The sequence below is a fragment of the Clarias gariepinus genome, chromosome 3 (genome assembly GCF_024256425.1).
Source record: "Clarias gariepinus isolate MV-2021 ecotype Netherlands chromosome 3, CGAR_prim_01v2, whole genome shotgun sequence".
NCBI lineage: Eukaryota > Metazoa > Chordata > Actinopteri > Siluriformes > Clariidae > Clarias > Clarias gariepinus.
This window is the reverse complement of record NC_071102.1, coordinates 2,421,842-2,493,930: the sequence shown is the minus strand read 5'-3', so window position 1 is coordinate 2,493,930 and position 72,089 is coordinate 2,421,842. Positions and strand designations below refer to the sequence as shown.

General features: G+C 37.7%; 3 protein-coding genes across 3 annotated transcripts in view; 1 reads left to right on the top strand and 2 right to left on the bottom strand.

The window, feature by feature from the left end:
• The first annotated feature begins 17,292 nt into the window (after window positions 1–17,292).
• Window positions 17,293–23,421, top strand: LOC128518581 (uncharacterized). The gene is made up of 6 exons (XM_053491736.1): window positions 17,293–17,401; window positions 17,656–17,877; window positions 18,470–18,675; window positions 19,729–19,773; window positions 21,640–21,684; window positions 22,833–23,421. Exons 1-6 carry the CDS (start codon window positions 17,392–17,394, stop codon window positions 22,959–22,961), a joined length of 657 nt encoding a protein of 218 aa, XP_053347711.1. The 5' UTR covers window positions 17,293–17,391; the 3' UTR covers window positions 22,962–23,421.
• Window positions 23,422–30,702: 7,281 nt separating this feature from the next.
• LOC128518573 (neuropilin and tolloid-like protein 2) lies at window positions 30,703–58,467 on the bottom strand. Its single transcript, XM_053491719.1, has 9 exons — window positions 58,132–58,467; window positions 52,287–52,343; window positions 51,970–52,107; window positions 47,295–47,543; window positions 46,856–46,903; window positions 46,419–46,546; window positions 44,786–45,014; window positions 37,070–37,183; window positions 30,703–36,530 (listed from the first exon to the last, which is right to left on the bottom strand). Exons 1-9 carry the CDS (start codon window positions 58,139–58,141, stop codon window positions 35,806–35,808), a joined length of 1,698 nt encoding a protein of 565 aa, XP_053347694.1. The 5' UTR covers window positions 58,142–58,467; the 3' UTR covers window positions 30,703–35,805.
• A 5,750-nt stretch (window positions 58,468–64,217) lies between these two features.
• The window catches only part of itfg1 (integrin alpha FG-GAP repeat containing 1), a 154,111-nt gene continuing 146,239 nt past the window's right edge, over window positions 64,218–72,089 (bottom strand). The window contains exon 18 of the mRNA XM_053491718.1: window positions 64,218–66,484. Coding sequence (XP_053347693.1) covers window positions 66,425–66,484 — 60 coding nt within the window. The 3' untranslated portion in view covers window positions 64,218–66,424. The remainder of the gene's footprint in view (window positions 66,485–72,089) is intronic.

Sequence of the window (72,089 nt, the reverse complement as noted above, 5' to 3'; positions counted from 1 at the left end):
ACCGCTATTTTGGATTTTGATCTTTGTTTCTGTCCCTACGTTCACGAGTTTAGCCTGTCCCCGTTCATGCCCGTCGTACATCGCCTGACCCTTGCCTGTTACCTGGATTTACGAGTTGGATTCCCCTTGTCGGATTTGTTTGTCGTGTGTATGAACTCTTTTGTAAATAAACCTTCTCTTTTGCACTTGCGTCTCCGTGTCAGAAACCTAACAATGTGCTGTAGGTGTGACAGAAGAGTTTAAGGGGGAGGTGGGTCTGCATCAAGGATCGGCTCTAAGCCCCTTTTTGTTTGCTCTGGTGATGGACAGGATGACAAATGAGGTAAGACAGGAGTCTCCATGGACTATGATGTTTGCAGATGACATTGTGCTCTGTAGCGAGAGCAGGGAACAGGTGGAGGAAAATTTGGAGAGGTGGAGGTATGCTCTGGAAAGCAGAGGAATGAAGGTTAGCCGCAGCAAGACGGAATACATGTGTGAAAATGAGAGGGACCCAGGAGGATCGGTGAGGCTACAGGGAGCAGAGGTAAAGAAGGTGCAGGATTTTAAGTACTTAGGGTCAACGGTCCAGAGCAACGGAGAGTGTTCAAAGGAGGTGAAGAGGCAGGTACAGGCAGGTTGGAATGGGTGGAGAAAAGTGTCAGGTGTGTTGTGCAATAAAAGAGTATCAGCGAGAATGAAAGGAAAGGTGTACAGGACAGTGGTGAGACCAGCAATGCTCTACAGCTTAGAGATAGTGGCGCTGAAGAAAAGACAGGAGGCAGAGTTGGAGGTAGCAGAGCTGAAGATGTTGAGGTTCTCTTTGGGAGTGACAAGGACGGATAGGATCAAGAATAAGTTTATCAGAGGGACAACCCACGTTAGATGTTTTGGAGATAAAGTCAGAGAGGCCAGATTGAGGTGGTTTGGACATGTTCAGAGGAGAGATGGTGAATATATCGGTAGAAGGATGCTGAGGTTGGAACTGCCAGGCAGGAGGTCTAGAGGAAGACCAAAGAGGAGATTTATGGATGCAGTGAGAGAGGACATGAAGTTAGTTGGTGTGAGAGAAGAAGATGCAAAGGATAGGGTTAGATGGAGGCAAATGATTTGCTGTGGCGACCCCTGAAAGGGAACAGCCGAAAGACAAAGAAGAAAAAGCATGTTTAATGGAGGATCCAGCAGAAGCTAGAAACTGTCTACTTTGCCAAATGACACCAAAATGAATTACCCCAAAAGCATACCTGGATTCAGTGTATATATTTGCAACTGATCCTGAAGCTAGCATTTTTGCTCTAGTAAAGGCTACTAGTTCTGCAGCTCGAGATGAAAAATTATCTGAAAACGACCAGAAGCCACCACTTCCATGCTGTAAGTTACTGCATAACCTGCTCTTTTGTGGCCTTCAATGACTTGACCTGAACCATCAACAAACAACGCATTATATATGGGAGTTTCGGCAACTTGTCATGAGTCATTTCTCCTTCATCCTCTAACACAACTTGTCCACACAACAATTATTGCAGACATCATACATGAGGATGGGTTTGTAACAGATTGCATGCTGTAAACAATGTTCGGAGCTGTGTTAGTTAATTTACCCAATAAGAGGAGGTGACAGAAGTGACTTTTGCTTGATTCATTAGTGCGGACACTGCATGAGGGCATCCTACATTTACAGTCTGTCAAGTTTACCAAAATATTAGTGAATTGAGTGTAGACTGCCCCCATGATCTTGCATTAGACATGCAGTTATAAAGACTAAGTGTTCATGAATATAAAGCACAAAGAGCCTATCAGATTGAGCAATTCCTAATGCTGGTGCTTGGCATTGAAAGCTTTTAAATTAATTTTATCCATACAAACAATATTGGAATCTTTAACCTGGCCTTTCAACAAGTCATAGAGCAGTTGAGCAATCGAGGTATATATTCAATACAAGGTCTACAGTAACCTGTGGTTCCTAAAAATAAGTGTTATAATGGTAGTCGGTGGAGGTATTGCTTTGACTGAAGTGGCTGTGTAATGGATCTGTACTGTACCAATGGTTTGACCCAAAAATGCGACTTGGTTTTTTAGCAATTTAAGCTTTGTGAAATCTGCATTTGTGTCCTTTTTTATGCAAATACTCTAACAATGCTGCCATTTCAGTTTGATGTACATTATGATCTGTTGAGGCAATCGAAATATCATCAACATATTGAATCCTAGTGGACTGTTTGACTGGACATTCAGGGTCACACATATCACGTCTGACAGCATGATGGTATATGGTCAGAGAATTTTTAAATTCCTGTTAAACGTGTCCACTGGTATTGCTCATAGTCAACTGTGACATATCGATTACAAAAAAAAAAAACATACACCGTAATAGTAAGCCATTACAAATTGTAGATGGATCTGCTACTATGTGATTCTATCAATGTGTTTATTAGCTACTCTGAGTCTCCATGTCCCATGGTCTTTCTTAATAGGCCACATGGGTGAGTTACAGGGACTGTTAGTTTTAACTTACACACCTTCCTTCAGAAATTTTCCTACAATGGGTTTAACTCCCTGTATAGCTTCCTTACTGATCAGATATTGTTTGGTTACAGGAAGTAGAGTTCCTGTCAATTTGACTGATTCTACACCTGTCAGAAGCCTACAATCATCCTTATCTTTAGCCCAAATTGGATCATTCTGCAAAAATGCATCCTCTGGAGTGGTTGCATTATTGGCCTGAGCGAGCTGTCTTAAAGTTTCAGTGGACAATAGTGGAACTACTTCAGGGTTGTAGGTGCGCTGAAAAGAAGAGGAATTATGCAAACAGTAGTATTTCTTCTACTATTTTGCAACTTCCTCCTACATGCCTAATTTTCCACAGTAGTTGCTCTTTTTGGCGTCTATTGTCTTGGTTTGTTTTTCTAAATATAGCTCCTGCTACTTTCACTTTTGCCTTAACATCAGCATCCCTTTCTTATGTAGCTAACCTGTCTAGGTTACTTCTGAGAGTCCTGTTAGACCAAGTTAGATCTAGGAATGGCAATGCTTTTCTGTACTCTGCTACAAGGCCATCTGACCAGATGCGGACTAGGGGTCCCTTGTCATCTAGCACACTTTCAGGATCATCAACTATAACTGACAAAACCTTTCAGTGTATTCATTCACAGTTTCTTCGTTCTTTTGCACATAGTTAGTGATTCTGGACCAGTCTATCTTGGGTTCCATGATGTTCCTTAGAATTTTTAAAACACCTTCTCTCAAATTACCTTTACCGGCATGTTGTAGTTCAGACGTGACAACAGATGCAAAACAGTTGAATTCAGATTCTGTTAGAATTTGTGACATCAGGTGTGTGACTTCTGCTAACGACAAATCGTAGAGATGCATTTTGCTGATCAATGCTCTTCTAAATTCAGGAAAATTCGAATTCAACTTAAAATTTTATTTGTCACATACACAGTCATACACAGTACAATATGCATTAAAATGCTTCTACAGTATGACCGCTCGTGACCTTTAAAATCTAAATTATTAGTATGTGCTGAGGGTAAGCTCTGGGATAGTCTTTCTATATCTTAAGGTCCTAGAGCTTTGGCAACAGTTTGTACTTGGACGGCAGTAACACTTTCAATTTCCTCAATTCCCTGAGATCTCTTCCTAGCACCACATACCTTTACTAAATTTATGGGCACATCAGTTACTGATTGTATGGCTACATTTGTTTCAAAGAAAGCTTGTAAGTCAGGATAATCAATATCAGACTGATTAACGTTATCCATCAGTTTTTGCTGAAACTTTGTTGTGGTTCAATTTCTTAGTCAAAGAGGATACTCTAGCACGGAGCTCTTTGATCTGTTCCTCTAGCCCTGCGTTACACTGAGACTGTTGTGTAGCTAGTGTTCAACCAAATTCTCTGTGGCGGCAGATAATGCCTTTCACATTTTTCTTGCGAATACATGCTCCTAATACCTTTTTACACTCATCTACAGACCAAGTCTCTGGATAGACCTCATATTTCTGAGTTAGTTCTTGTCTCACCTTCTCAGTAACTATTAGGTTCATTTGCACTCCTAACAGGGAATTCAGTAGCAGACTACGAAAGAGTCGCAAGACCACCTTTTTCAGTTGTGGGGATCAGTTTAGCATTCTGCTTAAACATTTTGTGAATTTCTTTGTTACCACACAAACACTTAACACTAAAACTTCTTTGATCAGCAGAGGCTTGTTACGCTTGTTAACTCATAAATTATTGTTAACCTGTCCTGGCAAAGCAGTGGATACCACAAATATTAGCACTTAATGCTAATCTTCCCTGCCGAAACAGAGGAAAACACAAATTATTAGCACAGATTGCTAATCTTCTCTGTCTGAACAGAGAAAAACCTTCATCTCCAAAAAACATTTGTGTTTTAATGTTTAGGGAGAATGCTAAAAGAAATTTTTAGAGGATAACTTTAACCAAACCCTACAGCAGTCTGTTAACTTTCTCTGATGGTGCAGTGGATAACATATTTTTACTGGTTTTAAAAGTTCTTTTGGATAAAGTGCCACTCACCAATCCTTGGTTAAACAGAAAGATTCAGTCTGGAATGAAGTCAGACCTTTGTTTAGCTTAAAGTTTCAATCTGGACTCAGATGAGAAGCTCTATCCTGGTCACGGCACCAAAACTGTTTTTCCTTTGTCAAATCAGAGACCAGGAGACATTGGGATATCTTTCAAGCAGAAGTTACTCTCGGTGTGCATCGCTGTAGTCGTCCAAGTCTGACTTAAGCTCAGCACTGGACAATTTATACCTTTCAAGGGGGAAGGATACAAAGAGGTGGAGACAATCTAAACAAAGCATACAAATGCAGTACAGGAATAAGCCTAGTAATGGAATTTTCCCAGCCCTGATCAAACCAGAAACCGTGGCTAACAGAGGTCTACAGACTACTGAAGGTACAGAAGCTGCCTTCAAATCTGGTGATGCGGTGGCCCTGAAGACAGCTAGGGCCAACCTGACCCGCGGCATCAAGCAGGCAAAGATACGGTACTCCAAGAGCATAGCCCATCGCTTTAGCGACAGCAGAAACACACGGAGCTTGCGCCACAGGATCCAGACCATCACTGATTACAAGCCCCCACTGCAGGCGTGATACAGGTGTGGCCATTAAGAATGTGCGTTTTTTCCCGCGAGATTCCCCACAATTCGGCCGGCACCATGCGGCGACCAACATTCGGGAATTTTAATAAATGTGTTGTGCTTCACTAAATATCCGCCAGATAGCGCATGGAAGTTTATAATTAGTTAGCCTAAAACAATATTGTTTCCAATGCTAAAGCAAACATGAACTTTATTTAGTTTTACAATAGATCTTTCATGATGAATCTGTGTATATCTGCTTCATATTTTTTTTCATAATGATAAAATGAGATGCCCAAAATCGTGCTTTCAAATCACTAATAAGTTTTTTATATAGTTTTTGTAATGTCTTAACAGGAACAAAACAATAAAAGACATGGCAATGCCTCAGTTTAAATAGTCTTAATTTCCTGATAGGCTATCTAATAGTGTTAACTATGCGAAAGGCCTGATTCGTGAATATGCCAACAAAACGTAAAAATGTGTTGACATTGAGCACCATTAAAAGACATAAATAAACAAATATATACAGTATGTATATTAGTAAGTAAGTAAATATTCTTATATAAATATTCAGGCTTTTTATAATAATAATTGTTAAAGCGGGGGAGGTGAAGCTAACGCTAACACTGACTAGCCTGGCTGCCTCTTTAAAGAATATTATATACTATATAAAGCACATTGTAATCAAATTCACACACCAAACTAACTACCATGCTAAGCCCAACTTTTAGCCAAATAAAAACAGAGCAGTACTTTGCACATTCATATTACTAACTAAACAAATCTCACCTTAAAAAAATGCAGATCCTGCAGCATGTGGTACCTTGTCTGGATGTAAAAACTTGGGCAAAAATTCTACGACAGTAGAGCTTAGTTTCTCTAAATGAGTAAAATTTACTAAATTTCTTTAGTTGTGACATGGCCAGAAACATTTAATTAAAATTTTGCTATTTTTGATTCCCTCGCTGATTTTAAACTGAAAAAAAAAAAAAAACTAATATTAATTTAACAATTGTTAATTAAGCCCAGTCCCACTTTTCACAGTGTAGAGCTTTAGTTGGCATCCTCAGATGGCACAGCGGATTGTGTTACCGTGGATGAGTGATGTAGTGTTGTCTGAGGACACGAGGACCACTGGCATCCAGCAAAGGTCTTCGTTCTTGTCCCCTTGATTTTTCCAGTTTATCTGAATCTTTTGATGATTATGCACTGTAGATGCGTAGCAAAGCCTTCGACATAAAGGAATGTTGTTTTTAAAGTATTCCACAATTTTTTACACACTCTTTCACACATTGTGTGCCCATCCTTACCCCTGAGAGATTCTGCCTATCTAAGACCTTTATTATAGGATATGATAATTCCTTTATTATCTAATCATGTTACAGACCTGATGCTAGATGTTCTCCCAGCTGAATCTTGTCAAAATATCTTGGCTTTTTCAGCCATTTGTTGCCGCAGTCGCAACTGTTTTTAGCTCTGTAGCAGGCATCACATTTGAAATGAGCTCATTTAGTGGATAAAAGTAAAAAAAAATTCATAATTTAAACATTTATTATGTTCTCTATGTTTTATTGTAAATAAAATGTTGGCTCATGTGATTTAAAAGTCCTAGTTTTCATTTTATTCAAATTTTAAAACGTCCCAATTTTTCCAGAATTCAGGTTGTATCATCAGGAGTGACAGCACCCTGTCATTTTATTCATGAAATAAAATAGAATAGAATATGATATCATTATGAAGAGTATGGAGGTATTTAACCCTCTGTAAGCAGCTATATTTATAACCACTTATAGCCACTCAGACAATCAGCAGCTTTTCCCCTTGAAACCAGAAACACAGTCTCATCTCTGAAAGTGAAAGTAACAGAGACGCCTCCTCCCTCATTCCTCCTTTCTGTGGTTTGTACATCATTTGTTTTCTAACAGATTCCCTGTGCATCGAGTAGCTGGACTGAGATTGACCTTCAACATGTTTCGAGGTATGTGTTCTTGAACAAACATTAATGTGTATTATGTGATATTATGTTGATCCTGTTTATCCATTTGCTCTGAGGATGACTCGACAAAACCCAGCATTTGCCTCTAATTATCCAGATATACATTTAGCTAAATCCGTGTATCCTTGGACATTTACTATTAACGAAAAAAAATCTATTTACATGATAATGTACAAAATATCAGTTAAACATAAACTCCTTTTTTCCAGCTTCAATCAAAAGATTTCATGTTATGGTCCTTGGCAAGACTTTGGGTTCCCACGAGGCCTTTCTGGATGCTCTTGCAATCTCATGTGAACTTCATGAAGAGTTTTCATTGACAGACACTGATGTCATCATTGCTTTTGTCCCAATTGCGTCTCGACCTGGTAAAGACATTTCAGCTGCAATGGAGAAGATTCCTGGTAAGTACAAACAGTTATATTTTACTGTAAAGTGTTTTTTTTTTATAGTATTTGATAATATTATTACTTTTATTTTAAAAGAGCTGTTCTCAAAAAGCCTCTGTCGACAGGGTAGACAGTTTATATATATATATATATATATATAAAACACCTTGGAACTTCACCACTTATTTCCGTAAGCTTTTTGTAATAGTTTTATTAATTTCTGAAATGTAGGGCATTTAGCACATTTGTTAATGTATATATTGCATGAATTATACCTAATGTGAAATTAATAAAAGTCTTATTTCTCTAGACAATGAAGTGTTAACCCTTAAACTTCCAGAAGTCATCATTGAGTACATTTTTTACTCATCAGGACAGTACTCGTCTCTCTCTCTCACTCTCTCTCTCTCTCACTCTTAGAGGATAAGCCTGTTGTTCTCGTGGCGCTCCACCACACTTTCAATATGGATCACTTCCTCAAGAAAGCAGATACCTGGTAAATAAAGAGAGAGTGTTTGCTGTAGATTGTCTTTTCCATGAAGATCAGGGGCTGCTGAAATGCCCGCGCAATGACGACGCAATCAGAGCCGTGAAGGAGCACCTGGTTGGAGAAGAAATTAAGGTAGAGTTCTGAACGTGCCTCCTTTAACATGATTAGGAGAAGATAGCATTTTAGTTAGCCTGAGCTTAATGATAAAGTGAAAGTAAATGCAGTTAAAGAATAAATTAGAAACAATGAATTGAGAATTTCAGAATATAGAAACCAATCCATCCACCAACCAATCTATGTTGCATGTTTAGTTTAGTTTTTTTAATAAAAAGTAAATCTCTCAACAGAGAATCATTTATGAGTCATATTATTATTTTTTTCTTTTATTTATTTATTTATTTATTTATTCCAGGTGAATAGCAGCTCTTCCACACAGATATCACTTCTTGGCAGTACTGATTCAGTTCAACCTGTTTCTGTATTTACTGGCGTGAGTCCAGTTACAAATATTTATGTCATGGTCTTTGGGAATACCATGGATTCCCACGTCACCTTTCTGCGTGATCTCACAATCTCATCAGTCTCATCAATTATGGAGAGTGAGACCATCATTGCTTTTGTCTCAATTGTGTCTCGTGCTGGTACTGACATTTCAGCTGCAGTGGAGAAGATTCCTGGTAAGTACAAACAGCTCTGTTTTACTTCAACATAAATAGTATAATAACAATAAGTAATAAAATAATAATAAGTCTTTAAATGATCTCCACATCAGCTTTACATTAACCTTCAATTGTTTTATTAATTACACCTCCAGATTGTAGATTATGTAGCATCTTAATTTATCATAAAACATGTAACAGTCTCTAAACAATGAAGTGTTAACCCTTAAACTCCCAGGAGTCATCAGTGGGTACTGTACGTTCCTCACTCTCATAAACACACACCTGTCCTATGAATCGTATTCTGTTTACTGACCATTTAATAGTAGGTAATTATTCAGGAAAAAATCTGTGATTATTTAAAGGGGTCATACAGGCCTACATGCACTTTTTTAAGCAGTTTGGACTGAACTGTGTGTTAGGAGAGTGCGTACACAACCACTCTACAATGATAAAGAGCCGCCCAGTGGTTTTCTTTTTATTTATTACAATAACATGCCCCTTCTGAAATCAGGCCAATCTCAAATGCCTTGCCTTGTGACGCCAGACCACAAGAGGTCGTTCCTACACAATTTGATTTACACTGGTGTTTTAGCAAAGACCCGCCCCGAGTGAGAAGAAGCTGTTGGCCATTGTTTTTTTGCCGCTGGAGCAAAATGGCGCCTAAGCGAGTGTTGTGTACAGTTGTTGGGTGTAATAGCGATCACAGCAGTCGTCATTCACTACCTAGGGTTAGTGACCTAGGGTACCTACCTAGGGTTAGGTATCTGAGCCACTGAGGACGCAGTGGCTGAATTTAGTTTTTAAAGCTAACGTCCCCGCTGATCTACCTAAATGCGTTCATGTTTGCGATAATCATTTTTCACCAGACTGCTTTATAAACACGGGTCAATATAAAGCAGGTTTTACTAGGAAGCTGCTCCTAAAAATGGATCTGTACTAACGCTTCGTGTTCCTGCTTCATCTTCACCAGGCTCAGTGAGTGTAATTTATTTTACTATGACTCTTTGCAGATCGCCTTTTCTAATAATCACGATGAATGCGGAGTGTAAGTTAACTTATACTCTCATAGAACATGGTTATGGCTTCTTCTCTGTGTACATCCGTCTCTATATAATCCCTAATCGCACGTTTATAATAAACAATGCACTGAGGTGATTGTCTAGTTGCAAACTGTGTACGTAGTCGGAAAACTATATTATGCTTACCTTTGTAACGTTAGATGGTTTATAACGATGTCTGTCGAAGATTAAGAAGTCATGTAAATACATCAGTAAACACATCGCGTCCGTATCTCTCTCGGTAAGTTTCTCCGGTTTTTGTTGTTGTTGCTCGCGGCAGCGCAACAGCCCGTTAATTCATGCACATGCAGTGATGAGAGACAAATCGAGTCGATGCATGTCCATTCTTTTAATTTCTGCGTTGTCAAGCGATATTACAAACTTCCGCGTAGGTTCCGTACTTAAATCAAATCAAAAACGACTGAAGAAAACAGGCTCAGGCTCCATATTCCAGCGTTTTCCAGTTTAGACTGCATTACCCACAAAGCACTGCGTTGTGGGCAATGCTTTGTGGGTAATGCAGTCCAAAGCATTGCCCACACTGGACTACACTCCCGTGGCTATACCCCACGTGTGTTGTGAAGACACGCCCTACAGAACTGGGAGGGGCGGGCTCAGCAGAGGTCATGAGCATTTAAATTAGCATGGACGGAAACAGGTTGCTGAGAACAGAGCTAGTTTTTACCAGGTAAAAGTAGTGTTTTTTTTACACAATCCTTTTGAATTTTTAATTAACGTATAATACAAACTTTTCATTAGGACCCTAAAGATCATATTAACATTTAATGAAAAACGGGATGTGTAGGACCTTTAACTGGGAATTTAAGAGATAAAATCAGTTATCAGCAGTGATGTACTTTAGTATTCAACACACCTCTGATTTGTTTCTGATGGGGAAAAGTGTGATTTATTAACTCAGTGTCATCTCTCTCTCTCTCTCTCTCTCTCTCTCTCAGAAGGGAAGCCTGTTGTTCTTGTGGCGCTCCACCACACCTTTAATCCAGATTACAATGCTCCAGACAGCAGATACCTGGTAAATAAAGAGAGAGTGTTTGCTGTAGATTGTCTTTTCCATGAAGATCAGGGGCTGCTGAAATGCCCGCGCAATGACGACGCAATCAGAGCCGTGAAGGAGCACCTGGTTGGAGAAGAAATTAAGGTAGAGTTCTGAACGTGCCTCCTTTAACATGATTAGGAGAAGATAGCATTTTAGTTAGCCTGAGCTTAATGATAAAGTGAAAGTAAATGCAGTTAAAAAATGAATTAGAAACAAGAAAGCATCAGTCAAACACAATGGAGTCAAGAGACTATCACATGTAAATAGATCAACATCTCACCTCATTTCCCCGACTACCTGGGACAATTGCCTGTCCCCAAAAGCATGGAGATCTTTTTGGTGATTTTGTTCATCATGCATCTCTTTCCCCTCACACTGTCATTGTTCACCCTACACACTACATGGACTATGATAAGTTTACTATTAAGGTTAGTTTAAACCTAAATCAGTCATTTTTTTCTATGCAGCCCGTCATTATCATCTACACAATCATCAAAGTTTATTAAATGAAATAACTCTGAATCGCTTCATCACTAACCAAGTGAAGGAATGTTGCACATTTTCCCTTTTTACTTCCGTGTTATTTCAGTAGTAATGAGTTACAGATCAAACAAGTTCACCAGCGTTCACACAGATTTCCTTCAAAGTTCAGACTGTGCAGTGGCTTTAACTGGTCTATTTCCCAATCCACTTCTTCTGACATCATATGATCTTAACAACTCTGTAATGTAATTAACTCACACAGACATTTGTTAATGTGAGAAATACAGTACATTTCCTCCGCAAACCCATTCTCTCATTCACAGGTACAGCAGAGTATGACCATGAAGAAGTATCAGGAAGAAGATCACCAACTACCGGTATGGATAGTTGAGCTTAATGGACAAAAGACAGGACATGCAGACAAAGCAGTGAATTAGAAATAATGTGATGAATTTAATTTTTTAAATGTCGGTAAAAATTAACGACAAACAGCATATTTCAGGCTTTTACTCCGATGGTGTTTCACCATGCATTAATACACACCGAATATTTAATTTTACAAAACATGCAGAAAAAAACAAAAAAGATAGAAAACCCTTTAATTGGTCTCTGGGAAAAAAAAAAAAAGGCATTGAACAAAAGCAACCTTAGAAAACTTTTACATTTTACATACTGCTAACAGGTCAGAAACTAGAGGTGGGTAGAGCAGACAAAAAAAATAATGGTAAAAAAGTATTTGTTGAAAAGACTACTCAAGTACTGAGTAACTGTTTTAATCGCAATGTCTGATTAAAAAAATATATAATAATTATATATAATATAATCATTTATATATATATATATATATATATATATATATATATATATATATATATATATATATATATATAAATTATTATATTATATATACCACGGTACGATGCTGTTCTTTTGCGAATAAAACATGCTTTGTATATGATGCAAGAGGTTCATCATATTTTTGGGATGCATAAAAATGTACAACACGTGTGTTGGCGATTAATTCTTAAATAGAATATACTTATATATTCACAGACTGTTAAAGTAACATTATATGGACAATTAAAGTTAACATATAATCACACAAACATGAAAAAAAGCATTCTATACTTACTGCAAGATTGTACATTACCTGCAAGATCCCACTAGTAGCAGCGTGGATTTATTGGCGTTCCGTAAAATTAGACGTGGAAAGTTTTGTTTGCGCTCGCGCAGTGAGCATATGTATGTCGGACAAATTCACAGGTAGGATGAATTTATAGAACACCGGCTGAAGGTTTTTTCTCCACTATGCTGCCTGACCTGATTGGTCAAATGGAGTCATGTGCATTATTTTTGCTGCATCTGATTGATGAATCAGTCATGCGGTACATCTAGATCCACCAGCGGCATGTGTAAAAACAAGTGGTTAGAAAAGTAATGAGTCAAGTGTAGGCGAATGTAGTGGAGTAAGAGTAGAGTTTATTCTTTACAAATCTACTCAAGTAAAAGTAAAAAGCATGGTGCAGTAAAACTACTCATAGAAGTAATTTTTTTTTTTGGAACAAGAGTAAATGTAACTTGTTACTGCCCACCTCTGGAAACTACACTGGTGTAAAACCAATCCATCCACCAACCAATCTATGTTGCATGTTTAGTTTAGTTTCGTTTTTTTAATAAAAAATAAATCTCTCAACAGAGAATCATTTATGAGTCATATTATTAATTTTTTCTTTTATTTATTTATTTATTTATTTATTTATTTATTCCAGGTGAATAGCAGCTCTTCCACACAGATATCACTTCCTGGCAGTGCTGATTCAGTCCAACCCGTTTCTGTAGATACTGGCGTGAGTCCAGTTACAAATATTTATGTCATGGTCTTTGGAAATACCATGGATTCCCACGTCACCTTTCTGCGTGATCTCACAATCTCATCAGTCTCATCAATTATGGAGAGTGAGACCATCATTGCTTTTGTCTCAATTGTGTCTCGTGCTGGTACTGACATTTCAGCTGCAGTGGAGAAGATTCCTGGTAAGTACAAACAGCTCTGTTTTACTCCAACATAAATAGTATAATAACAATAAGTAATAAAATAATAATAAGTCTTTAAATGATCTCCACATCAGCTTCACATTAACCTTCAATTGTTTTATTAATTACACCTCCAGATTGTAGATTATGTAGCATCTTAATTTATCATAAAACATGTAACAGTCTCTAAACAATGAAGTGTTAGGTACAGCAGTGTTAGGTAGTTTTATGATAAATTAAGATGCTACACTTTAGTATTCAACACACCTCTGATTTGTTTCTGATGGGGAAAAGTGTGAGTTATTAACTCAGTGTCATCTCTCTCACACACACTCTCTCTCTCTCTCTCTCTCTCTCTCTCTCTCTCTCAGAGGGGAAGCCTGTTGTTCTCGTGGCGCTCCACCACACCTTTGATCCAGATTACATCGCTCCAGACAGCAGACACTGTGTAAACAATGAGAGAGTGTTTGCTGTAGATTGTCTTTTCCATAAAGATCAGGGGCTGCCAAAATGCCCGCGCAATGACGACGCAATCAGAGCCGTGAAGAAGCACCTAAAGATACCTAAGGTAGAGTTCTGAACCCCTTTGACATGGTTAGGAAAAGATAGCTTTTTACTTCTGCTGAGCTTAATGGTCAAGGGAAAGGAAGTGGAGTTCAAGCAGATGATGAATTAAAGAGAGCTGGATAAAAAAGCTTTAGACACAGATTCACAGACCGTAAACATTCATACTCTGATCAGCCATAATATTAACACCACCATCAGGTGAACTGTACAACACTGATCACCAAATATACACCAGTAAACCGAGACAGGATCATCAGCACCCAATACTCACCGATGGAGCGGAGACTAAAGGCCATTCTGTCTGCTCCAATCATTGTGGAGTCACGACCCGAAAAGGCCAGAGCTGGCACAAGGGGAACCCAAAACTGGTGGGTTTAAATGTTAATAGTTTTACTGTTATGGCTGTGCACCAGGTGCTATAGTAACTAAATTTGGGTTCACTGGATTATTATTACAATTATTGACACTGTTTATTAATTTCAATTCATCATTAATGCTGTAGAAACATGAGTTAGTTCTGTTACCTCTCAACCTAAAATATCAGCTATAAATGTTTATATAAACTGAAAAAAAAATGTTTGACGACAGTATGTGATCTTGTCAATGTGCTAAAGCCTTGAGCAGAAAGAGAAAATGGATCTTTAACCTCTCTAATGAGACTTGCTTTTGCTTTACACATGCTCTGTACACACACGCATACAGACACAAAATACTGTAAAATGTGTTTTACACACACACACACACACACACACACACACACACACGTGATCACAGTGTTATAGTAGATAGTACACACGTGCACGGATGTTGATTATACCAGTAAGAGACGCGCACTAAGACCCAGCAGGGGAGGCGATTACCCACAATTCCGCAGCACAAGAGAGTGAAAAACCGTTGGCTCACAGACCGAGGTTTCACTGTATTAAATGTCCTTGATTGCTCGGTTTAGTCAAACTATGATGTGCTGAACAGAAAACATAAAGGCTGCACTGACAACCTCTGATCAGAAACTAAACTGTTTTAAAATGATTACTTCACTGTTGCATGTGTGTTTTCATAAAAAAATATTTCCATTTAGAATAATTTGACTCTTTTTTTTTGTTTTGCAGGTGAAATATAGAGTGACCTCATGTTCTCTTATTTAATGATTTCATTTATGATTAAATCCAAGTTGAAAATGCATGAGCTTGTCTGTAGATGTGTATCTATAATGTAATGATTTACAGTGTAATATATTCATTATTTGGTCTTTGGATAAATAGATCTTTGTATTTTCCAGCTACAAAATACAAGCTACAGAGACTGCATGAGCTTTACACTGTGTGCTTGTTTAGGAGAAAATAGATCTGTATAAAGATTATCATATATTGTTATTATTTTAGCCTAATCATCCCTCTTTAGCGTATCTAGCATTTGTTGCTTTGCAAACCCATATGGCTGTTTTTCTCCAACATCAGTCCAGTTTGATTGTTAAGGCAAAGCTACTAGTGAATAGGAATATTAAGAAAGAGATTTCCTTACTTTAGGTCTATAGGGTTACAGTAATGATATCCAGAATATTTCAATCATTCTTTATGAACCGCATTCCAATATTTTTTGGCAGTGATGATACCTCAATATTTCGATATGTACATTTAATTAATTTCTGCAGTGTGTACAGGTCTCAAGGTTACCCCGTAGATATCTTGTAGAGTAGATTGGATATTCCACTGCTTCATATTCATGAGTTCTAAAGCTGTAACTAAACAGTAGCTGAACTAATCAGCTAATCAGTTCAAGTCATTTTATTGGATCATTTTTAAATATTTAAAGGTTTCAAGCACAAGTTACAGTAAGATACAGTAGGAAGTAAAAATATTCCTTTTCCAACAAAATCCTGACTTCTGATATGTATATTATACAGTATAGCTCCCTAACATGTGATGGTGTCGAGGGACTTTCAGGTGTTCTTTTAAAGCTGAGTTGGGTCTGGGCTACAAACTTAATAAAAACTTAAAGCCTAAAGAGAGAATTTTTTTAAGGCATATGAAAGGAGGAAAATATTTTGGTAAAAATATGACTCCTTCTTTGAGCAATGGGTGAGGGTGAATTTAAGACATCTATGAACTAATTCTATGAACCAATTCAGTTTAATTGTGAGCCCATTCTAAAGCATGACAGTGAGATATGAAACGTCTCTTCTTGTTATATATATATATATTTTAATTCATTCATTCATTTATATATCTTTTTAAATAAATCATCCTGCATTAGAAGAATTTCGTCTTAGACTTCCCTATAAATTGTAATGTAATTTAATTTTGTGTTATATTTTCATGCTGTAAAATAAATCACACTGCTTAGAATCACATCCATCAATCAGTTCACTGTTAAAATGATCTTAGTGTCTTTAAATATAAACAGAATTGTAAAATACTTTGCATTTGTGTGTCTTTGCATGTACAGTAAGACTCTCTTCTGTATTTAAATGTAAATAAAACACTGCTGCATGTAATGTGTTGTCATTTTAATAAAACATAGAATTGATATACAGTAACTAAAACCTCCCTATTAGTACTGTCACCCAGACATGTAATGTGTATGTGGGAGTGCCAGTTAAAGCCGTACAACTATTTAACCCTCATAAGCATCAAGTTATAATGAGTAAAATGATATAAACTTGTTCATTAACTTGATTTTACTCATTAGCATCAAGTTAAAGAAGCAAACAATCCATATGTTTAAACAGTGTGAGGCCCAAATATCAGAGTATAATACATTTTATTTAGTTCGGTAGTTAGTTATTTTACAAGCACTATTAATTTTAATAAAGAAAAAAGTTAATTGTATTTTATTGAGTGAAAACTAATACATCCAGTTTTACTTTATTCAGTGTACAATGGCATCCTCATTTACAGAAAAGCAGCTTTGGATTGTATCAGTAAGGCTAATTAAAACACTGCTGTGAAAAATAGAATGTAACAGTTTCTACAGAAATCTAATCTGAATGATTTGATGATGTCATGGTTCTTGGAAACACCTTGGATTCCCACATGTATCTTCTGCATGCTCTCACAATCTCACCAAAACGTCCAGTATCTTCAGTGAAAGACGGTGATGTCATCATCGCTTTTCTATATTATTAGTAATAATAATAATAATAATAATAATAAATGTGTTCAGGAAGAACTATAAAACAGTACATGGCATATATAATCTTAATACTGTTGGACACCAATATAGATTTTAGATTTAAATTTTACACCAAATCATATAAAACAATGATCTTAAGGAGAGACAGAATTCATATTCATATTATATAATATTATTTTAAGAATATTATACTAATATAAAGTATATGAAGGCTCTTAACATTGTTTAAGCCGTTATCATTATACCCACTAATAGTCACTCGGACAATCAGCAGGGTTTTTCCCCTTTAAAACCAGGAACTCAGTCTCATCTCTGAAAGTGAAAGTAACAGAGACGCCTCCTCCCTCATTCCTCCTTTCTGTGGTTTGTAAATCATTTGTTTTCTAACAGATTCCCTGTGCATCGAGTAGCTGGACTGAGATTGACCTTCAACATGTTTCGAGGTATGTGTTCTTGAACAAACATTAATGTGTATTAGGTGATATTATGTTGATCCTGTTTATCCATTTGCTCTGAGGATGACTCGACAAAACCCAGCATTTGCCTCTAATTATCCAGATATACATTTAGCTAAATCCGTGTATTCTTGGACATTTACTGTTAACAAAAATAGTCCTTTTATATTATAATGTATATTCATTACATAGTTATAAAGTTAAATATAATCTATATTATTATTTGTATGTTGTTTTTTTAGGTAATCCAATCATGAAAAAAAATTATGTCATGGTCCTTGGGAACACCATGAATTCCCACAAAACCTTTTTGGAGGCCCTCACATCCAATAGAGGCAGTGATATAACCTCACTAAAACTTTGTGAAGTGTCTTCATCGGACAACAGTGATGTCATCATTGCTTTTGTTCCGATTGCGTCTCGAGCTGGTACTGACATTTCAAATGCAATGGAGAAGATTCCTAGTAAGTATTAGTAGCTCTATTTTACTGTAAAGAGACTTTAATTTTATTATAGTATTTTATATTATTATTATTTATTACATTAAAGGAACCGCTCTCAAAAAGGCCTCTTTCATAAGGGTAGACAATAAATAAATAAAAGCTTTGGAGATATATATATATATATATATATATATATATATATATATATATAAATAGCTTTGTGCTTTTTCACATCAGCTTTATTCAAACCTTTTTCTAATAGTTTTATTAATTAATTTATGAAGTGTAGACTGTGTAGCCTCTTTAACTGGTTGTTAAAAAATGTGTTTCTTGGTATGTTTTTTTTTTTTTTTTGGTTAGTTTGCATTAAACTCCGATGCTTACACCTGATTTTATCTCTTAAATTAAGTTAAACACTTAGTCTTCTAACTAATCAACTACTATTAAACATTCATTAGAAATCCTGAGTGTTTAAACTGAGATAAAATCAGGAATAAACATCAGCACTATTGTACTGTACATTAGCATTCAACACAACTCTGATCTATTTTTGATGAAGAAAAGTGTCATTTATTAACTTAATGTCATCTCTCTCTTTCTTTCTCTCTCTCAGAGGAGAAGCCTGTTGTTCTTGTTGTGCTCCACCACACCTTTGATCCAGATTACATCGCTCCAGACAGCAGACTCCGTGTAAACAATGAGAGAGTGTTTGTTGTAGATTGTCTCTTCCATGAAGATCAGGGGCTGCTGAAATGCCCGCGCAATGACGATGCAATCAGAGCCGTGAAGGAGCACCTGATGAAAGGCACTAACACTGAGGTCCTGTCACTTATAATGCTTACATTAAGTAAATACATAATCAATACATATCAATCTGTACTGTATACTCATTCGCTTCTAATAGGACTTCAAAGTCCTCCACTGTCTCCAGTAATTAGTAACTTTGTCCTTTAATCCCACTGGAACTTTTTTCTGGTTTGGAAATGACAGGAACGATGGCTGGATAAAAATGGATTTGTTACTGAGGTGGAACATCCTAATCCTGTAAACACATTCTCATATTCACTCAACAATTTTTTTGTAGACTTGGTTCTCCAATTTAAAAAAAATCATAATTGTTAATATTATTATTATTATTATTATTATTCAATCCTAGCTCAGAGCATGCTTTTAATTTTAGGATAACAGATGTTTCTTGGTTTATGACCAGGAATTCCATTTAAAACTCTTGTATGCACACCTGAGCTGTGCCTTGCCCACTGGCGCCATCTCATGTCCTAAATGTTGTATTACTCAGCAGCTGAGCTTCAGTAGTGGAATTTTCATTGCTATTTTCGCAGCCTTTATATGACTGACAGCATGTTGCTCTCAGATGAGGCATTAAACTTCTGTTTGTTCACATGGATTGGATTTATAAACATATCCATAAAATTTCAGTTCCTTCATGTGTCTTGCATTTTTTTGCTACATTTTTTAATGTTTTATTTGTTTTTATTGAGATTTGCTCGATTGATTGATTGATTGATTGATTGATTGATTGATTGATTGATTGAAACAGTTGGTGCACACTTTCTCCTATGCTGGACATTTCCATTTCATTGTGTGAACTCCTCCCAAACTCTCATTGCACTTGCCGATCAGCTCATGGATATATTTGTAGTAATGTAGTTTAGTGGAACGTGGTTTTTCATGTATCACTTTCCTTGTCATCGTTCACAACGTGGTCTCATTGCTTAGTTTATCATTAAAGAGTTTGATGAGAGTTTGGATCGCTCAGCATCTATACAGTATCTATTGCTAAACACAATTATTGTGACATTTATTAAGGTGACGAATGTGTTTACTCCACAAACTTTTCTCTATAATTCACAGATGCAGCAAAGTATGACCCATCAGGAAGAAGAAAACCAACAACTGGTATGGATGTTCATAACACATTTACAGTACACTGTAAAAAATGTCTGTAATTTTAACAGTAAAATACCGTATAAACGCTACAGAATAAAACTGTATTTCACAAAACTTGGGATAAGACCTTAAGACCTTAAATGTAACAGTTAAAAACATATGAAAATATGGTTTATTGCAGTAAAATTAAAAAAAGTTATAAATGTAACATATAAACTCTCAGAGAAGGTATTTGTTACTAATATACTGAAGCATCAGTTTATATTTTACTAAACCTTAATAGAGTTAAAAAATCTGAAAAATATCTGCTCTGTAAAAAAAACAACCATAAATTTTACAGTAAAAAAAATAATTAATTTAGTCATTAAACTGAAAAAGAAATACGGTAGCAACGTTATTGGTTGTACAGGATTTTAATAGTTTTTTCTACAGTTTATAGCCGTCTAATATACATTAACCAAGGACTTTAAAGTCGTGAATGGTATTCCACTCTTTGATCACTGTGGCAAGGACAGACGCTAGCACGCGCCACTTTGCCCACCGCCCAGCAGACCTGCACATGCACACCTTTCCTTCCCTTTTCCCCTTCCTCTCTCCTTTAACCCTTTTCTTCCCTAATTAAAATTACCCCTTTTCCATAAGACCTCGCCACATGTATGTGTTTGTTGTTGCCCCCCTTGTGCCAAACCCATTACAAAATACATGAACATATTTAACACCCCGGTGCAGTGTGCACTTAAAAATCTAAATGCAGGACAAAGGACATAAACAATTTTAACATGTGTGTGATAAAATAATTTTTTTGATGCAAAGTTGTAATAAAAGCCCTTCTATAAAATTCTATGCTTGGATTGTCTGCCCAAAACGCTTAAAAATGTCCACCCTGACACTTTGATTTTAAGAATTTAAATAAATAAATAAATAAATAAAAGTCTTTATTAAATAAATGATAAAATGATGCTTTCACAGAATTGCTGAATGAATTCACTGTGGCTATTCATAATTTAAAAAAATAGTCCAAGAACGACAGCAATTGTGTAGCAAGCATGGTAGTGTAGTGGTTAGCACTGTCGCCTTCCACCTCCAGGGTTGGGGTTCGATTCCCGTCCTTGTGTGCATGGAGTTTGTATGTTTTCCCAGTGCTTGGTGGGTTTCCTCCAAGTACACAACCCCCCCCCCCCCCCCAATATGCAGGATAAAGCTGTATAGACGATGAGTGAGTGAGTTCTGACCTGAAAACGATAGAAATTAACTATTATTCTTTATCTATCTAACATAAATCTTTAAATGAGACAGTTCTGGGCTGTAAAAAACATGGTTATGGTTCGTATTTGTTACAATGTAAACCCTGGAATTTGATGGAATAAACTGTTAATTAGACAAAAAAATAACCAATTTTTTTTAATATATTTTTTTTATATTAATAATACCGTAAAATAACCAATTAAAATCTGTAAAATATACAGTATAATGAGTGCAATCCCGTACAACCAAAAACATTGCTACCGTATTTTTTACGGTAGAATTCTGGCAACCACAGCTGCCGTTTTTTTTTACTGTAAAGTTTACAATTTATTTTTAGAGTGTATATACTGTACAGTGTCAACAAAAAGTTTTCAGAGACGTTTAAGTTTTCTATATTTTGTTATAGAATATTATATTTTGTGCATCATTCTATGCACAATCCATTACAATTACAATCTTTTTTTCAACCAATCTGCCAGCTTTTAGACAGATTTTCTACAAAGCTCAATCCAGTGCCTCTGACACCACATTATATATAATATTAACATTCTTGTAATAATTAAAACTCACACAGACATTTGTAAATGTGACAAATGCATTTACTCCACGAGCGTATTCTCTCGTTCACAGCTACAGCAGAACAGAACCCATGAGGAACCACAGCACCAACGAACGGTAAAGATATTCATAGCATAGAGATAACATTCTCACGCGTAATTAACTGGAGACAGAAGTGCACAAATAAAACATGCACAATGTCCTCTACTCACTTAAAGTTTGCCAGCTGCCTGAAATGCTTACAATTAATAATCAAACACTAAAGTTTAACAACGTTGTTGACTGTTTTTAGAAAATTACGGAATCCCATTGTGGCAGCAGTGCCTCATAACCTTCCAACTTTTTTTAGGAGCATGAGATAAAGTTGAGAGAAACTTTATATTTATATTATATAAGAATCAGACATAGTTTACGCTATAGGGTAATATCTAGTGATTTGTAATATGTAGATTGATAGAGAAAAATGTATTTAGAATGCAGGGAGACAATTAAAGTGTTAACCGGAATTATAATAAAAAACAGGCAATAGTTAAGCGATCAGCAAACAACATGAACTGGGCAAGACTATACAGGATGACAGATAATCCTCAGCAGACGTGTTTGTAGACCGAGTTGTAGTTTGATTTTAGAATTGATGTGATGCCCCGTAACAGTCAGTGGAATCTCGACAACATACAACAATCCAGTGTACACACACTAGATCTTACAATGGAAATAGTTCTGTCCATGAACTGTCTGAACGTACACTTTCTTTAAAAACACGTTTTTAAGTTTAAATATATTAAAAAAACATAAGTTTAAATATATATGTTTAAATTGTATATATTTTTAATAAAATAAAATAAAAATACCAAGGTGGCTAAGTGGTTAGCACGGTCACCTTGCACCTCCCGGGTCTGGGGTCGATTCCCCCCTTGGGGTCTGTTTTCGTGTTTTCCCTGTGCTTGGTGGGTTTCCTCTGGGTGCTCTGTCCAAAGACAGGCAAATTTGGTTAATTGCCGTTCCCAAATTGGCTGTAAGGGAGTATATGTGCCCTACAATGGATTGTCACCCTGTCTCATGCTCCTGGGATAGGCTCCAGGCCCACTGCGACCCTGTGTAAATGATAAGTGAGTAAGGGAGTGAGTAAAAATACTTTAAAAAATATATATATATAAAAAGAGCAAGGATTACTTTACTGTTGCATGTGTGTTTTCATAAAAAGAAAATATTTCCAAAGAGGATTATTTATGTTAGTCACATTTTGCTTTTTCTTTCTTTTGCAGGTGAATTTCAAGATGATGATATGTATATTGTTTGGTGTTAGTGTTTTTGTAGGTATTGTAGTGGTGATTGGTTTGATCATCAGGAGGATTGTATTTCCACACTTCTCAAATTCCAGTTCTCTTAATTAATTTCATTTTGTTCACTTCATTTATGAAATACAATATTTCTAGAGCTTGTATCAGGTGTATATCTATAAAATAATAATTTGCAGTTTAATATATAAACTTCGAAGCTGTTTGTATAAATATTTTTTGTTCTTCCCCCTGCATGAGCTTCGCACTGTGTGTTTGTATAGTTCAGCAGAACACCATATCTGTATACAGATTATCCCATAATGTTATTATTCTACAGAAATTAGCTTTATTATCTCTCTTAAGGCTACATCTTGCATTTGCTGCTACACAACAACTTTACAAATAAAATTACAGAACAGCTCAGTTTCCTCTTACCTCCCTGAGTGTCACGCTGGATTTAAATGTCCTTGTGTCTTTGTGGATTTCTCTGTGTGCGTGTTTATGTCCCTCAGCACAGACATGAACTCTAATGCGACAAGACAGGTTCAAAAGAAGGACATAATGCGAGAGAAAAAGAGAGACTTTAATATAGAGTCACACATGTGTTCAAGTATTCAAGAACTACTTGTTTAATGTTAAAAGCATGTTTAAATTAACATCATTTATTAGTTTTTATTTAAAAAAAAGTCCCTTATTATGTGTGGCATCAGGCTTACAGCCAGTGCACCTCAAAACAGAATTTATCAGTAAATCTTTACCTGTTATCTGCTCCCTATAAGAGGGCTGATCGATTGCATATCACCACCGAGGTGCTGCATATTCTGCACCTTACTCTCACCAACCTCACCAAGCATCCCAAGAAACTAACTAACTGCTCATGTGCAAGTGTGTGTGCACGTGTGTGTGCGCGAGAGCACATACTAATAAAAGAGCACTTATATCCCTGTCTTCCAGTTTGCATGTTTTTTGTGCCCACTGAAAGTATTGCACTGGTGGAGGATGCGGGCAGTTCATTAGTCACCTGTTTGTGACAACAATGCTCAAGACTAATATCAGGGAAATTGCAGTGAAACTGGAAGGCAAAGAAACATCCCATACAGACACATCAGACACAGGGCTCAGAGCTATCCTTTTACTGGACTTTGACGAAGGAGACCTCCTAATAGGAAACTTACACAGCAGAACAAAAATATGCTACTATAAAGGTGATATATTTGAGCTTCTCTTTTACCATTAAATGACAGTAGAGGAGCTCAAATATTATGTATCCGGATGACATTTAATGCTGGTCACGCCCCTCTACAATGGCCGGTAAAGGGATAAAGATATGACTCTCGCATTACATGCTGGTTCCTCACACTGCAAGATTTCATAACAGAATAACTTCTTGCTCGTCAAAGGAATGGAGCTCACAGTGCGCATCCAGCACCAGGGACTACTCTACCACATTAAAAAAAAGACAGGGTGCTGTAACTCACCAAGAGTTACAAAAGTTACAAAAAGGGGCGTGGTTACATCGTTCGGGTAAGAGTCCCTTAACTCACTCAATTGCCTCCTCAGCTTGCTCGCCTTCTGCCTCATTTACCTCTGCCAGGCTCAGCGACTCGCCCAGTTGTAGATCAGCAAATGCCAAATTATACATAGTGTATACTATATACATGTATAGTCTATCATTTACAATAAGTGTACATTGGTGGCCTTTTTTATTATTGACAATCAAGTTAGTAAGAATAATATGTTATATTAAGTAAATATTTGTAAATATTTAGTATAAAGTCCTTTATTCTTTAAACCCTGCTGTATCCGGCTGGATATAGAGTAAAAAATACGTCTGCAATACAGTAATGTTATCATTAATCGTTTAATCCATGCCAGTTTGATTGTTCCATGAAGAATACATTTCACGTTAAAATTCCAAAGCATTTTTGTGCAGGGTTGGACACCTCAGCTTCAGAAAGTCAAAGTCCTGCCACATATTTGTTCCATCCATTAATTAAACCAGCTGATTCTAATTAGCACAATTAGCCAGATAGACTCGATATAATTAGTGACATCACCTGGGCTGTGCTCAGGGAGAACTGTATGAAACAGTGATCTACAGGAGTAACATTACATGCCGTCATTTTATTCATTTCATATTCATAGAATATAATATTATACTATTATGGAGACTTGTGACATTCTATAAGCTACAGTTACTCAGCAGGGTTTTTCCCCTTTAAAACCAGAAACACAGTCTCATCTCTGAAAGTGAAAGTAACAGAGACGCCTCCTCCCTCATTCCTCCTTTCTGTGGTTTGTACATCATTCGCTTTCGAACAGATTCCCTGTGCATCGAGTAACTGGGCTGAAAATGAACTTCAACATGTTTCGAGGTATGTGTTCTTGATTAAACATTAATGTGTATTAGGTGATATTGTGCTGATCCTGTTTATCCATTTGCTCTGAGGATGACTCGACAAAACCCAGCATTTGCCTCTAATTATCCAGATATACATTTATTTATTTCTCCTTTGTCATTTCTATTTAGCAAAATTGTACAGTTATACAATAATTTATTATTTAAAAGCATATTAATGCATGTACATTTATACATTTACATTTTAAACGTGCATTTAAGTATAATATATTGGTTAAACCTAAACTCCATTATTATTTGTATGTTGTTTTTTTTCAGTTTCTCCAATAAAAAAAGTTTATGTCATGGTCCTTGGGAAGACCTTGAATTCCCACAAGCCCTTTTTGGATGCTCTCACAACCTCACCCAATCTTTGTGAAGTATCTTCAGTGAAAGACAGTGATGTCATCATTGCTTTTGTCCCGAATGTGTCTCGAACTGGTACTGACCTTTCAGCTGCGATGGAGAAGATTCCTGGTAAGTACAATTTTACTTACTATTAAGTGCTATTTATCATAAGTCTTTATCATAAAGCCTCTCTTATAAGGGCAGGCAATAAAAAACAAAAATTAATTAAAGGAATGAATGAATAATAACCTTGGAAATAGCTCCAACCCTTTTTCACATCAGGTTTATATAAACTGTCTTTCTCTCTCGCGCGCGCCTTTAGTGTGTGTGTGTGTGTGTGTGTGTGTGTAAAGCACCCCTTTTTGCTACACACACACACACACACACACACAGTAAAGGCGAGAGGGAGAGAGAGAGTGTGTGTGTGTGAGACCCGGCACGGTGTCAATATACGCTCGCGCACACACATAAGCTTACACAGGCTGAAACAGAGACGGTAAAAATGGATCTTTAACCTCTGTAGTAAGATTTTCTTTTGCTTTACACGCGTAGCACAGACGTTTACAAAGACAAAATAAAATATGTTTTACACACACACACAGTCACAGTGTTATAGTAAACAGTACACTGTGCACGGATGTTGATTATACCAGTAAGAGACGAGCACTAAGGCCCAGCAGGGGAGACGATTACCCACAATTCCGCAGCGCAAGACAGAGAAAAACCGTTGGCTCAGTTGTGATCACGTGACGCTCGGCGTCAAAACAAGAAGCGCATGCGTAATACATAATACTCAGTGCTCGTAAACCAAGACAATGCTAGGTTTTCAAGTCAAAATTTATTACAAATCCTTGCTCGTTTTATGGAACACTCGTAAACCGCGTTACTCGTAATCCGAGGTTTCACTGTATATACATTTTAAGTTTTGTTATATATAAAAGTCTTATTTCTCTGAAGAGTGTGGCACGGGTGTTGTGTGGGCTGCAGACGAGGCATAATCACAGAGGTTAATATGTTGATAGTCTTGAATAATGTAAACAGAACCTAAACATACAAACTCTAACCATGAAACTATGAAAGAACAATCTATGAAACTATGACAAAACCAAAACAGCAGTAATAGAACAGACTAACAAAACAGGAACTATGGCAACAGGCATGATGCAGGAACACAACAGGCATTTTACTGGTTAAATACAACAGCCAACGGACTAACTAAACACAAGACTACTTGTACAGACACAATAAAGTCTTAAATCTTACTTACCCTCATTATCACACACAAGCTTACTAAATATTCAATAGTAATTAATTAGTCAGATGAACACCCATGTATTTAACAGGGAATTTAAGATATAAAATCTGCTGGAATAAGGATCATCACTATTGTACTTTAATATTTAACGCACTTCTGATATGTTTCTAAAAGAAGGAAAGTTTTATTCAGTGTGCTCTCTCTCTCTCTCTCTTAGATGGTAAACCTGTTGTTCTCGTGGTTCTCCACCACACATTCGATCCATATAAAGTTGTTCCGGATAGCAGACGCTGCATAAACAATGAGAGAGTGTTTGCTGTGGATTGTCTCTTCCATGAAGATCAGGGGCTGCTGAGATGCCCACGCAATGATGACGCAAACAGAGCTGTGAAGAAGCACCTGAGGATACCTGAGGTAGAGGTCTGAACATGACCCTTTTGAAATAATTAGAAGAAGATAGCCTTTTAATTAGCCTGAGCTTACTCGCTAAAAGAAAGTAAATGCAGTTAAAGTGGACAATAAAAAGAGACTGTTTTGGATAAACAAGTGTAACTTTAGGCACAGATTGACACATAGTTTATTTTAAATGAAAGATGCACAATGTCCACACCCTTCCTCCAAAGTTGGCCAGTTTTCTAAAATGATTACCATAAACATTCATATACATACAATACTACATATTGTTGTTTTTTTATTTTTTATTCAGAAAAAAATAATATAATAATATATATTATGAATATATATAATATTAATAAATAACCTCACCGCACCATAGTGATCCAAAAGAGATTTGAACCAAAAGGCAAAGCTCTTGATCTACCAGTGAATGAATATTCACCCATACTCCTACTGTATGGGCATGAGCGTTGAGTCATGACCGAAAGGACAAGATTGTGGATACAAGCGGCTAGAATGGGTTTTCTCAGGAGGGTACAGTAGCTGGAATTCAATTAGAGAAGAAATGTGAATCTCAGTAAACGGTGAGAACCTCGGAGTAGAAGCGCTGCTCTTTTGCATGGAAAGTAAAAGTGGTTTGGCCCTTATATTGGTTTGAAGTTTGGGGTTTCATGCTGGAACTGCTACTCCTGTAACCCAACTTTGGGTATGCTGTTGAAAAAAGATGGATTATAAATATAAAAAGATGGATAAATAAATAAACTACAGTTAAAAATTCCAAAAGAGTTTATATGTCACTGAGACACCCCAAACCATGTACAGTACAGCTACACTATGTTGACTTGCCTAGAAGGTACAGTAGTTCACCATTTAACTGAAACTTTCCTAAGTAAGGACTCCCAGTCCATGTTTGTTCTCTCACAGCTCTCAAAAACCCTGAACCAGGTATTAAATATTCTTGATCTCCATCAAAATGCTCTACTTACAACTTTTGATCAGAATCTGCACTGGTTTAAAATAGTGAAAGTGACGATTTTCTTTAAAAGGAAATATTTCTAAAGAGAATGATTTATGATTTATATGAGTCACATTCTGCTTTTTTTGTTTTTTTTTTGCAGGTGGATTACCTTCGCATAAGGATAATCATTTGTGTGGGTGTTCTTGTGCTTATTGCTGTGGCTTTCATATTGATCAGTTATGTGCCACGCCCGACAAATTCAAGTTCTCTTAATTAATGTTTTCATTCATGATTAAAAAACCAAGCTGAGAATGCATGAAGTTTCATCCTAGGCCTCGTATCAGCTTCTTATCTATGGTTCCATGAAAAGTATTTGCCCCTTACTGATTTATTTTTATTTTTTTGCCTATATGTCACACTTAAATTAACCCAAGGAAATGCAAAATGTAATTTTTAAATAATGGTTACATTTACAGTATTAGAGGAAAAAAAAGCTGTCCAAACCTGCCTATCCCTATATGAAAAAGTAATTTCCCCCTCACTAAATCAAGAATGAACTGGGATTTTTGAAAAGCTGGGTTAAATTTCACTTGCCACACCCAGGCCTGATCACCGCCAGACTTTTGAATCAAGAAATCAGCCTTTATTTGTCACATATACATTACTGCACAGTAAAATTATATTCCAGCTTTTGTTAGTAGGCTGGGTTCGGAGCGCTGGGTCAGCAATTTTACAGCGTTACATGTTATCACAAACGCTATGAATAGTTCTTCATGTCCACCAGCTGAAGACTGTGTACAGATTATTGAACACTGTTATTGTTTTACAGATTATAGTAACAGATTAGTTTAATCATCTCTCTCTCTCTCTCTCTCTCTTTAGGCTACATTTAGCATGTTCTGCTTTAAAACAACTTCACAGATAAAGTGACAGAATAGCTCTGTTTCCTCTCCTAACCTCAGAAAGAGTCACCGTGGATTTAAATGTCCATGTAGAGTCGATGAATGTCAAAGTGTGTGTGTGTGTGTGTGTGTGTGTGTGTGTGTGTGTGTGTGTGTGTGTGTGTGTGTTTTCTGTTTAAGTCCCCCAGAATAGCAATTAATTCAATTCTGTCATGAAAGAAGGACATAATGAGAGAGAGAAAGAAAGAGAAAGAAGAATGTGGATCAAAATGTTCTTTAGTAGAGACCATAAATGTCCATAAATGTGTTTTTATGACCCTTTGCACAGATATAAACTCAAATGCAAAGGGAGATCTTGTAAAGAGGGACATGATGAGAGATAAAGAGAAAGAGAATAAAAAAGGAACTTGAATGTTTTTTTGCTGGCATAAAAAAAAAAAGAATTTATTGGCATCACAAATACTATACCCATTTCATTGTGGAGACAAAATTTACAACTGTTAATTAAATCATTATATTAATTTCTTTCTAAGATGTTGTACTGATGATGGGAGAATCGGCCCGCTGTGCAAAGTCTTTCCCAGAATGTCCCAAAGATTCTCACTGGGGTCTTACCTTGACATTTACATTTAGGCATTTGGCAGACGCTCTTATCCAGAGCGACTTACATTTTTATCTCATTACACATCTGAGCAGTTGAGGGTTAAGGGCCGCGCTCAAGGGCCCAACAGTGGCAACTTGGTGGTTGTGGGGTTTAAACCTAGGATCTTCCGAACCATAGTCCAATGCCTTAACCACTGAGCTACCCCTGACCTTGACACACACATTGTTCTGGAACACAGCCAGGGGCCAGGGGTAGCTCAGTGGTTCGGACGATCCCAGGTTCAAACCCCACAACCACCAAGTTGCCACTGTTGGGCCCTTGAGCAAGGCCCTTAACCCTCAACTGCTCATATGTGTAATGAGATAAAAATGTAAGTCGCTCTGGATAAGAGCGTCTGCCAAATGCCTAAATGTAAATGTAAATGTAAAACACAGTAAATCTGGACTCATCAGACCACATGACCTTTTTTTTTTTTCAGTGCCCCCCATTTAGTTCTGTCTGCTTCCTTGCAAAATTAAGCCTTGTTTTGCAATTAGCCTGACAGGGACTGTTTAGTTCTAATCCCTTAAATTTTATTTGCATTGTGTTTATTTGCATTGTGTTTATTTGCATTGTGTTTATGCAGTGAGTTATACTGTTGTTTTTTATGATGTATATGACCTTTAGATTGTTTTTAACTTAATCTTAGCAGTTTCTACAATTATATTTATTTGTTTTCTTTACTGCAGGCCAATCATTAGACCCTTCTGAAACCACAGAATATGTCTTCTGATCTGACATGGTTGTTTAGGAAATGAGAAGCTTCTCACTGCATCAGTTAAATAACGTGTTGCAGCTGAACCACATTAATCACTGCTGTAATTATCCAATGGAAGAATCTTAACTATTTGCTTAGTTAAATCCAGGTGGTGACTTTGTGTGTGTGTGTGTGTGTGTGTGTGTGTGATGTGATGCATGTGAATGTGCATGTGAATTAAATAAAGAACACTTCCTCTAATGTGATGCCATTTTATTAAAACATATAGTTGGACATTTCATACATTGATATCTTTAACAATTATTAATGCCATGACTCAAATGGAAGCGCAGTATAGATTTGATATACAACGTTCATGGGTTACAAAATATATTCTACTAAATCTTCCCTCATACACCAACCAAAAGAATTATTTCTGTACAAAAGGCATTTGCCTCATTTACAAGTTCCATGCTCTGCCTTTGTGACACCTGAATACTGAATACTGGACAGTTAACAAGTGTGTGTGTGTGTGTGTGTGTGTGTTTGTACAAGATGCTTATGAAATGTGTACACAAAGGTTTTTAATTAATCATACATCTAGTGACAAAAATTAATAATTAGACTATAACTGTAGGAGACCTTTTAATATACAGTGGAAACTGGGATTGTGAGTAACACGGTTTGTGAGTGTTCCGCAAGACAAGCAAAGATTTTTAATCAATTTTGACTTGAAAAACGAGTGTTGTCTTGGTTTACGAGTACCAAGTATCATGTATCATGCATGCGCTTCTTGTTTTGACGCCGAGCGTCACGTAATCACAACTAAGCCAACGTTTTCTCTCTCTCTTATGCTGCGGAATTGTGGGTAATCGTCTCCCCTGCTGGGTCTTAGTGCCCGTTTACTATAACACTGTGACCACGTGTGTGTGTAAAACATATTTTATTTTGTGTTTGTAAGCGCGCATGTAAAGCGAAAGCAAGTCTTATTAGAGATGTTAAAGATCCATTTTCTCCCTCTCTGTCATGGGTGTGCGGGCACATAATTTGACACCATGCCCCTTCACACACAAACTCTCGCCTTTACACCACCCAACCCCCACCCCTTCTCGACTTCAGACACACATACACACACACACTCTCTCTGCACTGCACAGAAACACTACTCTGTCGCGATACTTTTCAAAGGTAATGTATTCGCTCACACAAGTGTCATTAGCGATGTTCCTTGCTAATGTAATTCAAATGAGAGAGGAGAAAGGTTTACTGAGATGAGAAGGGGAAGGCTGATTCCTCCTCTTACTTCACACATACACACAGCCCCTGCGCGCATAAACAGAAAGACTTTACCTGTCTGGATTTATTTTTTACCTTTTTTAAAGGTAAAGTGCAGGTTAATTTGTTTAATTTTCAGTTTATATTTTGTATTAATTATTTTTATGTGTTTATTTTGTTGGGGCTGTGAAACGAATAATTCGAGTTTCTATAATTTTTTATGGGGAATTTTTGCTTTGATTTATGAGTGTTTTTTTAAATACAAACCCAACGAATTTTGCTCGTAATCCCAAGTTCCACTGTATTTCTCTTTAAAATATGTAATGCGTGTACATGTGAGGGTCGGAGGGAGTGTCAGTGAAAGCAATGTGAATGTTGAATATTCGTTAGCTTCAAGTTAACAAAACATATAATTCATGAGTTAATGCTAAGCAACAGTGTGAGCTCTAAGTACTGTCTTATAATAAGCTACACCGATAAAATGGCTTTCTGGTTTCAATCAGAGATATACAAACTAGAGTCCTAGATAGATGACAAAGTGCACACAAAAAAATGCACACTACTCCAAATGTTTTCTCCACTTTTTAAACAAATTTTTGATTATGATATCAAACAAAATATAGCCTTTTACTTTATATTTTCCACCAGTTTTTTTTTTTTTCGTATCTGGTGTAATAGGGGATGTTTTGCAAATTATAAATGAAAGAACTTACAGTAGACACTTACTGTATATAAACTAATATAATTACCTTTTTTCTTTGCAAAAATAATACCTCACTCACTCACACATCATTTAATTTTGCCAAAAGAGTCTAAATAAGATAGCTATTTCAGTTTAATCATATTAAAGTAGATTAGCTAATTTAGCTATCTAACCTTTTTGCAAGACAATTCTTTCTGCATTTTTGTTAACAGTTAGCAATTCTGTTTACAGTTCATCAATAGTAAGCCATTAATTTCATTGTGCTGAGGTAGAACCAATATTGTAGCAATGAAGCTTCGCATTTATCTATCTAGGTCTCTACTAGTGCTATTCCACCAGATGTCCTGACAAGGTATGGTGAGAATCCCAAGTAGTATGAAATTCAATTCCTCTTCTTGCAGGAAAGCAAGAAATTAAAAATCAAAAATAGAAATCACAAGACTATGGCCATTTAGGAAACAAAACCAATTACGTTTTTAAAGCAAAATAAATGCATAGCCAACCTGGTTGCAAAAAGACCCAAAGAGATCAGCAAACTCATTTAGGAATCTGGATAACATAAAATTCTAGGCAGTTATCATGAATTAGTACTAAAACACAAGTGTTCTTCAGCTAGCACTTTTTAATGGTGTAACTCTGGTGTAACTAATACTTATGGCTTGGCATCTTGTCAGTTTCTAAACGATGCTAAGCCTGCCCTAGCCTGTAATGACCAGACATACACATAGCAGATTATTAAAAAAATATATAGTTCAATGAACAATGAGCACCAAGATTTTAATCAGAGCCATAAACTTGAAACATGCAGCACCTTTGTTGTTTTTAGGAACATTTAAGGTGTAGTGCCATGATGCCACAACAAATGCCATAAACTTATCTGTTTGCTGAATAAAGTTAAGCTAGTTAAATTTAGGCTAAACAAACACTATCAGCAAATTTTTATAAACAATGTGACTAGTGTGATGATGGAGCACTTCATCACTGCCTCACAGACAGTGCCAATTCAGCACCCACTGTGTTGTAGATTAGCAGCGTGACAGCGGGTTGAGTCTGATCAACATGACACGGCTGGCACTGTGTCAGACAGCATGTGACTCCTTACTCGCTTCAAGAAGACAGGAGCATAAAAAAGGAAGAGAAACAAGAGTGAATACTGACATTAATCGTATGCTGAACTCTGACCTGTGCCATTCTGCTGCCGTTAGACAAGAAGACAAGCTTCAAGAGGACCTAAATGGCAGACGCTTCCTCTCAATGCCACTCAACCCTGAAAGAGCCATCCCATGACTGCTGATGGAGTGCTACAGACTCGTGCTTCACTGACGTGCCTTACTTTCACTACACCTACCACTCCACTGCTCCATCTGCTCCTTTATGTCATGTGGCAGTGGATTCATCCTGAGCAACTGACTTGCCCAGAAACAAGTTGTCCTGAACAAATTTTGTGGACACTGCCCTAAACAGTGGAAGGTTATGGAGATGAAGACCTGGCTGTGGTCAGCAAACAACTGTCCAGCCCTCTGTACATCCTTATAGACTTACACTTCAAGCACTCCTTGATAAGGTGTGTATTGTTTCTCTGGCTTCTCCCTTAGGTTATTTACCAGTCTGCCAAGAAGAGGGCATTCCTCCATGTCCATGGGGACAACAGAGATGTCCCTGCCATGTGGGAAACTAAGGAACTGCATTGGCCTTATGTCTAGGTCAGCTTCATGGTCTTACTGGACCCCAGCGAAGTGCAAAAGTGGAGAGGCAAAAGAGAAGCTGACCCTGCTGACAAGGTCCACCATACTGTGCCTGCCAGGCCCACAAGGAAGAAGACAACACTGATGCAAGAGTAAAAGGTAAATCAAACCAACCTAATGATCTTCTTGCTTCTGTATCTTAACAGCCCGTCAGAGAAAAAAAATAAACACGGCTCGGGCAGCCTTGTGAGGGGGTTAAGAGTGTGAAATACTTGTGGCTACCATAGCAAGATTGGAACATACTGGATGATCACTTACTGTAGCAGCCATAAACATTTTTTAACCATTCCAAGGCTGCCTCCACTGACCGGGCAGGGAGGCTGAAATAAAAAAACAGTCTCCTGCCCAAGTCTGTGAGAAGGCATTAATACATATCAATTATAGTTTAATGTGCCACTTGGTACCCCATGTTTGTCCTACTCTAAAGCTGTTTGGGGTGCCTGAAGAGATAATGATCGACCAGGCTGCACTGTTTGTCTCCAAGCTGATGACTAAAGCAGACCCGTACCTTAGTCCACCACCTCCAAAGCAAGGGGCTTGTTGAGTGCTTTAAATAAACCTTTATGTCCAGGCTGTGGGAGGTCATTGATGGGAAGGTCATTAATAGGAAGTAATTTGAAATTTAAAGACTCTTCAGTTCTCAAATGACTTTACCCTCATTTGAGCCCATCTGTGGGTAATGGCCCCAGGATCTCCTGAACATTACTTTATCGCTCTGTGATCAAATATGCAGAGGACATACAAGAACACAGTGACCTGTACTTTTTACCATTAACAGCACATGCAATGAGCCAGGGCCAAACAGTAGAGAATGAGGCTCATATAAAGCAAAGAACAGTACAGGAGTAGTAGGTCTAATTATTTATGCAATACATACAGTATTAGACAACTAATAAGGTTAGCCTGTTAAATTAGCACATTGAGCTCGAAGTCAGCTATGTAACTAAGATGAAACTGCTGCAAAAATGGGCAGTTTTTTGTCTCTTTATTATTAACCCCATTATCATCTCTGTAACTACAACTATCCTCCTTAAGCTTGGAAAGTTAGACTGTGTTACACAGTAATATTACAAAGGCAGTGAAGACCGCTTTTCTGATTCTGGCACCCTATAGCACAATGCAACTTGTAGGAAATAATTTCTGACTCTGCTCCTAAAAGTCACAATGTACTCCTGCATTCTTTTTGCAACCAGGAGGCACAGCTGATGTCAGAGACATGTCTCAGTCGGGGGTCTCTACATCAAAACAATATGCAACAAAAATGTTTCCAAAAGTGTCCTGGAAATTTCAGAAAGTCCTTCATGGTCAACTGATTGACGTGTGGTGAAAAAGCACTAGTATATGTATATTTCTGTGGTTCCACTCTGTCCATTTGTTCAAACATATGGCAGGGATGCAGGGTTTCTTGTGGCAAAACACAAAATGAAGGACATGTCTTGAAGAGTTTGAGTCATTTGGGTCATTCTGAACGTCTAGAAGTGAATCAAGGCGACTGGGTTGATTATCTTGAAGATACCTTGACTTGTTACCAGACATACCAGAAATGAACAATAAAAGAGTCTGTGATGGTCGGTCTTTTGGGTATTTTTTTTCCCCTTTTCCTCGACTCCCCCTCCTTCTCTACCGGCCTCCAGTCTTTCAAAAGTCCATGGAAATGGAGCGCTGACTTGTATCTGGTATGCTAGTGGCATTGTTGCTACGAACACCGCCATGATTACGGATGCTGATGCTGCTGCACCCACTTCCGATACTTCCTGTAGCTCCGCCTACAGCCCCACCCAAAATCCCTCCCACATTTCCACCTATGGCCCCACCCCTTCCATAGATTTCACACGGTATTTCTTCCATGACCCGGTCCTCAATGACCTGCTCGGCACACTCATGAGTCTGTTTGTAGCCATAGCAGCTCTTCTTGTAACTCCCCAGGCCACTGTTGTTAAAGGTCTTCATAGGCTGTGGTTTGGAGAATTCGTTGTGGTATGAGAGCTCCATGGAGCCCAGCGCGCTACGATTTTGCTTTATACTGCCGGTGCCACCACAGTGGTGCTCATGGATGCAACGGGATGTTGTGGACGAACGCCTAAGCTTCTGAAAGCTCTCGAGCTCCTCGTTCAGCTCAGCGAGGTCAGATGAGAGCTCTTTGTCTCGTAGGGAGAAGAGCTCATAGTGTGGAGGGTCAAACACTTCCTGGATACCTGATTTGTTGAAGACAGCTGGACGGCGTGACACCACCTTCTTACGAGGCTGCTTCATTTGGACCAGGATGGAGATGATGAGTAAAACAAGCACCACACCAGAGGAGATCCCGATAACTGTGCCGTGGGTCTTGGTGATTTGGTGGAACAGGCCTTTAGACTTCCGCTCTACAGAGGCATAGAAAATTTTGTTAGTCAGATAGACATACATAAAGAGGTAGATTGCAATTCTTAGAAATCTTCAGGGAACATCTTCTTTCTTTAAGGGATTATTGGAGACTGGGTTGGATAATTCTAGCTCCATGGCATCCACATGAAGGTGTTTTTATAGGAAACGCTGTGTTGTAGGGATCTATTGGGGATTTTCTCATCAAGGGTGTTCTAAGAGTGGTGGATATACAGTTAGACAATAGTTTAAATGGTTCTTTAAAGATTGAGATTGTGAGCACATTGTAATGCCTGATGTCCATCTGTTTGTTATTAGTCAGAACTTCATTAGTCACACTTCGGTCGAATGTCTTTTCTGTCACTGTTCTCAGCTCAGCTACAGAGAGGAATCTTCTTCAAAGCAGCTCTGCATTGCCGAGTGACTGGACGTAACCTCTGCCCCTGATCTACTTATATAACACAGTGGCCACAGGCACAGTTCATTCCACAAATGTCAGCCCGTCCTGCACCAGTGGAGGCTAATTTTAGGACAAACTCACCCTTGCAGTGGTTCTCATCCCAAGGGTACACGCAGTTCTGCACGCCGTTACACACCAGCGAATTGTTGATACACATGTTGCTGTGGCAGAAGAAGGTGTTTCCGGAGCAAGGAGCTGAAAGAGAAGACCATACCGTTAAGAAAATGCTAACTCATAGGAGTTCTCTGTCCATTCTGTATGGTTGAGTATCGTACGCTATGTTTACACTAAGTTCTACTTCTTTCGTCCTCAGACAAATACACTTGATGTAATGAATTAAATACAGTTGAACTTCAGGCAGAGATCTAAGGGCTGCAGGAGATTCAGTAAATTCTGTCCAGACAGTTTGATGCTGTGACAAAACCTGGCTGGACAGACAGACAGACAGACAGACAGAGAATTTTCTCAGACTGGTTTATAAAAGATATCATTGAAAGAGTGACCTCTGACCAATGTACAGACAAAACTTTTCTTTTATTAATATGAATTCATACCAAGCTTTTAAACTCGCATGATATCAACTCAAGGGCCACATTGTGACAGTTAGATATAATCACAATATGTCCGAATGTTCTGTTTTGGCTGTAAAACTCAAAATTACTATGACATTCCGTTCAAAGACTTAAAATATGACACTATTAATTAAGCCGGCAGTCACTTTGAAACATCTCTATAAATGGTTGTGTTTTTTTTTTATATGTAGGACGGCTGAGGAGTCATAATTTATTCCGAGTCACTGCTTAAAGTAAACTGTAAGTATAACAGATACTGTATGTTCTCAGTCAGATTATCCTTCAAACCATGATCATGATTTCTTTACAGAAGATTGCATCGAATTACCCAAACCATTAGCTTTTTTAATAATTATTATTATTTTTAAACTCAAAACAGTGAGTTTAAAGTGCCATAAGATACACCTCATAAACACACATTAGGAATCAGTGACCTTCTTGTAGTATCCTGAGGCATCATTAGGTTCACTGGGGATAAACGGTATTTTTTTTTTTATAATAAAGGCTTAAAAAGAACCTATTTGATTAAATGCCAAAGTCAGTGTGCTGCTCCTGTCTTGAGCCCTTTAATTTGATAGACTATGTGTATAAGGGTGTCAATACTTTCTACACTGCACCAGATGGGCCTACAGAGAGTAATTGGACACCTAAACATCGACCTGTACGGAAGGTTTCCTTATCAGGTTAAGAAAGAGACGAAGGTGCAGCTGAGTGAAAGAGAAGAAGAGAGCGATGAAGAGAGAGAGAGAGAGAGAGAGAGAGAGAGAGAGATGCGTGGGTAATGAAAAGTGACGTCTCTGCTGTTGAGGAAGAAAAAAAAACCTTTGACTGATTCAGCGAACCTCGACTCCTACACCTCCACATCCTCCTCCTCCTCTCTTCTTATATAGGTACCTCTCCTTCTCTCTCTCTCTCTCTCTCTCTCTCTCTTTCTCTTTTCCTCATTCTCTCCACCCATAAAATCCCTCTCGAATCTCCACGGCAAACCGAACACGTCTCTCTCTCTCTCTCTCTCTCTCTCTCTGTTCGAACGTGGCTAAGTGCATGTGACGGCGGGATGAAGAGGTCGTAACATGCAGGGAGCTCCAACTTCTTCACTTCCAAACTCATTAAACACTTCTCCACTCGAAATGAACACTGACTGTGACTTGTGTGAGACAACGTGTACTGTGTAGTTAAATGAGAGAGAGAGAGAAAGAGAGAGAGAGAGAATGGGGACGAGAGGGAAAGAAAGAGAAAGCAGAAACGATAATGATGAAGTGAGACAGACAATGAGGAGAAAGAATAATAGAGAAAGCAAAAGAGGAAAAGGAATGCCAAAGCCAAAAAAGAGAGAAAATGAGAAAAAAATGGGAGGTAGAATAAGAAAAAGAAAGAAAAAAGAGAAGGAAAGGATGTGAGAGACCTACAGGCTTAAAATGAGAAAATAAGGCAGAGAAATCTGGCCTGAATCCCTTTTTATTATTATGTTCAGGAGCAAAAGGTTATAGAGAAAGGTAAAGGTCGAAGCGGAGGAAAAGCAGAAAGCAAAGAAATTTAGACATAAAGTAGAAAAGTGCAGAAGCACCTGAAGGAGAGAGAGAGAGAGAGAGAGAGAGAGAGAGGTAAATCTGAAAATATAGAATGTTAAAATCAACAAGAAAAAAGAGAAAGAGAGAGAAAACAATTGCAGAAATAAAGGACATGGAAGAGAATTAGAAGGTTGTGAGAAATAGAGATGAAGAAGAAAGCAAGAGTGATAGATAATACGGAGAAAAAGGAGAAGAAAAGAATTATAGAAAGTAGAAGAAAATGTGAAAATGTGAAATAAAATATAAAACGGAGGAAGGAGAAGAAGAAAGGGGGATGATTTAAGCCTCTCTGATGTCTCTTATTCTCTCTCATGTTTTCTCTATCTTTAACATTTCGCTCCCAACATCTTATCCACATTAGAGTTTTTCTTCTCTGTGATTTTGTCTCCAACAAAGTCTTCCTCCATCAGTAGAACCTCCTCTTTAAATAAGTAGATCCAGAACTCTTTCTCAGGAGCTGTAAAGGCTTAACTATCCAATAAACCCTTTATTTACTTACGTCTACAAAATAATGAGCAAGAATTTGTTTCTACTAAAACACACTTTCCCAGTTAATGCATACACTCTTTTTAGGGTTCTTTATGGGTTCTTTAAAGGGTTTATTGGATAATTAAGGGCTCTTAAAAATAAGTTTATTTTCTGATGGGAAAACCCTTTTTTTCTGTGAGTTTGACAGAATCTTTGAGCGTTCACTCGGACTGACAATGTGAGAGTGGAGAATATAACTCAGGACATGGAAATAACGAGAAGAAAACCACACATAAAAATAGAGTGAGACAGGCAGGTGCATCAGTGAGCATCTGTCTCTCTGTCTCTGTGTCTCTGTCTCTCTGTCTCTGTCTCAAGATTCAATGGTGCTTTATTGGCATGACGGATATTTACATTTATATTGCCAAAGCTTGGAAATAAGTCAAAGGAAATAACAGGAGTAGAGAGTAAAATAAATAAATACATAAACAAAATAAATAAATAAAAAATAATAATAATATATTTTTAATTTAAATGAATAAATAAAAACAGAATAGTATAGAAACAGTAATAATAAATAAATGTATATAAAATATATATATTAACATTTTGTTAAAAGTCAAAGATAAAGGATCTGTCCCTGTCTGCCTGTCTGTCTCTGTCTGTCTGTCTGTCTCTGTCTGCCTGTCTGTCTCTGTCTGTCTGTCTCTGTCTGTCTGTCTGTCTCTGTCTGCCTGTCTGTCTCTCTGCATATGAGCAGCACATTCCCAGTGACAGCCCGAGCTGTTTCTCCGCTTTATAAAGATTAATGTGTCTGTTATGGCCCTAAATTGGACTTTGTTCGTCCACTGAGAGGAACAAGCCGAGCTCTTGGTTCTGAAGACTTTTCGGAAGTGACCTCACATCACACAGGACTATGACATCTCGTCCAAAACACAGCATCCATCAGGAGTCATTATGTATCTAAAAGCATCCGTCTCGATCACTGAGAGAAAGCCGCAGTGATATTTCTCTTTCCTTCATTTGACACGGTTTGAGGTGGGGTTTGTTCACTGTTTGATTGATGGAGGCAATAAATCCAGGCTCAGCTGCCAGGCTTCAGGACGCCGCTCCAGTGGTGTTTAGTGCCTCCGATGTGAAGGTCACACCGAGCGCTTCGAGCTGCAGCACTGACCAGAGCGGCACACCGCACTAATTCCACTGATTATCCAGCCATTTAATACCAATAATACGGACTAGCACTGGAGCAGGTCGCTCAGCTAAAATTAATTGCAAATTCATGCAAAACATTTTTAAAAAAAGGCAAATAATACACACAGGTCCTGCCAAATGACCGGATTGAGGGGAAACAAACTCATTTACCTTTTTTTATTCATCAACGGCAGATAAATGATGTTCGGCTTTCCATTAAATCTGATCCATTAGCCTGGAAAATGTGTTAGCCCTTTTCTGAGACGCACAGCAGAAAAGAAAAAAGAAGCCGAGCAAGAGTAATGGCCTTTTTTTCCGATATCGCCTCTGTGTAATGGCATTAAGTTTAATTAATTTTACACGTCTCAGGACAGATTAGAGCTACTGGTGAGTTCTGAGCTGCTCATACCGTACGGGAACACCGGATCGACAAAACCGTATCGTAGTCGGTCATTTATTTACTCTCGCGGTTAGATTCGCAGGTGAAATCAAAACGTAATGTTGCTTAATGTAATGAAATGATGAACAATCCTCTCCTGATCTCTACACTGCCTAAAAGACAAAACTGTTGTTCAGAAAGAAAATCATTTATAGAAACAGTTTAATCTCACAGCTGTGATCTAGAAACACTGCATTCATCTACTATCATAATTATGTCTACATAAGCACAATGTTTCACATTCAACTTTTGTTGAAACTAGTTAAGTATCCTGTACAGCTTGTGCATGACACAGCTTCATCTCAAACATCCAAATTTCTCTCACGCTTGCTCGCTATTGATCATAAACATATACTATCTACAGTTCTCTTATTGCACTGGTCCATTGGATTCATAGAGTCATAGAGTCATGGAGTCCTAGTTTTGGTACATTACGCCATTCAGGAATTGAACAGTTCATTTACAAAAACAGATATCTCATTTCATAAATTGGTACAAATCATCATTTTTTTTACTTTGCACCTCCGAAATTATCCATCACATTCACGTGGGGTTGTTTTTTTGTTATTAAATAATAAAGAACTTATCTGATGATTTGTGGTTCAGAATGCTGTATGTAAAGGTTGATTCACTCGAAAGAGGCCCTGAATATTTCGTAATGACCCTTACTAGGACGAAGCAATCTGAACCAAACAATGCACAATGTGCATAGAGCTTAGAACAGGCCGGGATTCCCCGACCCTGAGTCAGACCGATAAGGAAGGGGCACCAGACTGCCATCGCAACTGTTAACGCCATACCCCTTCATTCTAACACTCGACTTCTCATCAGGATGGCGGTGTACAGTAATACAGTAAGTAATGGTGGACGTGGTGGAGGCAGTCCGAAAATGTCGCATTACACCATGGGTGACGTGCCACTTCGTCTGCAGCAGTCGTCCATGAAATCTCTGAGACGCCTCACACAGGAGACTGGGGGGATCTTATTCAGCACGTCCGAGAGCTGCACAAAGGACAAAATTGCATGTGTGTCGTGTCACGGTCGTTCAGAAGCTCAAAGTAAGTGATACGGAGAAAAGAGTCAGATACTGTCACTGTCATGGAGCGCCACCTCGGAAATGTGTCTGACTTCCAGCATCGCATGTAATGTAATTGATTAGACATACATCTAGGTTTAGGTATGTAGCATATTCTTTTTTTTTATTTGGCTCAGATTGTTTCGTCACAGCGAGAGTAAATCAGCCTATTTAAAGATGAATGTGGCATTTATCTGTTTTTGCTGTGTTAGATTTGCTTATACAGGTAAGTAAAAACCCTTATGGTTTGTGCTACATTACTGTACTTTACCTTTCACGTGTAGTAATGTATAACTGAGAGCTAAAATCAGAGCACAATGCTGCAGGCTACAGCAGATCTTTTATATATTTCATGGCCCTATGTGCTCCAGACCCACCTGCCCGGAGCACATTAAAGAATGAAATATGAATGTGTTTTCATGTTTTTTTTTTTGTTTGTTTTTTAAGATGACTGTATACTGGGACTTAAAAATTAGAGGTGTCTGGGAAAGTACAGCTAGTTCTGTTCAAAGGTTGTGACATACTGTATACAGCTGATAGTATGGATTAAATGTAAGGATTAGATTTGATGGACAGTTCGTGTGCAAATTCAATAAAATTCCTAAGAATGGTGTGAGCTGTGTAAAAGTGAACGGCCAAAAACATCTTAATCAACTTAAGCAAGGTACACTAAAGGAGAATGGACCCAAACTCCTCAACACCAATGGGAGAGACTGATAAAGTCATACAGGAGACGGGTACTTCAAGTTTTTGCTGCTAAAGGTGGATCTACAGATAATAACGACTTGCTACTCACTCAGATGACTTTTATTATGTTTTTACACAAAAAAAAAACAGAATTAAAAGGAGGGCACAAACTTTTATACGTGACTGTGGTTAAAATCATTTATGTTGGAACTGGAGCTGATGTCAGAGCAATGAATCAATACCTTCTCAGTTGTGAATTCAACAGTACAGTGGAGTTATAACTCAATTTATAGCCTCAATAATGTAAGTGACCCTTCTCAGTCCGTGTACTGTACGTCTGAGTAAAAGGTAACATTGGTTTGTTATGAAAATGTGTATGAAAAGGCAAGCGTTTTACATGGGAAGTGATTTTATTTATTTTTGTTTTACGTGGAGACAGGATCTCGCTGCATCACCTCCCAGTTCAAGCCGAGAGTGAAGACCAGAGCCAAGCAAGGCAAGCCAGGCATTCAATTTTAATTTCCATGTTTTAGTATTCTGAAGATATCTTGTATGTTAATCACATATTTATTTAAACTAACAGCAGGATGAAACTTCAATAATATTAATTACAACGTTCATGTTAGTTTCAGTTCTGGCCGGTTAAAAATTCAGCCATTTTGAGTTATTAGTTACGGTCTTGTGTGTGAAAGTCAAATAAAGTATTTATAACAGTGAATCATATTCACTCATCAATTATCAATAACAGCCTGCTTCTTTTTTTTTTTTTAGTTAATGTTGCGCATTTGTGCTAATGGGGAGGGACGTTTGCATTTGCAAAAGTTTAAATCAGCTAATTTTTATTGTTAAGGTAAAACAAGCCAAATAATTGATCTATTTATCCATTCATCTAGGCACTCAAGTTATCTATCTATTTACTGTATCTACCCAGTGATTAATTTATCCATCTGACTGTCAATCTGTCAGTCTGTCTATTTATTGGCCTATCTATTCATTCATTCATGAATCCACTATAACTTATTTGACCAGCCATCCAACTAACTACCTGTATTATACTGTATACTGTAAGTCTACCAGCTCAGGGGCTCAGACCACTATCCATCCATTCATCTATCATACATCCACAAACCTAATTGGCTGCATCTCTGAAGCTATCCATCCATCCATCCATCCATCCATCCATCCATCCATCCAAACGTTATCAAAGCATTAATTTATGTATCCATCTATTTACTGTATCTATCCAAAAGACTCTTAGTCCATCCATCTACACACACACCTACTGTATCCCTACATCATTCTGATTCTCAATCTGTCTAGGAGTCGTTTTATCCATCCATTTAGTTAAACATGCATTCAGTCCATCAATCTATCCACTTATCTATTCATCCTTTTATTTATCCATTAATCCATGGACCCAAATACCTATTTGATTGTCAGCATGTCTTTCTAGGAGACTGTCTGGCTATTCATCCATTCACCAATCCATCAATCTATCCACTTACACATTAATCCCTTTATTTACCCATCAGTCCATCCAACAATCCATGGACCCAAATACCTATTTAATTTTCTTTCTATTCATCTTTCCATCCAGTCATCTAGTTGTCTATAAGGTCACTTAACCATCCATCCATCCATCCATCTATTAATTTAATGATCTGAGAAGCTGTCTGTTTGACCAGAAATCTATGCTTTTAATTAGCCATCCAACCATTCATTTATCTATCCATATAAACTGCAATGTTTACTTAAAGCTTCTCATTCGCAACTATTAAAACATACTGTACTCACGATCAATAAAGGAGGTGAAGAGCATTCGGAAGCGGCTGAGGCGACTCGTCTCATCGGCCCACATGCGTACGACTCCGACTCCGCTCTCCAGCATCACGTCGTTGGCCACCGTGCTGCAGAACTTCGCCTTTAGGTTCTCTATGGCGCTGCTGCCGTCATAAATGGCCACAAAGTTCCTCTTGCACTCATTTGAATTTTCCATCTGGTACTCCAGAAAGCGCAGGTAGATCTGCAGGCATAAAAACAACTTCTATCGAATCTAAGTATAATTTATTAAATGAGTATAAATACACATGGTACTGTACACATCATCTATCCATCCATCCATCCAGGAAAATCTGAAGTCCAACTAGGTAATGTGGAGGCCAGTGGTAACCATTATTCCCATTTTACGACCGTGGTGGGACCGCCAGTCAACATTCACACATTATGGACCATTTGGTAACACCAATAAGTGTAATAATTCTTTGGACTGTGGAAGGAAACCGGGGTACCCCTAGGAAACCCACCAAGCGTGGGGGAGAACATGCAAACTCCACACACGCAGACCACGAGGCGGGAATCAAACCCGGACCCTGGAGGTGCAAGGTGACAGTGCTAACCATTGTACCGCCTGCACACTTCATTGAAACAGAAGAAATGTACTGTATACACAGGATTTACATGATTATTAGAGTTAGGACTGCAGGAGCATCAGTTTTCAATATAATGATCATACACACCATACATTATGTATGATAAATGCAAAGAGCTGCCCTGAGCCAGCTGTGTGTTACCTCATCCCTTCCAACGCTGCTGGGTGCCCAGAGATGCACAGTCATGCAATTAGCATCAAATTAGCTGAGCTTCCCACACTTGCTTGTTCGACCTATTCATTTATCATCCTGTGGACGTCTTGCAGGTTCTCTGTGACTTCTTACACCCTTCCTTATTGTACCTCCAGGACCTTTAATGTGTCTTATAATCCGTTCATCTATCATCTAATTGCGTAAAAGTCTTTCATTGAGGTTATCTGTATGTCTGTCCATCCATCCATTCATTCAATTATTCATCAATCCATGCTTCTATTTCTATGGCCATCAATTATCTATCCAGTCCATCCATCTACCACTCAATCTATTTAACTGTCAAGCAGCTTGTGTGAATGGTTATCTAGCTATTTGTTTTTCTATCCATCCATTCCAACCATCCAGCCTCTATTTCTCTACACATGTCTCTGCTTGTCTAGCAGGTGAAAAACACTGCAAGATGTAATTATTGTCATTCATGGAAGATAGTATGAGCTAATTTGTAGTTCATTGTTTTTTTGCTAATGCATCTAAAACAAACACATCTGGCTGATTAGTTGAGTGTAAGAGTCTGTAAATGTATAGAGCCCCATTATCGTCTTACATCCTCCCACCCCAACTCTTCTTCCTGCTCCTGCTGAGTCTGCGCTTCCATTATTTCTGCCTCATCGGCCGAATACCTGCTAGCTCCGCACTGCTAATTTAAGCTTGCCTTCAACAGTCTCCTCATCACAGGCAAGCAGTCGGGGGCCTGGCAGTCCCCTGTGGTCTAATCAAGGCTGGGATTTGTGGTGGCCAAGCGTTTGGGATGTATGGAATGACAGAGACGAAGCGATGAAAGTCACCTTGGAATGAGGAGGCGCTCGGATTGTCCAGATGCAATCCAGAGCTTCACCGGGTTTCACTTTTTCCTCCTCTTCCACCTGGCTGGAGCGGACAAACCCATCCGAGCCACTGACCTCGAACTGACAATCTGAAATCATCAATGAAAAGACAAAAGGCTGAATGGAAGGAAGGGACAGCAGGAACATGAGGGAAGGAGATGGGATGGGGAGAATCAAGTGCAAATGGAAGCTGAAGATGTGAGAAGCAATGAAGAGAAATTGTAGACTGGCGGGGGGGATGAAAATAAGACTGACAGAATCGCAGACGAGCAAAGATAGCCTGCATGATGAATGGAGGAGTGGAGAATGGTGGTAAAAGATAGCCAGCTGTCGACCTCACGGCACAGAGGGCTCTTCATGAGGAATTGAATGAGGCGGTGAAAGATGGAAAGGCTTACCCGGGATCGGATTTAGAAGTCCACCCACATGCAATTTAAAATCCGGGTCTGAAATGATAAGGCAGACACGGCGTCAGTTAGATATCGCAGTGTGGAAATTCAGGCTGCTGAGAAAGTCACGATTAAAACAGCTGCAGGCGCTGAAGCTCGAGCAGGAAAATCTTAGGCTCCATCTAAATAGAGTGCATTCAATGTTTGACTTATTTGACCTGCTTAACATGCAGAAGACTAACACACTGAAACCACAGCAGCACAGCCATATATCCTGTTATATTAAGGGCTGTTTGGTGTGACCGCTTATAGGGTAAATTATATTTATTTCCAAGACGTTTAACAAAAATAATAATACTAATTAAAATAATGATTCAAAATATAATAACTAATAAGAATTGAAATAAATGCATTAAAGCAGGGCTGTCAGAAACAGTCAGTGTTCCACCTGCTATGTAGGTGTATTTGACGCGGAAGCCGAGGCCCTCCAGCTCTTCGTCGCTGGAGAATTTGATCCACATGAAGCGTCCGGTGGAGGTGACCACGCCGGGGCTCTTCGGCCCACAGTAGCGATCGATGAGCGGCGAGAAACCGAAGGGACCATCTCTTATCTCCAGGTGATCGAACCGGCACTCGAACGACGGCTCGATGTAGTAGTTTTTGTCGAAGACCAATTGGATCCTCTGCCGAGGCAAGGCTGGAGAAGTGAGAATGGAAAATAGGATTTAGCTACATCTTTTTTGTTTTTTCCTTCTTTTTCTCCGATGATCGCGTGGGAAGCGCACAGCCATACCGTGTAGTGTGATTTAACCTTTTACTGCTGCGAGCCATCATGCTCACATCACTGTAAAGCACACTTCAACAGACTCAGGGGGTCAATATAATAATAACAATGGATTCAACCTTCCGCCCACACACATGCACACACACACACACACACACACACACACACACTTTTATAAAGATGATGCAAAGTATGCTAGCTTTTGTATTGCACTTTTATGGGAATATGGCAATGAAATCCAAAAGCGATGCAGATCACTCGGATCCCATAACTCTCATCATACCGTCATCTGCAGAATTATTGGCATCCTTTAAGAAAATGAACAGAAATGAATGACACGTGCAATAATTGATATTTTGAGCTTAAATATTAATAGTTTTTTATTTTATTTTTTTTAGATTTTCGCTTTTTTTTCCAACATGGGTCTTAAATATGTTATGTACAATATGTGCAATTGTGCTTTTGCAAAAAAAATTCTACACCTTCTATTGAAGAGTACCGATAGACCTGAAGATGAATCTAAGTATTTAACTATTTGAATATGTTCTATGAACGTAAACAACACCCTGACGCCATGCAATTCCACAGCACACCTTTTACCATCTATATTACATTTTTCTATACCGTACTTGTCTACAGACTGGAGACAGATCTAAAGACTTTGTACCTATGTATCTGTTGTGCTTATGTTTCTTTAAATTTTTCTTTAAATCTCATTTGGCAGGTTATGTCACGTTACTTCCATCATGTCATGCTGATGCAGCAGAAGTAGGTCAGCCCAGAAAATGTCACAACACACATTGTCTATTTTATCAGAGCTGACAGCTGATAGTCCTTTATGAACCCTTACGGTCAGCTATTATAACATGTTAGTCATGATGATTTTTTTTCATAAGAGTTTATAATTATACTCAAAGCTGTTTTTGTTCATTAGTTACTAAACAAACACATTATACTCTACATAATGTACACCCATCAGCCATAACTTTATGACCACCTGGATATTATTGTGTAGGTTCCTTGTTTGAGACCATAACAGTGATGCTCTGTGCAACAAACAGCATTAACCTTTTCTTCAATGTGATCTACACTAAGCTCTAGTGAGCATTTCCCACCCATCACCCGGTCGCCAGATCACCGGTTCTCCATCCTTGGCTCACGTTTGGTCGGACCAGGAACATCCCACAAGAGGTCCCAATTTGGAGTAGGTCTGACCCAGTCCTCTAGCCTCACAATTTGGCCCACCTTACAGCAGCGATATTTTTAATGTTTCATTACAATGGCGGCTGGAAGTGAGTGAGATATATTAGACAGCAAGTAAACCTTTTTTCTGAAGTCGATGTGTTGGAAGACGAAAAACCGAGCAAGTGTAAGGATTTGAGAGACTTTGATAAAGGACAAAATTGTGATGTCTAGGGAACGGGATTAGAGTAACTCCAAAATGTAATGTTCTCATTCTGCAGGGGTCAGGACGTACCAAACGTGATCCGAGGAAGGGAAATCGGTGAACTGGAAACAGGGTCATGGGTGGCCAAGTCTCACTGGTGCACATGGGGAGTGAGGACTGGCCCGTGTAGTCCGATCCAATAGAAGCGCTACTGTAGATCAAATTGAGGAAAAGGTTAATGCTGGTTCTGATAGAAAGGAGTCATCACGGTTTTCATGGCAAAGGGGGATCTACTCAATATTAGGCGGGTGGTCATGGTGTCCAACAAAGTGAATATGATATGAGATCAATAACTACAATATGGAGCTCTTGCGGTCCCGTGATGCACAATCAGCACGGTCTGGTAATCATGTCTGCCCCAGATAATACCACCTAGACCAAATATGATAAATCGCCAGCTACACTTACCCCCGTGGATTTTACTAAACACATGACAGGAGACCAGATAACAGTGTGTGTTGAGAAACTCCAGGCATTAATTAAATATTACCAAGTTTTATCAGGCTCCAGCTGTTCTTTATAACACTTTCGAGGACAGTGCACTGGCAGATTTACGATGTGCTGATATTTACAGCGCTCTCATCCAGCAAGGTTTAATGTTAAATTATTGTTCTGTAAAACTGAAACATTGTTCAAGCAGAATATTACAATAGTTTACTTTCTGTTATTAAACACACTGTTTTTCTTCCTACCTTGCTATTCATCCACCTGTCTCACTGCTACCGTTGCCGTCTTATGCTCACACAGGGGTACGTATCCGTTTAATGCGTGGGATAAAACCTTTGCCATTAGAGAACTAAATTAAGCTTCGAGGAAACAAATATTAAGCATTAAAATATATCAAATGGTAAGTGAATAACATGTGAAGCTTTAATGACAGGCCTGGCCCAGTTGGACCCCTGTACTGTAAATTAGCAAACATAACACAAAGTACATCATGCGTTTTGGATATTTACCGGGTTAAATGTATTAGACGTTTATTTCATCATGATGCGACCTGAGATATAAAGGTCACTAAACCAGCGGCAGTGACACCCACAGGGTCTCACCTCTGACCAGGTTCAGCCTTACCTCACTGCTGGATGGCTGATAACCGCAAGTCTCTTTTCTTTTTGTCAGTGGGACACTGAGAAAACTGTCTTCCAGAATTTTGACCTCTTACGTTATGGGTTGTCCGTGAACAACAACAACAACTGTACAGCATTGTAAAACCCCAGACGAGATGGTGTTGGTTTTACAGCAGATCTGATGTCACATGTTTTAAAGACAATCAGAGCATAAAATCAAGATTTTCTTCTACAACTTTACCACTTAATATTCAACTCTGTATGTCCTTTTTTTTTTTTTTTGAGATAAAAACCAATTTTGTCATCTTGATGAATTCCGTAGCAGTAATGCAATCCCTAGTCTAGTTCAATCAAAATTAAATACAATTTAATCCAGAATTTGGTCTTTAGGATACATTTTTATTTTCACAACTTTCTGAAGATCTGATTATTTGTCACTTGTACCTTACAGCACAGTGAAATTTTGAGTTATTTTGAGTTTTCTGTAATTAACAGAGTGTTAAAATTATAAATACAACACCCCTTATGTTTGGTTGAATGTTCCTTAGCAAGTTTCACCTTTACCAGACAAGCACTAGCGTCTGGCAGAATTCTTCTTGAATATGTTTTCTTGGCAGAATTGTTAGTTTCCAATTAATTTTCTTGAACCATTTTTTAAGCATGGTCCATGGGCTTTTAATATTGTTAAGGCTTCAAAAGCGTAATTTTAGCCTGTTTTATTCATTCCACCAGTTGTGATATGTTTAATATCATATGAAACACTATCAAAGTTTCATCCACTTTATGCAATGTACCAGTTTAACTGGCAGTAAAACAGCCCCAGATCATGGCACTACACTACCACCACCATGCTTAACATTTGCTACAGTGATCTTGCTGCAATGCTCTCTCTTCTATACCTCTTTCCACCACAAGGCTTTTTCTTTATCTATATAGACAAATATATATGAAAGTGTGGGTTTTGCAGCAGCAGCAGCTTTTTTCATGGATGGCAGATTTTCAGTCCATGGAGATGTAGAATTGGCTTGGATGAGGACAGTGACTCTGATGGTCCAGCGTCCTCCAGTTTATGTCAGGCCTGTGCCTTGGTGGTTCCTGAGTCGTTCCTCACCATCTGAACCACTTTTCTCTGAGCTGAGGGTGAGAGTTTGGATCGTATGCATGTAAAATCTTTATCCAATATCTATCATTTTAAACCTGTGTTGATTTCAGAAAACACAAAATTAATTAAACCTCATATTCCAAATTCTTCGAGTTTTTATTCTCTATTAATTATGCATGCTGTAAAATCATTCTGCCCCCATAAATAAGCATTATTTTATTTTAGCATTTCTTATTTAAAAAATGTTGCTATTTTTGAATTTTGGCACAAACTCTATAGTTTAATAAAGTAAAATACCAATCAAGTGCTAAAGAATCAAGTTGAGCCACCTACTGTACCATAGTGTGTCTTTAAAATAGAGGTTTTACTCTCTGCCTGGCTGTGTTCAACAGGGGGCACTCTTACACCAACAGTCTAATTTGTAAATTAGGATTGTGTCACGCAGCACCAAGACGGATTTAGACAAGCACAGCTTTTGGGTAGAAACTTTCGTATTAAGAAGCACGAAAAAAAAAAAGGACCCACAAATGTCAGCTTGCCGTGAAAGGTCAGGATGCAGAAGCAAAGATTCCTTCAAGAGTTTCTTTTTTAATTAATGGTATCGTTGCTGTTTATTTAGGTCAGTATTAATCATTCTGTGTTAATTAATTACACCCATCAGTCTGACCCTCGGGAAAGACTACACCATTGCGTAATGCAGTGATCCGTAGCTGGGCTACCCACCCTCTAGGACGTAGACACACTCCTTGTTAGGTGGGTAGGTGTTGGGATAGTTGGGGGACATGAACTGGCCTCCGCTGATGGTTTTAGTCCAGATGCCACACTGCTCATTTTTGGCTGGAGGTCCATCTTCATTCGTCTCTGTGAAGAAGGATTATAAAGATTTATTTAGTCACATTTTATCCCACAGAAGGGACATCACACCAGGACACAACAGTCTGGCCTTCTCTTTATCTTTCTGCAAAAAGGTACAATCATCATAACGGTGGGTTTGTTTAATACAGACGCTGATATGGTGGTGAGGATGCTTTGAACTGTACCTTTGATTTTTTGCGCCAGAGCAAAGCCCTCTTCTATGACAATGAGAAGAATCCAAGCTGGAGGAGAAAGAAACTCAGTCAGCAGCATCAATGCAGAAGGAAACCGCAAAGTACAAAGTAAAAACTAACTGCTGTAAATTCACTTACAATCATTCATAGTTTTCATATCTGCAGTTAACATTAACACTAGAGGCTTTCATTAAATTCTTAGTTCAGAAACAAGTGCATTCTGGGAATAAAAACCCTGGAAGGGAAGTAGCCAGAGAACCTGTAAGAACCTTTAAGGGTCATTTCTTGCCCTTGAGCAAAATTCCTTAAAGCTGGAGTCAAAATAACGTGAATGTTTAATAAATGTCAACCCAAAAAGGCATGAATAGAACGTGTTAAAACAAAAGGCTGACAGTAAACCAAGCTCAGGAGTGAAATGGCGACCGTGGAGGTGTGAGGCAGCAACAAGATACTCAAGCACCAGCATGGGACTCCTAATGGACAGACAAATTGTCTTTGTGGCTTTGGGAAATTGTCATTAATCCTGGACAGTGTTACATGGAAAATTTCATTTTGTATACAAAACATTTATCAGAACTTTTCTATAATGTCATAGAGTTATAAAGACCTAGTGCTACATTTTTCATTTTCTTATGACCTGACCTGCTTTATAACAGTATGCAGAAGGAACAAATCAGAACTACTACAGTTTCCTGTGGTTTAAGGAGGAAGTTGTAAGTACTATCCAAAGGTACATTCCATCTAGGAACCTCTGTAGTCCAACTAGGGACCGTGGAGGCCACTGGCGACCATTACATTCTACCAATATAAAATAAAAATGTTCCAAAATTCAACTCCATCACCAAAATATCAGGTCACGTCCAGGTTATCTAAACTTTCACCCTGTCTGCATCGCTATTTGTACTTTAAATGTAGAGTATATGTGATCTTCTTCTGGTCATTCTCATATATGGTCTTAAGGGCACGTCCATACAGAGCTGCCCTCATTTACATAAAGGACTAAGACGTGCCATTTTTGGTTGATTATCTGCTGGAGTTGGGTGAAGTGTAACTGGAACACTTGCAGAAAACGTGCGGATATCTGTGTCGAAGCAAAAGGACATAAAATACAAGTCTAAGTTAACAGTCCCAGGGGACTCGTCCTAATGTCCATCATAGAGGTAATACAGATAAGTGTTAGCTTTGCGTGTTTGTGCAGGCTTATGCTTCCACAAGTCTGTACAGTATGAAGGGATATGTTTGACAGGACTGATCTATTCGGTGGTCAGAGGCCAACGGCATTGTGGGTAGAAAAAACATATGAGGACATCGATCTCGAGTCGAGTTCACCGTTACAGCTCACGTACCATGACCACAGCTGACGGGGAAGCTTTTACACGTGGCTCTACCCCCTTCGACTTAACGTGTCATGTCACGTCATACCGCGTCCCGCAGGACAGAGATTACACTGGCTCACTAATGAGCTAATTCCGTTCCTGTTTCTGTGAGTTCCATTGCATATAAAAGACTTTTTAGTTTTTTAATGAACATTTCTTTTATATTTATTCACTGCTGCAGCCTCCGGCAGGAAAGGATATAAAAGCAGATGGTAAAGGAACATTCAGAGTCATGAGAGATAATCTGCTGAGTACGTTCCTCGCTCTAAAATCAGTCCAAGCATAATTGAAGTAGGTCAATAAAATATCTCTAAAGGCCATTCTGTATTCAGCTCTCCTGTGCGAGGAGGCGCACTAATGTGGCGATAAGCTTTAATGCCCATATTCACTTTTCTCCAAACTATCCGTGTGTTTCGCTGATAAGCCGCTAACTATCTGTGATTTATCTGTCACTGCACCGACTGTCTCAAATTCACAAGCAAATCAAGTGGAAAGCTCGGATAATATCAGGCCAGACCTTTAGCAGCCGGCAGACGGTGCAGAAATCAGAGACGTCTTCTGAAGTAACGACTCTGACAGCTTTGGATTGGGGCAGAGCAACAAGACCGGGGCTTTAATTTCTACAAGGTTGAAAGGAGACTTTGTCAGGCTATTATGGACTTATTGCCTGACCTACACAGAGGTGATTTTTTTTTTTTTTTTTTTTTGCTACAGGGTGTGAAACGAAATATAAATCTGATATGAATGAATTTCAGCTTTAAAATCTTTCTGATAGCAGATTTAAAAAATATAGCTAGAAAAATAATTTCTGCTTTAAACCTTTTTTCGCTTAAAGGGCTCTGATCATTTTTAGTTATTTGAGATCGCTCTAAACGTACGGCTTGATTAAAAGCATCAGCAGATTGGAAGAAAAAAGAAGCAGTAATAGAAACCCTAAACTAATTCTGAACTAATGAACCCACTGGCAGTTTTCCACTGAATCGGTCATTTCAATTATACATATTGACTTTATGTAGCTACTCAGCGCTAAACAAATGATGAACGAGAGACGCTAATTAAATGAGAAAATAATTCATATGGAACAAAACTATAGTCAGCTTCACTTACATTGGGAGCAATTCTAGTTATTTATGAGCACTATTTCTCGTTTAAAGCGGTGCGATGATGTCTAAGCGTGCTCGCTATTGTTTCAAAAAACCTGCTGTAAGAATATACAGAGCACAACTAAGACATTCTTATCATTATAAAATCGTTAGAGTTACAATGAACCTACGTAGCAGAGTTCCACTAACATTCCTAAGCTAAAGGCTTAAACTTGGCTTGAGGGTGCAAAATGCGAAATATAATAAACTGTATTCAAATTTAAAGAGGAAACAGAGCCGTGATGACTTTAACACTGATAACGAACACGTGGATCACTCCTAAAGGAACGGCATTTTCTCTACAACTCTCCTCTCTCTAAAACATCCTCCTACAGTCCAGAAACATGCAGATTAGGCTAATTGGTGTTCCCAAATTGCTCGTATTGTGTCTCCTGGGCGAGCTTCCAGGCCTCCCTTGACCCTTCTGTATAGAACATTAATAAATGACTGAATACAAATGAACACATGCAGAAGGAAATAATGATTCATGTTTATATCATCGTGGACATTTTTGATCAGGTTCCCTTCTTTCAGGACAAACTCATTGAAATAACTAACAAGAACAACTCCAAAGAGCCGTTTAATACTGTTTAAAATAGCAGAATTGCAGTTAAGGTTAAACCGTCCTCTCCTTCTCCTTACATTGATAGTGAAGATCTGATCAAATGTCATTTATTGGATTGAATGCTTTATGTTTTAAGCCCATTTTATTAACATACAACTAGACAAACACCCTGGGGTTCCTGCAGTCCCTCTCTCAGCCTCTCTAATGCCATTGTTTCCAGGGGGTGTGGCCTGTTGTCTAGGCGATCACAAGACAAAACCGATCATCAAAGCCAATCAAGACTTGTGTCATGATCAAAGAGCTGATTTACACCAGATCCAGATCTGCAGACTTCCCGTGCTGATTGAATGATACACACCGTCATGATTACACACCTTCTGTACCTTTTACCTAAAAAGGCGCATATAATGTAGCGTAGCGTTGTGTAGCGCTAAAATACTGAGAATGAATGATTGAGTTCAGTAACTGATGCTAAATCTGCAGTGGTTTTCCTTTATTGATTAAATAATTCGTCTGTCATGGAGAAGGAATACGGTGATAAATCAGTTCCAGGTCTGGGTTTCTAGACACGGGGTTAGTCTGAGAATGAGATGGATCTACATTTGTAGAAAACTGTATTTTATCAAGACAAAATAAAATTACAACAAAATTATATCCACCTTGGACTGCTTGTACATCAGTACTGATAATCGATGTGTGGTTTATAATGGCGCAAAAGGTTGGTTTTGTAATAAATAAGTCATGTTTTTTGATTTTCTTTGGTTAAAAATATTTGGTTGATTGCTGTTCCTGACTACCTGCTGATAAAAGTGCAACAGCATTCAATCCTCACTTTACCTCCTCACTTTACCGCCTTTACCTCATCCAGCTCTCATCTACTCATCTAAACACGCTTCTTTACTACGTGTCCGTTACCAAAGTTTCCGTGCCGTCAAGTCTATTATATTCCCATATCATGAACTAGCAAAGACGAAACCCAGCGCGGCATCGTTGTATAGCATTCTAATTTTATTTTATATTTAACATCGCTCAAAAATGGTAAGTGGGACAAGAAGCCATCGTGGTTTTATTTTTTTAAGATCTAAAATCAAAACCTCTCTGCTTTCTGTCTAAGACCAGTTGAGTTCCTGTTTTTCTTTAAATGCTAACAATGCCAGTGTCACTATGAGACATCAGCACGACACACAACTGCTAACTTCGAACAGGAAGAACGAAAATGCAGAGCAAACTAACTAATCAGAAATACTCTCTCACTCATCGTCTAAACCGCTTTATTCTGTATACAGGGCCATGGGGGGTGTGGAGCCTATTCCAGGAGACTTAGGGTACGAGATGCAGTACACCCCAATCCATCACAGGGCACACACACTCAATCACACGGTACGGGTAATTAGGGAACGCCGATCTGCATGTCTTTGGACTGTGGGAGGAACCCCGGAGGAAACCCGCCAAGCACGGGGAGAACATGCAAACTCCACGCACACAGACCTCAAGATGGGACTTGAACCTAGAGCCTGGAGGTGCAAGGCGACAGTGCTAACCACTACATCAGAAATATTGAAATCTAAACATACGCAATGAGAATTCCTTTAAGATCTTAAGGCTATACTAATAAAGCTGATGTCTCTTTTTTTCCACCCTGTTTTGTGTTCATGCTTGTGCTATAAAGAAAAATAGAGCAAACAGGATTCGAGGTGAGGCGATGAGATGAGACCTGGCGTGTAATAACAATCCCGGGAGGGTTAGCGGGGGAAACTGCGCGCGCGAGGCAGCGGGAGCTGTCACTTCAGCACGCGCTCTCGGTGATGTGGCGCGCGGCGTGCTGCACAAAGGACACGCACAATACAGCACCGAATACCGTGTTCACTCACTCACTCACTCACTCACTCAACGTCTATACCGCTTCATCCTGGGTCAATCACACACTACAATCACACACTACAATCACACACTATAAGCTATTTGGGAACGCTGATCTACATGTCTTTGGACTGCGGGAAGAAACTGGGGTACCCGGAGGAAACCCGCCAAGCACAGAGAGCACATACAAAACCCATGTCCAAAGACCATGCACATGATATAAATATTATTGTAACTTAAAATCACAGCAGGTCATCATCTCAAAGACAAAAAACACGTATTTAGTGCAACATAATAGCGCAATTCAATACGCTGGAAATCCGTGCGCTCTCAGGAATGGGAATGTACAATCCTCATACGGAGTATTGATAAAACTAGACAAAAATGACATAAAAATTATAATAATCCAATAAATCAGAGTGCATCGACATGGCATGCGCCATCATCATCATCATCATCATCTACTATAAGAATGCCATAAAATAATGAAGCTGGTTTTTTTTTGCATTCATTTTATCTTTATGATTTTAACAGTCAAACGTGGATATTTTAATGCACTTGTGCTTTTCCTCGTGGTACATTTCAACAGACTGTTAAAGACAAGTGAAGCAATGAAACACACACACACACACACACACATTACAAAGAAATAAAGGAATTTGAGCAAAGGTAGTGTGGTGTATTGTATTCATTCATCAGAATTTTAAACCTGTAGGTGGCGACTCTGGATAATCCTTATAATCATTAGCAACTTGTCTATTAAAAATATTATGTGCATACAGTAGTAGTAATAACAATAATACCAATAATAATAATAATAATACACATTGTGATGCAGAAGTCTTGTCCTTTGCTGCTGCACATGTAGTAATAATGCAGGTATGTAAACTCACCTCTGTGCATCTCCTCTCCCTGTTATTAAACTGCCTCTGTATCCTTTTGTTTCCTCTGTAGCTTTTTTTCTTTTCTTTGAAGCTTCTCCTTTTATCTTTCCATGTTTATTTATTTTGTTTGTTTTCTTTTTTATTGCAATACAATCCAGTTCAGATTGTCTCAGAAATTCCAACTTTTCTGCAATCTGGTTAATCCCATCTCTTCCCCAGATGACAGAAGGCACCTCGGATGATATTCCAGATGTGAGGTCGAGTCCCAGGCTGAGACACACTGCGCGGTTAATCCCATTTAGAAATGAGCACTAAAGGTCTGTGGAGCTGCAGGGAGAGACAGGGCTGTTTGGCTTGAATGAGCAGCTGCTTGTAGGCATGCAGCCCTTTAAAGCTTCCTGATAACACACACACACACACACACACACACACAAAGCTGGTGTCTCCGCCTATGGAAAAGGACGGAAAGCACTGGCTGATGTGGAAAGCCAAATGTCTCAAAATTCCTTAAAAAGTGCACACTAGAAAGGGAAGCTAAGGGTTCCCAGCCCTATACAGGACCCCCTGTCAAAAATTTTAGGAAAAATATACACTTGCTGAGTGGAGTAGTGATTAGCACGGTCGCCTTGGACCTTCGGGTTCGATTCCCCCTTCAGTGGGTTTCCTCCGGGTTCTCCGATTTCCTTCCACGGTCCAAAAACATGCAGATTTAACTAACTGACGCTCCCAAATTGCCTGTTGAGTGTGTGTCTAAGATCCAGACCCCATCCCCCACACACACACACGACCCTGTGTACAGGATAAAGCGCTATAGATGATGAATGTGTGCGTGAATGTTAAACAATGCATTTGCGTAGTGAGCGTGAGTTCACTTACTAGCCCTTACAGTAAGTCCCCTACATGCAAACTTTCAAAGATATGAACATGTGTCCGCGCACATTCAATCGCGAAAGTTAGATTATATAATCAAAATACATTAGATCGTAAGCACCAAGCAATAACCATAAAGACAAAATTTAAAATAATTGAATAAAGAAAAAAAAAAACCTGCTCTGTGACATACTGTGTACAGCCAACTGTGTTAGTATAGTTCCTAGACAACGTCTGTTGGACTTACAAGAAAATTGGACTCACAGAACAGAAATGTAGGGGACTTACTGTATACTATGTGTGTTATTCAGAATTTAATTTATCGCAGGGCACACACATGCACTATTTCATTCACACACTACAGCCAATTTGGGAAATACAATTAGTCTAATCTGCATCTCTTTGGACTTTGGGAGGAAACTTGAGTATCCGGAGGAAACCCATTAAACATGGGGAAAACACACAAACTCCATCCACACAGACCTGAAGGTGGGACTGAAATCCTCGACCCTGGAGGTGTTTGGCCACGGTGCTAACTACTACACAACTGTACTGCTCAATGAAAAAATACCTGTCTGTAAAAAACTTTTTATTTACTTTTTAATACTGACAATAATGTTTTGGCTGTTTGTGGTTTCATGGATTTTTATTCTGGTCTTTTACTCAAACCTGAAACATGTGCCAGCAGGTTTAAAGAACAGATCAGGAGATACAGTAGAACCTTGGATTGTGAGTAACGCAGTTTGCGAGTGTTCCGCAAGACGAGCAAAGATTTTTAATAAATTTCGACTTGGAAAATAAACAAGTCTTGGTTTATGAGAACTGAGTATCATGCATCACGTGATCACAACTAAGCCAATGGTTTTTCTCTCTCTTGCGCTGTGGAATTGTGGGTAATCGTCTTCCCTGCTGGGTCTTAGTGCTCGTCTCTTACTGGTATAATCAACATCCGTGCACTTGTGTACTGTTTACTATAACACTGTGACCACGTGTGTGTGTGTGTAAAACATATTTTATTTTGTGTTTGTAGGCGCGTGTGTACAGTGTGGATGTACTGTTTATTATAACACGTGTAAAGCAAAATAAAGTCTCATTAGAGAGGTTAAAGATCTATTTTCTCCCTCTGTGTTTTAGACTGGTGTTATGTGTGTGTGCGTGCATAATTTGACACCGTGCCCCTTCACACACACACACACACTCTCGCCCTTACAACAACCTAACCCCCCCCCCACCCCCTCTCGGCTTCTCACACACACACACACACACACACACACTCTGCTCTACACAGAAACACTGAACGATTTTAAGGTAAAGTACAGGTTCATTTGTTTAATTTTTACCTTATATCTCGTGTTAATTACTTTTATGTATATTTTTATTTACTTTTTCGGGCTGTGGTTCCACTGTACAAGGAGAGAATTTAGTCTGACTTTGAGGAATAATTTTGCCAGATGTATGACCCATTTGGCCTTTCATAAGTAAGAACCAGATCAGCCACTGGAGGGAGGAACAGCTTTAAACACTAACCATTAGATGGCACCGGAAATGTCTCCTAAATGTTCACTGTTATAACAGAAGCCATATTTGTCATTAACCTTCCAAGTTCAATTCCTGGAGAACCCTTCATTTATATTCCACCCCATTCTGCTATTCCCTGGCCAGGAATCTCCCCTAGTGTATGTGGGTTTAGGAACACTTTAGGAATAGTGACAAAAACAGATGAAATTAATAATAGAACGAAAAACATAATCCAAATTCAATGTCAGTCACTTTAATGCAGTGATGCTCTGCTTTACCATCAACACAGACAACAAACCACGCCCACTGACCAGAACAGTATTTAAGGACAAACCAGGCATGAAAACTTTGAATTTTGTAAATCTGGGTCAAAACTATCCATTAGATTTGTGTTTGCATCAACACATTGGATTATCTTTAATGGACATGTACACGCACTAACTTACCATGTGAAACAGAAGGTGAGCTTCCACAGACAGACTTTTTTCCAGCATAATTTTTCACTTGTAAAACGTCAATATGAAAAAAATAAAACATAATGAAAGAAGATGTGAACCACGGCATCATGAACTGTGTGTTTTTGTCAGACATGATATATCTGTATAAATAACAGAAAGGTTGTGTCTGTACATTGGTGAGAGCTCCAGTCTCAGAAAAAATTCTGTCTGACTGAACGTCTGTTAGCTTGTCTGTCAGGACAGAATGAATCTCCGGCAGTCCTTAGATCTCTGCCTGAAGTTTAATCTGCACCATCAGTGAATCTAAATGTGGAGTAAAAGTGATGTTATGAACAGTTATGTGTGGGATTTAATAATCTACTTTAAAATAATCTACTAATGCGCTACTGTCTCAATGTAAACAAACACCTGCACCAATAGATATTAATTAGAAAAGATAAAGTGAATATTTTGACTGGGATTAGTTCATATTTTCACTTTGGCTGAAATAACAGTGCTGAAGTGGTATAAGTGAATTTTAACACGCTGGAGTGGTTTTAAGACAAAACTTCATCTTTATCCTTTTATCTACTTTTTCCATTTCTCATCTGTGATTCACTCTCCGATTACCGAACAGGGAGTGTATTTTACAGTACTGACGAGGAAAGATGTACAACTTAGCTCAGTCGCTTACCAATCGGGGCAACCTGGTCTGAGCTGGGACTCGAACCACAGAACCACTGGTATTACCATTAACCCTATCTGCTATCATGCAGACCCTGCACTCTGACCCCAGCTAAGCTGAGATATGCGAATAAGCAATTACACTGTGCAGTAATGGATATGTGACAAATAAAGACTTAACTGATTGTAATAAGATGAAATGACAGAAGATACAAGAAGCCTGCCTAGAACTAGAGATATTTTGTATATTTTACTAATAATTAGCCACCAATCCAGCGGAAACCAATACCATACTGTATAATCTTGTAACATCAAACACAATTTTGTAAAATTACAGTTTAAAAACATTAAAAGGTTCTTTTTTGCTGCAGACAGACATGTTCATACATACGTGGGCTTTAACCTGAAATAATAATATCACTGATTACATTAAAGCTGATCACATTCATTTAATTGATTAGTAACTATTTTTACAAACTCTTTCCCCATTAACGACACGTACTAACGCTACTATGGAATAAAGTGAAGAGCACAGAATCCAACGCTCAGCAGCCTATTGATAAAAGACTTACAGTAGCATAACTGACCAATGGGATAATCAGCTTCTGTCCAACAACTGACTATAATAAACCATGATTATAAAATTATAATTATAACAAAGTTTAAAAGATATTTGAGATTAACTGTCTGCACAAACATTAACGACAAGCGTTTGTACAGTAAGTTTATTATTCTCTGATCTTGTATGTTTGCACGGAAACAGAATCTGCTTATTTTCCTGTCTAAATGCATCTGATAGAATTTTTTGGCTTCATGACAAGAGGTGTATTACAAATGCTAAACGCGAAAGTTTTATGAGCAGTCAGGCCTACAAGCAATAAATAATTCAGACAACATCACAAAGAAATATCATAAAGGAGAGTCTTAGAAAACAGAACAGAAATGCTCTGAATATTCATGTATTTTCACTTATCCAGGTCAGTGGCAGGGCACCATACCTACAGATTTACACCCTGAATCACACCAAGGGCAAATTTAGCACCTCTAATTCATCTAATGTTTCTGGAAAGGGGACGAAAACGGGAGAAGCTGGAAAAACCCACATGGACACAAAAAACGGGAAACTATAATATCAATAAACAAACTAATAAATAAACTAATCTGAGCTCGGGATTGAACGGAAAACCTTGGAGCAGTAAAGCAACATTATTTGTTTATTATTTTCCTGTAGTTGAACTTGACCTACTGTATGTTTAGTGTTGAAAGATTACAAACACCACAACATTTTAAAGACAATTTTACAAAGCCGCAGCTATTCTTCTTGGGACTGTCCCCGTCCCTGTCCCTGCTGTCACTGTTCCTTTCATAGGCTTCAGTTCTGTTTTTAAAGTAAAATATTCTCTAAATAATTGTGTATAAATGTGTCCAGTTACATAAGTAAAGCAATTTTTATAAACAGTTTATAAGTTCCAACATCAAGATTATTAATGTTTAATAATGTTTATTTCAGACTGATGAATCCATGTATATTTAATGGCTCTCAATACAATAAAGTTAATCCAGTTGAATTTACTTTATTACAATACAGTTTAGACAAATCATAAAGACATTAAGAGACCAGAGAATGATGTCATCACAGAGATGCTAGTTTTAGTTAAATGATTAATGCTGCATTTTAAGCGTAGAGGGTACTTTCCTACTTTATAATCTGTTTGAGTATCAGTGTGATTTTTATCAGTTTGCTGCAGTGATGTGGTTTGGTTTGCTTTCACACGGCACATGACAACATTTCCTCCTAAAACTCTTATTCATTATTATAAATACACAGAGCCATCAAAATACAATCATTTGCCAGATAATACTGTATATAAATACCTAATTTAAAACATTTTGCATGTAATGTCCAACGGATATTTTTGAGTTTTGTTCATTTGTATCCGTAACACACAGGATTTCTGCAGCACGAACGCTCCAGGGTCGGCACCAGGGAGCCATTTACTGGACTAAACACTGCAAAGCACCCCGAGGGTTCCACATATGTAGTGTTTAGTCCATATGAATGTAATCCTGGTGTGTTCCCAACCTCGCTGTGGTTCATTAGGCCGGTATTAGGATGTTCATTATTTTTGTGTGTGTGTGTGAGCTGCTAAACTGAGCTTTAAGGCCAGACTGAGCCAAAGCTTTAATGCAGAAGTTGTTCATTGTGTTCAGGAGATTTGGACCCATGAACAAAAACAGTGAAATGAACATCTTTAATAATAGTTTTTTTATATTAATTATGAGACCATTTATTTTCTGGCTTTTGCTTTCCATGGCTGTATTTCTAACCAATGAACTAAAGAAATCTATGAGGGCTTATCCAGCCTTACGTACCTCAGACATTATTTGGTTTTTATTTTTTTTTTCTGTTTCCTGTAATTTTGTGAACAGCAAACCAAATCAATATAAAAGTTGTTAGAACCTGATCTTTTTAGACTGGGGGGGGGGGGGGGGGTCTAATATCATGCAAAAAACATTTTTAAAAAGTATTGACTAATTATGCATTATGAAAACACTTCACAATGAGAATGAGACTTCAGAAATGGAATTAATTCACATTCAACCCAATGTTGCACAAAAATTAATACACATCTAGAAATAATCAAAAATACAAACACCACCACCTGTGTTAATGACCAAGTTGTATTACCCACAGCAAAAAAAAAAATCTGGTAATTCAATAAGGCAATGAAGTGAAAGTTAAATAAAAAGTAAAAATGAGTACTTTGAGATCATGGAATATAACATTTTAGATGTTATGATCTATTAACAAAGCTCTTAACAATCATACATTATTAACAAACACGTTCACAGAGAAAAAAAATCAAAATAAAGATCGCAAACAATTTCAATGTTCACTTATTATACACTGATCATCGTTTTATTGTTCATAGTATGTAAGCTGTTTGGAGCAAAGACAAGGATGAGCACGACTCCCATTATTCCCATTATTCCCATTTGTGCACCAGCTTCTCTCTGATTGGACCTAACGGGTCAACATGAAACTAACACAAGAAACTAACATTCTTAATGGAAAACTTGAGCAAAATATGCACACTTGAGATAAACTGTCTGCACAAACATTCAAATCTTACTTGTGGCAATGTACTGTACCCAAGATATGTTTGCTTTCTAAATTTTGCACTGAAGCCTTTAGGCTAGTGTAGCTAAGAAGTAATGGAAGCTTTATAGCCTCAGGTTTAGCTTTGTGCAATATCGGCGTCTAAATCTTCACACGTCCTCAGCAGCTTAAACAGTTTACTGAAGTTGTTCAGGGCTGTAAACTTAGAAAGTACAGGTACAGTTCCACCATGGAGTCGAATCAGTTCCCTTATTGGTACTAAGCACACATGTCCATAGTAATGTGTTTAAACAAACAATTAAAAAAAAAAAAAAACAGTCTAACCTTTCTATTAATGCTAAAACTGCATTCTCAAACAAAAACCTTTCACATCAACTAACACATCAATTAACAGTGTAACTGTTCTACAGATTAAAAAAAAATTATGCAGAGTTTTCATATTTCATAGGTTAAGGGTCATGGGGTCAGAGACGTAGTGTGCATGTCCATTTTGCTGACTTATTATGAACTTAACCTTATTTCTTTAATGGGCTAAATTATTATCACATGGCAATTATAGCTTAAAGTCTGAAAGCAGGATTGTAAGTTTGAAACATTTCAACATTTAATACAGGGTGGCCCGAAAGTTTGGATCCATAAGCAAAAATGTATTTAAAAGTATAAATAATATCAAACAACAATCTGCTGGACAAAAGGAAAATAATTTTGATTTTGTTTTTTGTTTTTTTTACTGTACTTGTATTGTTAGCTTCATAACCATCTTAGGTTTGAAATCAGAAAAAAACCCACATACAATAAAAAATGCCTAAGCATCCAGACTTTTGCGCCATCCTGTACACCTCCAATTCAACTTTAATTGCTTTTTAAACATAACCTTATAAACTCTGCTGTTTTATTAGACTGCCAATTTCCAAACTGTGTGAGCACATGGTGGTAAAATGATGATGTCATTACTGGCAGTGCAAAACAAGGGAAGAAAACTTCAGTCACTAAACACTACTTGATTGAAGGCCATTTGAACAGACCACTGAATGCACTCTTATAGTAAGACAAAAAGGTTCAAAATGCATACATACAGTGTTATTTCTTATTGATCAGTACAGAAAACATTTTCAGTTTTATTCACAGGCAAAAAAAGAGCAAGCCAGACAAATGTGACTGGTGCAGTTATTTTGTTTGAGCACATCAAAACAAGCACTAAAAATAAAGACTAATCTCCCAAAACTCATCCTGGTATTTTTCTTTTGCCCAAGAGACACAATTTTTCCCTTTTGTAGCGTATGCAAAAAAAACTAACAAAAAAACAAAAAAAACTATATTTAATACTTTATGCCGAAAGGACAAATAAAATGGCACTGAAATCTTTCATTGCTTTTTGTCAAAATCAATACTCCCTGTTTGCATCATTTATAAGCATATAATGTAATGTAACGTTCAAGTAAACGTCCACCATATATAAATAAAACAATCATAAACAAAAAAAAAAATCAGAAGTGAGGAATAACCGCCACACTTTCCCAGAGATCTCACACATTCAATAACGTATTCAATTCAAGAAACATAAAAAATATATCCAGTGGGTGAAACATCAAATAATTTATTAAATAAATTCTTCAGTGAGATGAATGCTTATGATGAAACTTCTTTTTTCCCCATGACACACCCCGGATCCTTACATGGCGTCGAAGTGGAAGCGATGAGCTTCTTGTCTCTTCTCGCGGTCATCTGCTTTCTGCAACACAACCGATAGCATGATTTTTAGAATATATACACTATAAGTCTTACACTCGGATATCCCGTTAAACCATCTTTAACTTTAAATACCGCGAGTGAAAATGGTTCCTTATGCTCCCGAAACCATTCTTACACATTCTGAGTCCTGGAATATAGCCGTGCCATCAGGGAAGAAGAAAACCTCCATAGATGTGATACTCTGGTCAGTTAGTACATTCGAGTCTAGACCTTAGCGACTGAAGCAACCCCTGATCATAACACTGTCTCCAGAGGCTTGTACAGTGGACACTATGCATGATGGGTGCATCGCTTCATGTGCTTCCCTTCTTACCCGGACACGCCCATCACTCTGAAATAGGGTCAGTCTGGACTCATCAGGTCACATGACCCTTTTTCCATTGCTCCAAAGTCAAATCTTTATGCTTCCTGGCAAACTGAATCCTTTTTTTTTTATATTAGTCTCACTAACAAATTACCAAAAATCTATTACTTTAGCCAAAACATGACCAAACGTAAGTACTTTTTGTATGTTTTGTCCTGGATCCTATGATGCTTACAGTATGTTGCCTTAGAATTGTACATTCTTACGGCCAAAAGAATATACTGTATAACTTTTTTTATATTTTACATATATTATATAAAATGTGTGTGCCAAAGAAGCTACTTCTGAAGTTTATGCAATATGTAATTGACCAATCTTGCTTTACTAAAAATTTAAAGTTGCCATCTTTAGCTATTTTGAAAAGATTATTTTATATGTGCCCCCCAAATAGCCACTTTTAAGCGTTATATTTTCTCACTTCTAAAAATAATTGTTTACAATGCAAACGATTCATATTTCTTTATGAGATAATAAAATTGATGTAAGCTTTAGAAGCATATGACTGGTAAAAATGTAGTTGCTTAAATTGTTTTTTGGTAAAAGCTTAAAAGGTAAAAAAAAACCTCTACTGTCTGTAATTATGTCAAATTCATATTGCAATAGCTTAACAATATATCATTTCAAAATAATACACTTTTTCAGGTTTATGTCTTTTAATGTGAAATCTGAATTGGCTAATCTAAATTGTTATCTGATTGACAAGTAAGAACATTGAAAGATTTTAATAAAAAAAATATTTTTATCTGATAAAAATGTACGTGTATGCATATTTTTAAAAAATGAAGCACGAATCAGATAAGAAGCATTAAGGAGTATTATGAAAAATGGTGTTATTTGATCCTATCTGAAAATTCACTTTTTCACCTAGGTGAGACACTTTTTAGCATGGGTAACACGTATAAAAAAACAGAAGAGAAAAAAACAAGATGGAAATGTCTTTAACATTTACCTTAGATATGTTTCTAAGGAAATGCTCAAAAATTATACTATAATTACAATAAGCACAGATAATTAAATTGCTTTAGCAATGCTAAATGTAGGTATGATGTCATTATAATAGGATGGAACATTTTGCTGTACTGAAAAATGACAACATTGCATCCTAACCTTGCCAAATGTTAGTATATATTGTAATCTTTGTGAAAACATTATGAACACAAACAGCATTAGCTCCATTAAGCTTCACTTAAGCTGAGTTTAGATGACACAATTACAGCAGGCTTTTAAGATTATTACTTGGACACACTGTACAAGATCTCAATAAAGTCTTGGATAGAAATGTCTTCGACTACATTCAAGGTAAGAGGGACATTGTGTTCGTCCCGGTTTCATATAATTGTTGCTTCATGTAGTGTGTGTGTGTGTGTGTGTGTGTGTGTGTGTGTGTTCTAATGAGGGAGTTGAATTGTCATTCAAGGTGCTTCAAAAACATTAAACTGTGCTTTAATGGCAATAATGACATGTGTTTGCTATGAACGACTATGAAAACATCACACACAGCTTCTTAACACATGCGCATGTGAGCGAGCACACACACACACACACACATAGGGAGAGAGAGAGCAGAACTCATTACATACACAATGGCGCACTTCACAGCAGAATAAAACCTCTGGGTGCGATCACTGATAGAGCCTGAACCAGACACACTCTGTCTCGCACTGATAAAACACACAGCCACGCGAGTATATGTGTGTGTGTGTGTGTGTGTGTGTTTGAGAAAGTGTGATGATTGTCTGCCTCAGCCAAAGTAAAATTGGTGTCTATTCTCAGCTGGGACAAACTGACTCACACATCACGAGGGTGTGTGTGTGTGTGTGTGTTTTTTCCCTTATCAGCAAGGGTCATCGTGGCATATTTTTTTAAATCCATGCTGGATAAGTTCTCCTGCCTAAAAGCAAGCGCTCGTGCCGAATAAAAAGCACCATAAAACATGCTAACAACGTGCATGAGGATAAAAAAAAAAACATTTCCCTATAGGAAATTATGTAAATGCAGATACTGTAGTCTGTTCCAGCCACCCAAAATATTACCAATATTACCAATTTCCAACACTTTTCATATAAAAACAATCGTAACATTAACAAAATTTAAATAATCAATAGTGCTATGTTTTCACAAAAAAATGCAAAGTAGAAAAAAAAAAAGGAAACTCGATTCTCTTGGCTTATGTACAGTACGTATGACCGTCTGGGTCGCTCGTATGTCGAAAATGATTGATCTGCCGTGGCAAATGTTTAAGGTGAAAATACACAAGGCGGGAATTCGTATCCTGAGGCACCACCGTATTTTAATTTGAATCAAATACAATAAGAATAAGTTATTTGTTTACATACTCCAATATTAAGATCTGATTTATAAAACATTCTAATATTGTGACCGTTTATTTTTGACAGTTGAGTCCTCAAGTCGGCTCTTCGGATCTCCTCTGCGAGTCGGTTCCCGACTATCCCACAACTGATTCAAAGAGCCGTTTAAGAAACCCGACTCAATGATTCGACTCATTTGTGAATCTTTTACCTCAGATGCTAAAACACCGTGAAGATTACTGAGGTAAAGAAGATTATTCTTTCTCTCTGTGGCTGTAAAATAAGTGAAATGCTAGCGATGTGTATCTGAATGAGTTAAGGTTGAAGTTTAGGTATATTTTAGACAAGTTATATTTAATATAATCTGTAATTAAATTACAGCTCTGTAGCCTGATGAACAGGAATCCACCACATGACCTCACAGACATAAAGTTATACATTTCTTTTTGCTGGTTTAGAAAAAATACATTTTGCAAATAAATTTTTACTATATTGTATTATATGTTCTAGATTTTACATAGTTTAAAAAATTAAACGAATGAATATAAAACTAATTTAAAATCCTGTCAGGTTGGCTAGGTAGAGCATTAGCTAATGGGCTAACCCCCCGGGTTGGCATAGACTTTATTTAGCCATCGGTATGTTAAATTAATTTAATCTTTTCATATTTAAAGCTATTTAACTGTATGTTAGAGAGGACAGCCATTAACAGATTTATTTAAGAATAAATGTAAATACAGTGTAGAAATCTGTCACAAAGAACACTAGAAATGTCTCATTTAAATTATTTTCATGATTATTAGTATGACTTTAAAATTCATATGTTTAAAGGACACTTTTCTTTCCTTTAATCTCTTCTTCATCATTAGATAAAAAATGGTGAGTGATTTGATAAGAATACCAATAAAGTATATGTTACATCCTCCTTAAATGTCCCTGTTTTGGGACAAAATGTATAAATGATTTTTTTAAAATGGGTATTTGTTTTATTTATCTGTACTTTTGACTTTTTAATTTTATTTTAAAGTTAATTTAATGTAATTTAATTCAATAATGGAAAGATGTTACTGTTATTTAAATTTGTACAATTTTGTTTTAATTAGAAAACATTGTTCATTTCTAGTTGCTAGATTGCACTGTACACTATATCTCAGTTGAGAAATTAAAATTTCAGCATTATTAGTAATGTGGGTGCATTTACCTTGATAACAAGCAAGTTGAGTCATACCACTTGTTTATCGTATCGCAATCGTAAATCGCAATTTTGACCATAATAATCGCAATGTGACATTTTTCCCAAATCGTGCAGCCCTACTATCTATCTATCACTAAAACCTAATAAATGTTTACATTTTGAAAATGAATGTGTAAAATAAAAAACAACTGTTTTTTTTATATACTTTTTTTTAAAGAGTATATCACTTTATAAGATACTCTTGACAATTTTTATTATTACAATGTTAATACATTTTTTTGCTTGTTTATCTGTCTCATTTTAGTCATAACCTACTTTTCTGCCTTCTATGCAGATTTATTTTGTTTTATTTTATTTTAAGAAATATTTAATATTTACTAAATAATATGTTAAGTTACTTTGTTAAGATTATTTATGGTTTATTTGATGCTGAGAGTATTGACTGCATAAGTAAGTAATTGTGTTATATAAAGGAAAATGAAGTGTTACTTATTTTAGTTCAAAGCTATAATATTGGAGCCCCGCCCATGGTACCCCTGGCCCAACCCGGCCCTCCTCCCATTTATAATAGTCTTTAACTGTTACTAGAGCGGGTCCCTCATGCCTTCGTTTCCTCTCTTGCTCACAGAGCCATGCAGTCGGAACGGCCCGTCGAGATGGAAGGATCTGCGAGCTTGACTTCCAATGCTGTTTTCCCTCACGCTAAAGGTTAGCACCTCACTCTTATCTGCTTCAGCCACATCAATCAGGGCGGGTGCAGGGGTGAGAGCGTGGTAGGGTTTAAGAAATATTGAGCAAAGGAAAGCGTGAGAAAGATATTAAAGAAGAGACAGAGAGAGAGATAGAGAAAGAGAAGGAGAAAACGTTTAATAAAGGACACGACAGAAAACAGACAACAACAGCACTAATGTTTCCTACAGAAAACAACTGCACTTTAATAATGATTAGGTTCAGTACTCTAGATATACGTGGATGATGGTGCAGTACCTTCAAGGAACAGTATCTGTATCCCACAATACAGCACTGTTATTTCATCTTAAAAGCTGCCAAATGACTAAATAGCTTGGCAGTCTACAATCCTGATGGCTTGGATAATTTTCATAAAAATACATGTAATGTGTATAGTCTCTAAAAAAAATCTTTTAACTGCTGATGATCAGATGGTGGTTACTATGGCAACGTTGCATTTAGATCACAAGAAAAATTATGATATAAAAATCGATGCTGTTAGACTCAAGAACTAGTTTACCAAACGTTACTACCTAGACAGTTAGCAAAATTAGCTCGTATTTGGTAAAATGAACATACAGAATATAAGAAATGGAGATATACAGTGGGGCAAAAAAGTATTTAATCATCCACCAATTGTCTAAGTTCTCCCACTTAAAAAGATGGGAGAGAGGCCTATAATTTTCATCACAGGTATACCTTAACTATGAGAAACAAAATAAATGAAAAAAAATCCAGAAACTAACACTGTAGGTTTTTTAAAGAATTTATTTGCAAATTATGGTGGAAAATAAGTATTTGGTCAATAACAAAATTTCATCTCAATACTTACTTATACATGTATACCCTTTGTTGGCAATGACAGAGGTCAAACGTTTTCTGTAAGTCTTCACAAGGTTTTCACACACTGTTGCTGGTATTTTGGCCCGTTCCTCTATGCAGATCTCTAGAGCAGTGATGTTTTGGGGCTGTCGCTGGGCAACACGGA

Bases quoted from the DNA above. Each gene is read 5' to 3' on its own strand.
- LOC128518581 (XM_053491736.1), top strand. The intron at 17,878-18,469 runs GTAAGTATTAGT...TCTCTCTCTCAG, and splicing joins TGCAATGGAGAAGATTCCTA to AGGAGAAGCCTGTTGTTCTT. The intron at 19,774-21,639 runs GTATGGATGTTC...TCTCGTTCACAG, and splicing joins AAGAAGAAAACCAACAACTG to CTACAGCAGAACAGAACCCA.
- LOC128518573 (XM_053491719.1), bottom strand. The intron at 46,904-47,294 runs GTGGAACACTGA...TTATCATTTCAG, and splicing joins CAAATACACCTACATAGCAG to ACCCGGATTTTAAATTGCAT. The intron at 37,184-44,785 runs GTGAGTACAGTA...CTTCTCTTTCAG, and splicing joins CTTCACCTCCTTTATTGATC to CTCCTTGCTCCGGAAACACC.